This window comes from Chelonia mydas, chromosome 6, assembly GCF_015237465.2.
Source record: "Chelonia mydas isolate rCheMyd1 chromosome 6, rCheMyd1.pri.v2, whole genome shotgun sequence".
Taxonomy (NCBI): domain Eukaryota; kingdom Metazoa; phylum Chordata; order Testudines; family Cheloniidae; genus Chelonia; species Chelonia mydas.
The window spans coordinates 1320391-1389911 of NC_051246.2; the positions used below are offsets into that span (position 1 = coordinate 1320391).

General features: G+C 49.1%; 5 protein-coding genes across 12 annotated transcripts in view; all 5 read right to left on the reverse strand.

Moving 5' to 3' along the window:
• LOC114022343 overlaps positions 1 to 3391 on the reverse strand; it is a 15695-nt gene extending 12304 nt beyond the window's left edge. For 2 of the 6 annotated variants that reach the window (XM_043550003.1, XM_043550002.1), the window contains exon 1: positions 1 to 3382. This exon is cut by the window's left edge and continues 599 nt beyond it. The gene's annotated coding sequence lies outside the window, so the exon portion shown is untranslated. The other 4 variants (XM_037898762.2, XM_037898759.2, XM_037898760.2 and 1 more) reach the window with 4 other exon arrangements.
• A 9061-nt stretch (positions 3392 to 12452) lies between these two features.
• LOC122466445 lies at positions 12453 to 19468 on the reverse strand. Of its 2 annotated transcripts, XM_043550001.1 has the most exons (3): positions 19067 to 19468; positions 18407 to 18511; positions 12453 to 18267 (listed from the first exon to the last, which is right to left on the reverse strand). In XM_043550001.1, exon 3 carries the CDS (start codon positions 17421 to 17423, stop codon positions 13455 to 13457), a length of 3969 nt encoding a protein of 1322 aa, XP_043405936.1. In that variant the 5' UTR covers positions 17424 to 18267; positions 18407 to 18511; positions 19067 to 19468; the 3' UTR covers positions 12453 to 13454. The 2 variants fall into 2 exon arrangements, with proteins under 2 accessions (XP_043405936.1, XP_043405935.1); XM_043550000.1 differs by having other exon boundaries at positions 12453 to 18511.
• An 893-nt stretch (positions 19469 to 20361) lies between these two features.
• On the reverse strand, positions 20362 to 22793 carry LOC119566280. The gene is made up of 2 exons (XM_037898758.2): positions 21089 to 22793; positions 20362 to 20957 (listed from the first exon to the last, which is right to left on the reverse strand). Exons 1-2 carry the CDS (start codon positions 21479 to 21481, stop codon positions 20676 to 20678), a joined length of 675 nt encoding a protein of 224 aa, XP_037754686.1. The 5' UTR covers positions 21482 to 22793; the 3' UTR covers positions 20362 to 20675.
• Positions 22794 to 23958: 1165 nt separating this feature from the next.
• On the reverse strand, positions 23959 to 44581 carry LOC114022345. 2 transcript variants are annotated; one of them, XM_043550004.1, is made up of 6 exons: positions 40622 to 43426; positions 27427 to 27508; positions 26113 to 26139; positions 25106 to 25379; positions 24760 to 24910; positions 23959 to 24521 (listed from the first exon to the last, which is right to left on the reverse strand). In XM_043550004.1, exons 1-6 carry the CDS (start codon positions 41162 to 41164, stop codon positions 24114 to 24116), a joined length of 1485 nt encoding a protein of 494 aa, XP_043405939.1. In that variant the 5' UTR covers positions 41165 to 43426; the 3' UTR covers positions 23959 to 24113. The 2 variants fall into 2 exon arrangements, with proteins under 2 accessions (XP_043405939.1, XP_027689587.2); XM_027833786.3 differs by lacking the exons at positions 23959 to 24521; positions 24760 to 24910; positions 25106 to 25379; positions 26113 to 26139; positions 27427 to 27508 and adding exons at positions 36763 to 37323; positions 37579 to 37729; positions 37924 to 38197; positions 38931 to 38954; positions 40235 to 40316 and having other exon boundaries at positions 40622 to 44581.
• Positions 44582 to 46872: 2291 nt separating this feature from the next.
• On the reverse strand, positions 46873 to 53770 carry LOC119566236 (protein mab-21-like 3). The gene is made up of 3 exons (XM_037898637.2): positions 53454 to 53770; positions 52731 to 52881; positions 46873 to 51729 (listed from the first exon to the last, which is right to left on the reverse strand). The coding sequence occupies exons 1-3, from the start codon at positions 53768 to 53770 to the stop codon at positions 51307 to 51309; spliced, it is 891 nt and encodes a 296-aa protein (XP_037754565.2). The 3' UTR covers positions 46873 to 51306.
• Positions 53771 to 69521: the final 15751 nt, after the last annotated feature.

The following is a 69521-nucleotide window of genomic DNA, read 5'->3' on the forward strand; positions in this document are numbered from 1 at the left end:
GCCCTCCTCAGTCACTGGGGAAACTCTTGCAGTTCAGCTCAGCACTTCCTGTCGGTGCTTCCTCTCTTGGCTGTAGCTGTTTCCTGCTCGTAGCTGAGCTGTGTGGTGGTGTGTATGTGTGTGTGTGTGTGTGTGGGGTTGCCGGGGGAGTACGCTGGTTATCTGTGCCAGAGGGACCTTTGTCATCTGACTTACTGAAAGTGACACACCCATAATACTATAATAGTAGAAGTGTCAGTTGCTCGGAGATAAATTCCACTCGGACTCATAGTTTCTAGTCTGACTTCCTGTATAACACAGGGTGTAGGATTGTGGTGTCAGGGGCTGTGCCTTTAAGGGCTGAGCTCCCAGACTGGGACGCTGTGAAGCTCCTATTGTGTTGCACAGCTGGCTGGAACCACACCGAGGATAGAGCAGAGCCCTGGCGAGCATCGAGTGATCACTGACCACCACCCGGTACCAGGAGTAAATGAACGAAGAACAGACGCTGGGTGGAAGGATGGAGCAATGAACAGTCCCACCAGAGTTAAAACTTTGTGGGAAACTGGAGGTGATTTAAACAGCGCTTCCCTCTGTATTGGCAACAATGGGATCCAGCAAACAGGAAGACAATCAGAAGGTAGCGATAGTCATGACAAGAGCTGGTCCGGAAGCAGTTGATGTGTTTCAGTTATCTCTGGCAGAGAGGTGAACGATGAAACTGGAGAGAAAGTTGAGGTATAGCGCACTCCTGTTTCATTCTTATGAGGAGAGAGATGTTTTGAATCAGAGGGTATGTCAGTGAGGGGAATATAGCATTCAGGCCTGTGTATTTGCCTGAGATAGAGTTTGGGGTTTTGTTTGCTTGTTTAACTTTTGATATGCTTATATCCTTACTACCGTGTGAACAAAGAACAAAGACCCGGGGTGTTGCATCTGCCCACAGCCGGATGGGGTTGCTAGCACAAGGAGACGAGATGAGGAAGACAGTTAAGGTATAGCAGGGCACGGGGGAGTTTAATAGATGAGCGCACAGTTGAAGACGGCCTCGACTCCTGTCTCAAGGCAAGGCCAAGCAACCAGCCAGGAGGGGGAGCCATAAGAAACAGTAAAAAGCCAGAGAAAAGGGGACCCTGGCCGAAACACAACCTCACTCCCTACTCCTCCCATGGGGTACAAAAGAGGTGGTACTGAAGCCCCCAGACTCACGACCTTCCAAACAGAACATGGCCATAAATTGTAAGGGGTGGGACCAGGGGCGGGCACTGCAGGTACAATTAAGCCTGCTAAGAAAGAGGAGGGAGGCCAGGAAATGCCGTACGGATGTACAGAGCTATGGATATGCTTGCTTGGTGACCCCACTAAACAGCGCATTGCCTGCACGTCGGACTCTGGCCTTCTGCTTTCTGTCTGCAGGGCGAGAACCGAGGGAGGGCAGGGGAGCCCTAACAGGGTACAAAAAGGAGAAGGAAAAACACTAGGTAAACAGCATGACCAGAGGCATTGAGCAGCTTTGGAGAGAGCCAGAGGTGCCGGGCTAAAGCTAAACCAAACCAATGTAAATTCAGTGTAATGGAAATAACATACCCAGGAGAGACGTTCACACGCCAAGGTGTAGGAGTAGATCACTTGCTTGCCCCTTTGCCACAGACAAGGGGTGGGGATGGGGTACAAAGATTCCTTGGAATGGGGAAATATAGAGAGAAATTTGTGCCTAAGCTAGCTGCTCGAACCAGCCACCGGAGAGCGCTACAAGGTAGACACGGGCTGCCAATCGTAATAAAGAGTCTGAGAAATGGATGGAATTGAAGAGGTCCCAGTCCTAGGTACTAGGACAGTACATGCAGAACTAAGTTGTCCATGGACCCCTCCACGGAGATATTGGCATAGTCCTCTTACAGCACCAAGGTCCCAACTGTAGACCAGTGACTTGTGCGCCATGGGTACTCACAAAAACTGAGTGCCAATACGCTCAAATCCAGCAGGAGGCTTTGGGCCTAGTCCGTGGGCATAAAAGAGTTTCACATCTTTATTTACGGGAAGACCCTGTAGCTGAAACTGACCATAAGCCACTCATTGCCACTCCCAGCTCCCGCTTCCCCCCAGAATACAGAGGCTAGATGTTCGGTTCCAGATGTATCCTTTGCCCATTGCTCCCAAACCTGGGAGAGGCTGGTTGGCTGGCCGGCTGCTTGCAAACACACTCGCTGGAGCACTGGACACAAGTGCGGTGGAGCAAAGTTCAGAGGTAGATTTTGTACGTCGCTCAGAATTTTAAAAATCCTGTCCGGTCTCAGGCAAAATGCGGACCGGGATTGCCAGAGCTCCTGCTCGGGATGAAAGCCTGCAGAAAGTAACTGAGGCTGTTAGCACAGGGTGGCTGGGAGAGCAGATTCCCAGCCCCTATTATCAATACAAGGGGACCTCTCAGCACTAGATGGCATTTTGTTTAAAGCCACAGGAGGATGATCCCCAAGGCGTTACAGAAAAATACATTAGAAAGGAGTCATGAAGATCAGTTGGGGATTGGAAAACCTCAGAGAACGGCCAGAGCCCTTCTATGCCGGCCTCACATGAACCGCGACGTTGAGGAAACTGTCCAGAGTTGCTGTATGTGCCAAAAATACAGGCCAAGTCAAGCAAAAGAGCCCCTGTTGGTGGCACAGGAAAAGATTGGCCCCCGGGGCAAAGGAAGCCTGGATTTGTCTACACAGGCTGGAGAAAACGGTGTTCTTGTCCTAGACTATAGTTCTCACCTCCCTGAGATAACCCTACGAGAAGACACTAGGGCTAAACGGGTGATGGCGCATATCAAACCTGTTTTTGCTAGACATGGTCTACCTGTCACGGTAATGTCCGACAGGGGCTGCAGTTCGGTGGCCACGAGGTTACGCAGTTTGCAGTGAAATTTGGGTTTAGAATATAGCCACTCGTCCAGTGTTTCTCAAATGTGCCCACGGTGACCACCAGGGGCTTTTCTTGCTGCCACGACCTCGTGGGTGGTGATGGGGTGTGGGCGGGGGGCGGGGGGAGCAGCAGTGGTGCCTGCCCCGTCTGGAGCCACAAACACTGTAGGAGCAGGTGATCAGTGTGAGTTCCCCACCTTCCCAGGGCGGTGGGGCTCGGGCATTGGGCTTCAGCCCTGGGGGGGCGGGGCAGGCTCTGGCCATGTGGTGGCAGGCTCTGTGCCACAGCCGCAGGGCTTCTGGCTCCAGCCCTGGGCTCATCCCCCATAGCCCTCTCCACCTCCCTACCCAGCTCCCCATCTAGGGCTTAATTTGGCTCCCAGCTTGCCAGGGCTGAGTAAATTTGCTGTGGAAAGTGATATTAACAAATAGACAAATCTCATTTTTCACAATGGCAGATTTACTAGCTAGCAAATCTAAAAAGAAAAGAAAAAAAAACCCTACCAAAAAAAGAAAAATATGTAAAGCAACTTATTTGTGTTTCTATTCTGTTTAGGTCCAGTAAAGAACAGAGACATGATTTTTATTATTGAGTCTTTAAAAAAAACCCAAACCCCTACCTAAATAAACTACAGTAATTGGGACATGTGCATGTGAATATTTATTTGTTTTTCCTAAAGTTAATTAAGTATTTTAGGAAAAATTGTCAGAGTGGCCACTAGCAAGATTTGGTGGCCGCACTCGGAGGCCACCAAAAAGTTTGTCGGGAGAACCCCTGTCCATGCTATCCCCCATCGAACGGGATGGTGGAGAACAGTGTCAAACGTCCTAAGCCACGACTGAAAAGGACTGCCGAGTCAGACTCTGGTCCGTATTTAGCCCTATGAAATTACAGACTGGCCCCCAGGGCGTGTCCCCTGCTGCCATTCTGTTCAACAGAAAATGGAGAAGAAGAATGCTTTCACTGTCAGACACGGACATCAGCAAGACACTGGGGACTTGCAGACAGACGAGGCAGAACAAAGCAATCAGCATGATTTCGGATCCACGTCACAATGATGCAGTGGTTGCCGTGGGGTCATTTGAGGCTGTCACCCCAGATAGAGACATACTACAGAAGAATAGGCAACACCTCCAAATCCCAGGGAAGGAGGGAGTTAAGGGGCATCAAAGCAGCTGTCTTGTCTGAGAGGGTCTCAGACAGGCAACAAATACAAGAGAATGAGACAACAGAGCCGCAGGACAGCGTAAAACCGGAACACGTGGGCCTGCTGCCTCCTGAGAGCAGTGGTGCTGATGTCTCGGGGTAGCCCTGAGGTCCAAACGACAGCGCAGGGCACCTCAGAGCCTAGCTGAACATTGCGAGGAACTTGATTCCTGACCTGATCTTGAAGGGGGGGTAGTCTGGGGTAAAATATCATTGATTTGCTAAGCGTGCTTCCAGGAAAAACAAAGGAAGTTCTTGAAGCTGCAACAGCAAGTAGGGGGAAATAAATAAAACGGTTTTTAGACTCTGCTATGTTAAAATGGGCACAGTTAAGGGCACTGAATGGGCTGAAAACGCAGCAGCTGCGGTCCCGGACACGTCTGGGTGAAATTGGAAAAGGTGTTTAAAAGATGTGATTATCCAAGCTGTCGTTGGGACACCAGGAACAGAGATACAGGACAACGGGAGCGATGCTCTCCTCAGGGAGCCCAGAACCCTCAGCCAGTGAGCCCTCTGCCTCAGCAAGAGAGAGCGCTTTGCTGGTGCTTAAACTGTGTGTCCGCTCCCGGCCACCCCAGCCGGTCGCCAGCCCCAAAAAACTCCTCAGGACTCTGCCAGCCCAAACCTTGCCTTGCCGGTAACATGCAGCGAAGCCCAGAGCTCCCCAGAGACTCTCACCCTCCCATTGGACACTCATAGAAACGATTAAGTTCACTGCCTCCCAAGAGCCTGTTAGTGTAGCTGAGGTCCCACACTTCATAACACAGCCCTGAGACGGTTAATAGTGAAGCTAAGAAGAAGTTTGCTAATACAGAACAGAGAGTTCGGTGTGCTGCATGATCAGTTATTACACTTACGAGATTATTTATGGGGGTACAACCTGCACTTGTCACAGACGACAGGTTCTTTTGCGGGCGGCTACTTATTGGTGATACTAAGCAGAGAGAAGAGAAACAGGAAATGGTTAGAAATAAAAAAGCTTTCTAGTGTCTCAGACTAACTTCAGGCAAAGATTGTAACTTGCTAAACAGCTGTCTCAAGTACATCAAGCTACCAGCATCGCCAGCCCGTCTGGCAGGAGGATCCAGCGTTCACAGAACTAGAGGGTGCTGTTCCCTAAGTGATGGATAACTAAACTGTCTCGTTGCTCTCCTTATATTTCCCAGAGTTCACGGTCTGCTTGAAAAGCCAGGAAGCCCTCCTGGGATTCAGACTCCAGAGTGTCCCCTACTGTGTCACCAAGCTGTTTCTTCCGCCACTTGTGAGCTTGACGTTACATGTCAATGCACTTTCACTGTCCCCTGCCTGTGATCAAGCGAGGCAGGCAGGTAACTCCACGTTCCTTTGTCTAGGACAGGCTTGTTTATCAACAGCCTCCAAAACAACGTATTTCTAGCCGACGTACAGAGCTCTTTATACACAACCCGTACATACATCACCCAAAAACATTCATGGCCAGTGAGTCTCCAATTTTCATATTATACCTTATGACACTGTTTTGTAGTATAATATATGGTCCGTTGATTCAACTGTCTTATACTTATGCATATTGATTTCTTCTATAATCCCAATTATATTTGTCTGTATTAACTAAAGCAAATGGTGATGAGAACTCTTTCCATTCCACTAGTATCTCTGGAGGATGTTAAACAGAAGCTACCAAAGTCAGACATTTTTAAATCAGCAGGTCCAGATAAGTAGTATAAGGGCCCTACCATCAATCAAACCCTAACCCGCCCCTTGACTCCTTAGCCCCGCCCCTTGACCCCTTAGCCCCACCCACTGGAAGTCCCGCCCCCATGGGTTATTACTTCCGGGGTCAAGGCTGCCACATGACCGGAAGCAAGGTGTGTCATGTGACACCCACCCCACCCCTTTAACTCCACCCCTTGACCTCTGCCCCCCCACCGGAAGTCCTGCCCCATGGGGTATTACTTCCAGGGTCAAGGCTGCCACGTGACCGGAAGCAAGGTATGTCATGTGACCCCTCTAACAACTCCTCCCACTGCCCTCTACCAATCACGATGGGTTTCGCCCCTGTAGGACTTCCCCCCAAGAGGAGCTTTGACCAATCAGGGCGAGTTCCGGAGCGGGGTGTCCTCTCCGGAAGTGGGTCTTGTGACCCCTCTAACAACTCCTCCCCCCACCCCGCTACCAATCAGGAGGGGTTTTGTTCCGATAGGACCAAGAGGAGATTTGACCAATTAGGATGAGTTCCGCGGGCGGGGTGACCCGTCCAGAAGTGATTCGTGTGACCCCTCTAACAACTCCTCCCACCAACCTCTACCAATCAGGCCGGCCTGAGAGCAGATTTGACCAAAATAGGGCAGGTTCTGGGATGGGGTGAACCGCCCAGAAGAGGGGCGTATGACCCCTCTGCCAATCAGAGCGCAGCACCATCACCACATAAGGCCCAGCGTCGGGCAGAAGAGGCTGTCTTTTACCAAGAGTGCGTGTTTTAGAAATCGTGGAAACATGGACTCCTTCACCACCCCCGTGAGAACTTCAGACTTTGCTTTAGCCCCGAAGGCCTTTGGACTTGTATGGAGAAAGCGCTACATCAGCGAGAGTTCTGAGGAGGACCCTTTGGCCCAGCCGTTGATGGACACACCGGAAACCGACCCTGAAACCCGGCTGCTTGTGAGGCACCGCGATGAGCGTGATGGCCTCTTGTTGTCCACCCCCCGAGAGGTGGAAGGTGATCATGGCTCGGGGGAGTTACGGGCGGACAAGGTGAATGAAAAAGACGTGGCTCAGGTAAATAAATGTTTAAGAAGTGACGGTCGGGGTGGGGGTGTGTAATGGGGGGGTGGGGGGTGGGAGGGCTAGGAACCAGGGATTGTGTAAATCAAAAACCAAGCAGTGGTGTGCTTACGCTGTTTCTTTTTTGAAAAAAAATCTCTCAACAGCTCGATGATGCCTTTCTGGAGGCCTTTGAGAACTTACACATCGGTAGCCCTGTGGGAGTAAATGTATCATGCATCAGCTGTTTTTGCTCATGTCTGAGACACAGATCTCAAGAGGAAAAGGACAAAATGGAAGAATGAACAAGCACAGACACCCTCATGTTAGGAGTCATGGCGTCCATTTTTACAGGCGGTTGTAAAAGGTTGTGTTAAACCAGGCGATTAATAAAACTTATTTAAATGTGTTAATATGAATGTTGTCCCCCACCCACACTTGTGTTAGTAAAAGATGGTACCAGTAACAGTTATGTCTCCACAGGCGGCTCTGTTAAAGAAAATATATTACACCCCCGGGGAAGTTGGGAGCTTTGGCGGGGTGAACCCTCTTTTTCAAGTGGCCAAAAAGCATAGTAAAACTTTAAATGGAAGACAAGTAACAGCTTGGCTTTCAGACCAGGATGCTTATACTTTACACAAACCGGCTCGAATACGTTTTAAAAGAAACAAGACCATTGTTTCAGATGTGGATGCGCAATGGCAGGCAGATTTGGTGGATATGCACCAGTTCTCCAAACAGAATAGCAATTTTAAGTACATCTTAACAGTGGTAGACATTCTATCCAAATATGCCTGGGCCTTAGGCCTAAGAGACAAGACGAGTGGTGAGGTATGCAAGGCCTTTAAAGCTATTTTTAGGGAAGGGCGTGTGCCTCAAAAATTACAAACTGATCGGGGGAAAGAATTTTTAAACAAACCCTTAAGCAGATTGTTAAAACGGCACGGCGTTCACCATTTTGTTACTAATAATGAAGTCAAAGCAAGGGTTGTGGAGCGGTTTAACAGAACTTTAAAAACTAGGATGTGGAGATATTTTACAGCCCATAACACCTTTCTCTACATCGATGTGTTACCTGACTTTATAAAGAGTTACAACCAGAGCTTTCACAGAACTATACATACCAGACCCGCTGATGTTAACCCTTCAAATTCTCTGAAGGTATGGAAAATGGTTTATGGCGATGGTTTTAAAATAAAACCGGTTGTTGCCCCTTTTCGAAAAGGCGACCATGTGAGACTATCTAAAACCAAAGGAGCTTTTGAAAAAGGTTATGAACAGACATTTACCGATGAGATATTCATAGTGGATGAAGCCTTAACCACGGGTCAGAGACCTGTATACCGATTAAAAGACTACGAGGGTGAGACAGTTACTGGATCTTTTTACCCTGAAGAATTACAAAAAGTAAACCCCAAACGAGACAGGATTTACAGGGTTGAAAAAGTTCTAGCGGAGAAAGGAAAAGGGAGAAAAGAGCAACTACTGGTAAAATGGTTGGGATGGCCTGATAAGTTTAACAGCTGGGTGAAAGCTTCTCAACTCTGTGACATTTAGACGCAAACAACAAACAAACAAAAGTTATTCCTCCCCGCAAAGTCAGAGAAGATGAGCGACGGCGGGTTTTACATTACTTTGCCCAGCAACGCCAGCTCTGCAGTTTTTCCCCAAAACGTCAGCTCGAACTTTACAATACGGCTAATTAAGCCCTTGGATCTCCGGGGTGCCTGGGAGGTGGGGTTAGTGGAAATACAATACCGGCACAGCTGGAACACTATCAACGAAGACACCCCTTTTGAAGTCACCTTTGGAGATATGGCATGGAGTTTCATCCTACGACGACGTTATTACGCGTCCATACCCGAATTACTGGATAATATGAACAGTATCATAGCTCGTCACCCCGGACCGCCTGAGATGGTCATGAACTATGACCCCGTGGGTAGAAAAATTAGACTTAAATCCGCTGCTTTTACTTATATGTTTTCTACCAGCGGGGAGCTAGCTAACATTCTGGGCTTGGGCCCCAAACACAGCGTCCAAAAATTCCCTTTCTCGGCAGACATTACAGGGGGTTTTAATTCCTTGTATCTGTACACGGATATCGTAGAACATCAGTTTGTGGGGGACTTTTCTGTTCCCCTGTTACGTTGTGTCCCCGTCCAAGGAAGGAACAACGAGTTTGTCACCATCACCTACGATAAACCTCATTACGTCCCTATCAGTAAACACCACATCGACACCATTACCATTGAAATAAAGACAGATCAGAACAAAAGCGTCTCATTTCGCTTTGGCAAGGTGATCATCAAGCTACACCTGCGCCCCCGGAGAGAGCGAGTTTTCTAAAAAAGCAAAACAGTATTATGGCGATCCTAAAAAATTACGGCAACCCCAACGTCTACAGAAACTATTACAAACCCCAGGCGGGATACGCCCTTCCTGGATATCATGGGGCCCCCGTGATGTATGGGGCAGGCGTGGGTGGAATATTCCGTAGCCTCTTTCGAAAAGCCGTACCGCTTTTGAGGAGGGGGCTAGAGATTATTAAACCCCACGTAAAAACCGCCGCTCAAAACATAGCTAAAGATGTGGTAGGTCACGTCTCCCGCGCTGTTCTGGAGAAGGTGGGGAACACAGCTTCACAGGAAGGATCGGGGCTGATGTACATTAAAAGGAGGAAGAAGAGAAAGAGAAATGCCTCATACCCGCGACGCACAGGTCCCCCGAAACCCTTTAAAAGAAGGGCTTTGACCCGCAGGGTCGGCCATAAGCGAAAGTCCAAGAGGAAGCCGGGGCGAAAGAGGAAACACTCGCCGGCTGATACGAGAGATATATGTTAATCAACATGGCTTTCGTTCACTGCGGGTCTGAAGAGTGCACCAAATCCGAACTAGACTCATTCCAAACAGCCCCTCCGCAGACCAGCATTGAGAAAAGCATCTCCATCGAGGTGCCACCTCTGTCGGCCCTTACGGAGTCTGCCCCCATTGACTTTTTTATAGCAGGGAATGGCGCAGATTATATGGATTTAAACAACACACTGCTGTACCTGTGTTGCAAGATTGTAAAAGGAGACGGAACTGAACTCGCCGCGGACGCCGAGGTGGGCCTGGTGAATTACCCAGTGGCCTCTATGTTTAGTCAGCTGGATGTCACGCTCGGAGACCGTCTTGTAAGCCAAAGCAACAACTGTTACCCTTACAGGTCCCTTATAGAATCGGTGCTCAATTACAGCAACGACACCCTCGCCACACAATTTTCCGCTGGCCTCTTTTACAAAGACACTGCCGGACAACAGGAAGACACATACTTGGATGGCGAGAATCTAGGGTTTGTGAGGTGTGCAAAGCTGACCGCTCAAAGCAGAACAGTAGAGCTTCTGGGTCATCTACACAGCGACCTGTTTTTTCAAGAAAAACTATTGTTGAACGGAGTGGATGTGAAAATTAAACTGATGCGCAGTAAAGATCCTTTCTGTTTAATGGGCAGCGGAACCGAAGGCTTTAAACTGCGCATTCTATCAGCATCCCTTTTTGTGAAGAAAGTACGTGTGGCCCCGAGCGTTCGTCTGGGGCACGCCAAGGCCCTGCTTACTGCTAATGCCAAATACCCCGTGGACCGTGTGGGAATGAAAGTGTTTAGCATCCCTGCGGGCAGCAGGGTCAGTAACCAGAACCTGTTCTTGGGCCAGTTGCCCAAAATGCTTGTCCTGGGGTTCGTGGATAACGATGCCTTTAGCGGAAGTTACGCTAAAAATCCCTTTCATTTTAAGCATTACGATATTAATTTTGTGGCCTTGTATGTGGACGGTGAGCAGATACCGACCAAGCCTCTGCAACCAGACTTCAAGGCAGGACCCTGCATGAGAGAATACATGAATCTGGTACAGACGGCCGGTAAACACATGAAAGATCGTTCTCTGTTAATCAACCGTGAGGAGTTTGCACAGGGTTACACCATGTTTGCCTTTGACCTGTCCCCCGACCAGGAATGCGCTGATCACTATTCCCTGATTAAAACTGAGAACCTGAGAGCAGAAATTCGTTTTGGGAAGGCTTTAACCATTACCGTCAATATGATCGTGTATGGGGTTTTTGACAACGTCATAGAGATAAATCAGAGGAGAAATGTTCTGTTTGACTACATGTGAACATGGACACCGTGCAGCTCTCACGTGTCTTATCAACGGACCCTTACACAAAAAAGAATTTCTTAGACATGTTTCCCTGCGATTGGCTCCCTGGCGGCAAGCTGTCTCAGAGACCCCTAGGTTTGGTGGTCAACACGCATCCACACAGCCGACCGGGTGAACACTGGCTTCCCGTGTATCTGGTGGAGCGTAACCTTGGAGAGTTTTTTGACTCATACGGGCATCCCCCGAACAGTGTGTTCTTTCCTAAAAGCATTATGAAATTTTTAAACAAAAATGCCACAGACATTGTGTTTCACAACAGACAATTACAAGACCCCAGCTCCGTCGCCTGCGGCTATCACTGCGTGTTTTTCTTACACCATCGTAGCAAGGGTTTATCTTTGACCAGATTTTAAAATTGTATTCTAATGACTTAGTGCAAAACGACCGGATGGTGATGAATTTTGTAAAAAATAAATTTAAATACTTGGCCATGCCTAGCCTTGCTCAAAGCATGTTTCAACAAGCCCAGACATGCGTATCTTGCAACGATTTTCATAGTCATGTTACCCAATAAAGCACCCCAGGTGAGGGGTTTAAAGACAATCGATGTTTGGCGTGGTTTTTTAAAAACAAAACAAAACACAATGACCCAATTCAGAAATGTTTTATTTAAAGCAAAACATTACTGGTTTTAAAAAAAAAATAGAACGTGAAAAAGATCACAAACTGAGCCATTCGGCTCTTTTAGCCAATTTTCGTTTTTTAGATGGCAAAAAAGGGGTCACTGTTTCTTGGTCCACACCGGTGTCGGTGATTGAGGCCTTGAGGCATTCCAAAAGATCTCTGTTGGTCGCGTTGCCCATGACGGAAGATGGTATGTTCAGTTCCGCCATGGCATTCATAAACACATCCCATCCTTTAGGTACATGTCTGCTAGGAACAGAGCGCATCTGGGTGACGGCCCTGACTAAGTCGAGCATGTTAGAACCATTAACCACAGAGCCTTTGTACACAAAGGACCCTTTATCGGTCCATGAAGAAATGTTTTTATCTTGGCCCAGCTTGTTTAGCAATACTGATGCATTTTTCTTATAACGCTTATTCACGTTATCCAACACCTCCTGAGCAACACAGTCTGAGGCCTTTGGTGTTTCAGAGCGTTTGGCAGTCACACTCTGTTCCTGTTCTGGTAGAAACAGACTTAGTTTTCCTTTGTCCACATCGCTCTGCTTCACGTACGTTAGGTCCCTTTGAAGCAAGGTGCTGTAAAGTTTAGCCTTTTCATATTCACCTAAGTCAGTTCTTTGAAGAACAGATTTCATTTCAGCATCCAGTAAGCGTGTTGCGGTCGTTCTGATATTTTCCTCTGCCGGAGGGGGAGCACTTAATTGCTCCAACTGCCGGCTGGGCACCGGGTACATTTTTTCTGCATACTCCATTATCGATTAGTTAAAAGCCCCGTTATCAGAGGGATAGCAAAACTTAACAGGGGTCTGATAAACCCCCCAGACTGCTTCACCAGACGCTTCTTTCTTTTAAGTGAAACCCTTTTATTACACAAAGTTTTTATAAGCGTGTGTTTCTTTTTCAGCACTTGCTTCGGTGTTAAAGGTATGTTTCCTTTTAAGGTGTTGACCGCTATTTCTGAGATGGCTGCTACTAGATCGTCAGAGGCCGAGCACAGTATAGCCCTCCTTTGCTGTGGGGACGATTTGCTAAGCAACTTTAAAAGGCCCAGGTTTCTTTTCACGCAGCTAGACATGTTTTCAGTCAGCAACCCCGGCTGCTAAAAAGGGGTCTTCCAATAATTCATCTCTTTTTATACCCCTGTTGTTCTTTTTAAAGTATAAACTGCCGGCCAGTCTGGAGGGAAAAGACCAGTTCTTAGCCTATAAGCTTCTGGTGTGGAAGCATTTAAATCCACCACCAGGTAGCCATAAGGCCTTTTGGTAGCATCCTCAAAAGCTTCTAGAAAGAACTGAGCTTTGCTGGGGTACATTTGCCGAGCGAGTGTAGCAATTTGTAATCTGTCCCTGGGGTTTTTGAACAGAACCATGTATTTTGTGTTTAGGTTAATAGTGCGACTCTTTTTTCCCTGGCAAAATACGTTCTGAACTATGTACATAATGCTCAGGTTCCTGTGATGCACGTACTTGGTAAAGGCTTTCTTGATTTCATCGCTTTCACAAGCGGAGTTCATCAGATCTTCTATGATAATCATGTTCACTTTATTGGTAGGAAACAAACGGTCACCGTCAAAAGCATCAGGCAGACCCTCCACAAAATTGATAAAGGGGTATTTACAGAGCAGTTCTTTATACAGAGGTTGCCAACAACTGTAACACCACACAATATTCTCAGGCGTAACAGACAATGTTTGTTTGGCATTATCCAATACATTTTTTATAAAGTAACTTTTCCCGCAGTTGCTAGGCCCCGCGAGAATTGCAGAAAAGGGGTGTTTCCACCTCGTATCCATTTTTCAAAAGCCGTAGGGCAGGGTTTTAAACCCTTCTCCTAGGACCCTCTTGTTGTAAACGACTTTCTGTGTTTTTTTAAGGGTTTTTGTCTCTATTTGCCACTGATTTTTGTTTCTTACAATAGAGGGTTGCTGCACCTCTATCTTTTTTGAGGGGTTCTCTCGCAGACCCGTGCAATAGTCCAGGACTAGATCTTTCAAACTGTCAAAGTTGATCTTTTCACAGTTTGCTACGTTCAGGGTAATACCTTTGACCTTCATACAAGCCTTTCCTCCCGACAGTTTATACCCGTATGTTTTTGGGCCTGCCGACACGAACTCGGTGATGTGTTGATCTGGTGGGATCTCGCTCGTGAGGTCCCCTAAATAATCCCCCAGAGGGGGATTCCAGGCCCCCTCCCTTTTCACAAATATCACCGAGTCAGTGTCATGGTACAAGCACCGCTCTTGCAATCCGTCTAGGAGGCTGTATAGTTCTAAGCGGGCATAAGCGGTGGTGAAACAGGCTATGAAAACATTGGTATTGCCAGAGACAGAATAACGGTCTTTTGCATGCTTCCAAGATACGCACGCTGGTTCATCGTCGATAAACTCACAGGATGAAACCTCGTAGTTGGGGGAAAATAGGTACTGAAAGAGTTCGTCGGGGTCTCTCACGATGCTGGTATTGGGTAGGTTGGTTCTTTGGCCGAATTTACCCCACAGAGAATTTAAAAACAGTTTAGCAATTTGGCGTTTAGCGGGGTTTAGCCTGATCTCATGTCGGTGTAAAAGCACGCCTTCTTTCTGGTAGAAATCGTTAACATACTTATTTTGTTTGTCTTCGTCTGTGCACCAGCTGGGATACCCTGAAGCCTCTTGTTTCTGGCGGAGGTGTAATTTTATGTACTCCGAAAAGAGTTCATCAGATTTTTCATTAAAATGCCAGATTTCATAGATTTTAGCCACCACGTACCCCTTCGCTATGGCTGCGTTCAATTCCACAGTGCACCAAGTCCCCAGGATGGCCCTCTCCTCATCAGTGTGGGTGCACGTCTCCCGCTGCTCGGTTTCCGCGCAGGTTCGGCATAGCGGGAACATAAGCTTGCCGCCCACTCTGACAGGTAACAATGGGAAAAAGAGGCCTCGTGGGGGGTACACTTTAACTTTTGCAATTCCAAAATAATTTGCAAGGGGTCCAAATTTGTCATAAACTATATCGGGGTGCCCGATAGGGTAGTCTTTGGTTTTGTTTACAAAAGGGTACAAGCTGGTAAAATCATAATAGTGGATTTCTTCGCCGGGCTTAGGTTTATAATATAGACGGATGGCGTTCGTCCTCCCCCCAAAAAGAGCATCCCTAGGCATGAGAGGTTGGGGTAACTGGGCTCGGTTTAAAAAGCTCGCAAGCTCCCTGTCTGTTTCTTTCATCACCACCCACTCGTGCTCCCAAAGAGTCCTCACTACAAAACCAAGCCATTTTAGATAGTCGGTCTTGAGCTGCGTCTTGTAATAAAGAAACCCAAAAGTTGTACCCATCATAGGGTTTTGTGCTTTTTCACAATGACAGGCGACACAGCCGTGAAAAAAACACCCATTAAACTCAAAGGCTGTGTATACCCTGTCAATATTGGCATAACCGTCTAAAAAGTAGGGGCCTACCTGTAGTTCCCCACCCTGTAAAGCGTGCCGTATTTGTATATTTTCTTTTTGAGAGATATACAACAGCCACTGGATAGATGGTGTCAAATATCTCTTTTTCTGTCTGTGATAGTTGTCTGGAGGGAGAAGAGCTACCGTGTTAGGCTCCAAAAACATAAACCTGTACATAGCCATGCAGACGGATGCCAGCGTTATGTACTGGAATGGATCTATACACAGTTTTATCTCGGTGAATTTACCGGGTTCTCTTTCTACTAGATCGACCTTCTCCGTCATATTCATAATTTCTTTTCTGTATAGGATACAAGCCTGTCTCAAAATTTTTACATCCTGCTGGCAGTAATACGCAAGCTCTTTCTGCAGGTCAAAAGTCTCAGAGCTGTGGTCTTGATACCAGTCGAGAAACTCTGCTTTTTCCCTGGGCATCATGCTTTCTACACCGTAGTGCTCCACACCGCGCATAGGCCCCACATAATTTTGATTTTCTAAAGTGTTAAAAAAATGTGGAAAATATCCTTTGCAACCTTCAAACCCCATTGCCTGTGGGAGCTTGCTAAGCTTCATGGGCAAGAAGTTTAAAGAGTCTATAAAACGAATGCCAAGGGCCTTAACTTCCACACACATTAGTTTACTGCCCTGAGTGATCAGTTCTATGCACATCTTTTCCTTCAGTAACTGTCTAACACAGAAATATGCATCATAACCTTTGGAATTGTGTGCTAGGAACGTGTAGTCCCGGAACTCTTTGCCAATAAAGGTCTTAACAAACATAGAAAGACATTCGTCACCCTTAAATTCCCAGGATTTTTCCGGCTTTAGGGACATCGCAAAAATATAATTGGGAGTGTGCAACCCAGTCTCCTGCATGCATTCAAAATCATAAAAAATATACTTTTCTGATGATTCGGGCTTTCTAAGGCTGTCCATAAAACAGAGGTGAACGTCTACATCTCCAACGATCAAACCCTGACACTGCTTACAGCGCCTCCCTTTACACCTGTGCCGCTTGTCCACGTACGCCTGACACTTATCGCACAAAGTTTTAGACAGGCATTCAACTTGGTTTTTTGACGCACAGTTGACATGTCTGTCTAAACACTCTTTGGACCGACAATACAGTTTACAGCTAGGACACCTCCGCTGCACACCCATGTTGTCAGAGCATGTTGCGCTCAAGCGGAGACGGCAACGATACCTGCAAGAATGGTCGTGACTGTACACCGTGTGGCAAAACTCACAGTAATTTTTTGCTCCGAACAACTTTTTCACATCCAGAACCCCATAATAATGTTCATTGTGCAACAGGATGAAATAAGTCTTAGGGTACACGGGGCCCCCCGTTTTAAAAAAACCCCAGCCACCTTTCACCGCATATAGCACCACCTGTATGTTAACTCCTAAATGCTGTTCAAACTTTGCTACGTCACTGAGCAGAACCTTTTTTTGATCTGACCACCCCAGTTTCTCGTGCAACTTTTTCGCCTCTGCTAACAATTCTGCATCCGTAGGTTTATGACCGGCCATGACGGCCAAGAGCCCTCCCGCAAAACATAGATTGGTACCGGTGTAAGTCAGGTCTACTAAACATTGTCTCTTTTTATGAATAATCTGACTACTAAGGATAGAATTTAAAACTCTTCGAGCGCCCCCACCCCTATTTTTTACAACTGTCACAACGAGGCGCAACGTCCCATCGAGATGCAATTCTCTATTGCTCTGAAGCAGCTTTGAGGTCTGGTTTAAGAAATCCTCAGCGGACAGCTCATCCCTAGTTCTTCTGACTGAAAACAAAGGGTTAGTTAAACGACGGCTCTCTAAACGTAACTGTACGTAATCATCAGGGCCTACCCTACCATTAACGTCATCAAGAACTAGCTGTATCCCTCTGTGTATGGCTTCAACAGCCTGTTGAGCTGAATTTATTTGCTCAAGATGGACAAAACGAAACTCCTCACAATACACCGACCCCCCAAATCTAGGTAATTCACGTTGCCAACTTCTCACTCTCTCCATATACACCTCTGCATTTTCAGGGTTACTTGGGGGTTCCTCTACGGAACCATCAATGGTATCTTCTCCGTCAGATACTAATTGAGAGTCAGACTCTGAGACGCCTCCGTGAGGGTCATTGGGAGTCGATGGGACTCCGTCTAGAGAGCACTCTGGGGAATTTTCTAAACCAGAGTCTGATTTCGCCTCCCCATTTTCAGACATGCCAGTTTGAGAGCCTCTGGTAGGGGGCATCTCTTTTTGTTTTTTTCCCCTCATTACCTCTTTAGCCCTTTTTAAAATTTTTACAGCGACCCTGGCCTGGAATTTTTTGGCAGCCATCTGTTTATCCCCCAAGCGCCGTCCGCCCTTTTGTTTACACACGAGCTGACGTGCACCCTAGAGGGTACCCCTTTCCACACCTAGTCATGCCTGATCAGAGCCACCCTTTCCAGCCCCCCTTTCTTTTAGGCCCCCTGAGGATTCAGCGTCCATCAGTTTTTTGAACAAAGCGTCTTATTTTTTCCAAATCTTTTTAGAATGCCGTAGTTTTAGACCCCCGAGGATACAGCGTCCATCAGTTTTCTGAATGAAGCATCAAACTCTTCCCAAATACTAGAATATGGGGGATCTTTGTCAGTCCTTAGTTTTTTATTCACAACCCCTAGAGCGCCTGCTCTGGGTTTGTGAATGTGTGTGTTTCTGCACACATTCAGAGCCCCTAGAGTGCCTACTCCGGGTTTGTGAATGTGGACGTTTTTGCTCACAGTTTTCTCAGGGCTTGGTGCGGCGGTGGCCACTGAGGAACTGGAGTTGTGTTTGCATGGTTGCAATACCTTGGCATCGCAGGTGTTTTCAATCCTTGTTTTTTTATTCACAACCCCTAGAGCGCCTGTTCCGGGTTTGTGAATGTGGGCGTTTTCGCTCACAGTTTTCTCAGGGCTTGGCGTGGCGGTGGCTGCTGAGGAACTGGAGTTGTGTTTGCATGGATGTTTTTTACCAGGGTGTTTTGTTTTGTCCTTGGGTTTGACGTAAATGAGGTTTGGACTGGGCTGATGCTTCATCTGCACTCTTGTGCTGTTTTGCGTTGCTAAAGGTCTCAAAGCAGATTCCTGGTTCTTTGGTGGTTCTCGGGGAGGGGTCCTTGTAGCTCCCACTACAGCCTTGTCAGAAGGGCTGCATATGCCTGCTTGGGACGGGGGGGGAAGGGGAGGAAAGCATTTTACAAAAACGTAACTTTGCCAGCTTTCTCACCCACAGCTATGTATGTACTTAAAATACAAAACCTCATAAATTAACCAGACTAATAAGCAAAATATATTTACCCGGCTTCATCCATCCATCTGTCACTGATACTTGTGAATTTTTCTTTTCAATTGTCTCTTTCCTTTTTCTTTTGAGCATTTTTACCCGCTCATGTTTTGACCGTGCTGTAAAGCAAACAACATTCTAATAAAACACATGAAACTGTCTAGTAAACTTTAAAATAAAATAAAAAAATATCCATTAGGGTGTTTTTTCTATTTAAAAAAGTCATAGCTTTAAAACAAAATAATCCATTTCAGGCTGTACAACAAACACAGGTTTTGAGTTTATTTCTACCACTTTGAAAACAACCCCCACAAATATTTTTTTTTAAAAAATACATCTCATTTTGCAAAGTAAAAACCCTGTTAATTGGAAACACACCATCACCACCAGTTTGTAGACATATACTTTTTAAAAACCACCTATGTTTTACACACACACACACACACAGAGTTTAAAACACTGTTTGCAACAAAATACTTTTCAATAAACCCACATGCTTTTAAAAAGATCCCTGGTTGTTCTGGCCCCCGCCCTGCCCCAGCCATGTGTGCTTGGGGTCTTTGGGGTAAGAAAAACAAGCCAAAATGTTAGTTAGTATTAGCTCCCAAATCCCTATTCAACCTATGTAATACCTGAAGTTATTAAGCACAACTACAGTTAAAAATGGTTTTTACCTTGGCCTGGTGATGAACTGCAACTTAAAGTTACTGGCTCCATGCTAAACAGATCACACTGCAATAAAGATATGCACCATTATTTACTAAGATAGCATGGCCAAAAAACGGCATTATATAATATATATATATTTTCAGAGTTAAAAAAAAAAAAACCAGGGAACATACCTCCACTTGCAGCCCAGCAGCAATTCAAGAGAGTTTCTGTTGAAAGAGACAGTCTCCAAGCTACCTGAGGTTTTGGGGTTTTTTTACACCATCCTAACTCTTTTGTTTCAAAATAGTTAGCAGGTTGATTGGATCACCCCTCCCTAGCATTCCCTTTTGTGATCGGGGGTGGGGAATAAGTTTTTCTGCACAATTGGGCTGCTTTTCTTTTTTTTCTTTTTTAAGTTCAAATACTTTTTGTCCCCCCCCCACCCCTCCTCCCCGTAGGGCCTTCTTACAGTAACCATTTCAAGTGAGGGGCCCTTTGCAGATATCAATGAATGTCTTGGGGCTTGTTTTTGTTTTTAAAAACATGTTCTTTCATGCTTAAAGTTTGGTGGGGCGGGGGGGGGGGTGATTTCTAGAAAAAGTGCCCCATGGCCTTCAACCAACTCCTGGGCCATATTTAAACTGGCCTATAGCGTTCCACCAACTCCAGGGGTTATATTTAAACTGCCCAATAGCATCTGCAAACTCCTGAGGTTTTATTTCATTTCATATTAATCAGAACTCACCATCCTCACCCACCCACCTCCCTTACTATGGGTGCACCCCCATCAAAATTAACCTTATGGCAACAAGGGTGAGTAATCACAGTCACCCTGGCTATTCAGTGAGGGGGGTGGTTAAACCCGTTCAGTTCAACAGAATAAGTCAACTCTATTGTACTCAACCACATGTCTGAACCATCCCTGTTTGTTTTATTGTAAACACATTTTTAGGGTATTTTTCCCCCTCCCACAATATACATTTCAGCTTTTTTTTTTTGCTGTAAATGGGTCTCTCTTACACAAAAGACACAAGAGCTAGGTTCTCACAAACAATTTTTTTTTTATTTAAAAGACATACAGCTCCTTGAAAACAAACCAAGATGCTCCATTAAAAAAAGAAAGAAAGAAAAAAAGACTTTAAGCTCCCTTAAGGGCCAGAGACCTTTTAACAGAAATACAAATAGTCACAAAGCCCTTTTCAATAGATTTTTTTTTTTAATTTACAGCTACCAAGTTTTATATCGCATGTTTGGCACCTCACCATTTTCTAACTTAATCCTTTTAGATCTCTTACAAATAGCCTTTTTCTTAAGCAGGGTTCTGTAACTTTTTGTGCGGACCAGACGGTCAATATAACGCTCTAAGCAGGCATCTTCTGGTTTGGTCATTTTCTTTAAAACATGGTCAGGGTTTCCACTGAATTGCACAGCATTTATCAAGGTCACCCCTTGTGCTAAATGTTCTTGGGTTAGGCACAGACATTGCATAGCATAACCTATGGCAATCACAGTGTTTAATAAGCTTTCCAAACACAGCTCAGCACACAGGTCCCGGAGCTGGCAGTTTATATCCACTGAAGTCCAAGTCACACAGTCATGGTGCCACTGGCCTGGTGCATCTATGACACAGCCCTAACCATCTTCAAAAAGCTTTTCCCTAAGACAGTGATTAAGAACAGAATAAACAGCAATGCATACAATAGTCCGCATGACTTTGTTACGCTCACGACGTGGCACTGGCTCAGTCAGTTCCATGCCAAGCCTCCTCCTAAACTCCTCATAGCCGTCATCCTCGGAGTCCTCTTCAACATTTTGTATCGGCGTTGAGCAAAAACAAGGGGGGCCCGGTTCATCTTCGCTGCTTGGTGCAACGCTGTCCAGGGTCTCCGGGTCCTCTAGAAAGGCATCATCGAGCTGTTGAGAGATTTTTTTCAAAAAAGAAACAGCGTAAGCACCCCACTGCTTGGTTTTTGATTTACACAATCCCTGGTTCCTAGCCCCGTTACAACCCCACCCCGACCGTCACTTCTTAAGCATTCATTTACCTGAGCGTTCATCTTGTCCACTAGTGACTTCCCTGAGCTGCGATCACCTTCCTCCTCCCGGGGGGTGGACAACAAGAGGCCATCACGCTCATCACGGGGCCCCATAAGCGGCTGGGTTTCAGGGTCCGGGGTATCCATCAATGGCTTGGCCAAAGGGCTCCCCTCAATCGCCCCCTCCTCCTCCTCGGAACTGTCGCTGATGTAGCGCTTTCTCCGCGGTTTGTTGAAGGCCCTCGGGGCTAAAACAAAGTCTGAAGTTCTCACGGGGGTGGTGAAGGAGTCCATGTTTCCACGATTTCTAAAACACGAGCTCTTGGTAAAAGACAGCCTCTTCTGCCCGACGCTGGGCCTTATGGGGTGATGGTGCTGCGCTCTGATTGGCGGAGGGGTCATACGCCCCTCTTCTGGGCGGCTCACCCCATCCCAGAACCTGCCCTATTTTGGTCAAATCTGCTCTCAGGCCGGCCTGATTGGTAGAGGTTGGTGGGAGGAGTTGTTAGAGGGGTCACACGAATCATTTCCGGACGGGTCACCCCGCCCCCGGAACTCATCCTAATTGGTCAAATCTCCTCTTGGTCCTCTCGGAACAAAACCCCTCCTGATTGGTAGCGGGGTGGGGGGAGGAGTTGTTAGAGGGGTTACAAGACCCACTTCCGGAGAGGACACCCCGCTCCGGAACTCGCCCTGATTGGTTAAAGCTCCTCTTGGGGGGAAGTCCTACAGGGGCGAAACCCATCGTGATTGGTAGAGGGCAGTGGGAGGAGTTGTTAGAGGGGTCACATGACATACCTTGCTTCCGGTCACGTGGCAGCCTTGACCCTGGAAGTAATACCCCATGGGGCAGGACTTCCGGTGGGGGGGCAGAGGTCAAGGGGTGGAGTTAAAGGGGTGGGGTGGGTGTCACATGACACACCTTGCTTCCGGTCATGTGGCAGCCTTGACCCCGGAAGTAATAACCCATGGGGGCGGGACTTCCTGTGGGTGGGGCTAAGGGGTCAAGGGGCGGAGTTAGGGTTTGATTGATGGTAGGGATCTTATACTACTCAGATAACTTGCATCCAAGAGTCTTAAAGGAGCTGGCTGAGGAGCTCGCTGGACTGTTAAATGCTGATTATCAGTAAATATTGGAGCACTGGGGAAGTTCCAGAAGACTGGAAGAAAGCTAATGTTGTGCCCATTTTTAAAAAGAGTAAACAGGATGGCCTGGGTAAGTAGAGGCCTGTCAGCCTGACATCAATCCTGAGCAAGATAATGGAGTGGCTGAGACGGGACTCGGTTAATGAAGAACTAAAAGAAGAGAATTTAATTAATGCAAAGCAACATGGGTTTACGGAAGAAAGACCCTGTCAAACTAGTCTGATATCTTTTTTTGACGAGATTACAAATTGATTGATAAAGGTAATAGTCTTGACGTAATATACCTGGCTTCTGTAAGGCGTTTGACTTGGTACCTGGCAACATTTTGATGACAAAAGTAGAACGATATAAAATCATCACGGAACACATTAAATGGATTAAAAACTAGCTAACTGATTGGTCTGAAAATGTAACTGCAAATGGGGAATCGTCATCAAATGAATCGTTTCCAGTGGGGTCCCGCAGGGACGGTTCTCAGCCCTATGCTATTTAACATCTTTATAAATGACCTAGAAGAAAACATAAAATCATCACTGATCAAGTTTGCGGATGACACAAAAAATTAGGGGAGTGGAAAACAATGAGGAGGACAGGGCACTGATTCAGAGTGACCTAGATCACTTGGTAAACTGGGCTTAAGCCAACCCTGCATTTTAATACAGCGAAATGTAATGCATGTCTCTGGGAACAAAGAATGCAGGCCATACTTACAGGCTGGGGCACTCTATCCTGGGAAGCAGTGACTTAATACATTTGGGAGTTGTGGTTGACAATCAGCTGAACAGGAGCTCCCAGAGCAACACGGTGGCCAAAAGATCCTGGGAATCTGGGCATAAACAAGGGAATCTCATGTAGGAGCAGAGAGGTCATTTTACCTCTCTATTTGGCCCTGGAGTGATCGCTGCTGGAATCCTGTGCCCAGTTCTGGTGCCCACCATTCAAGAAGGATGTTGATAAATTGGAGAGGGTTCAGAGAAGAGCCATGAGAATGATTAAAGAAATAGAAAATCTGCCGTATAGTGACAGACTCAAAGAGATCAGTCTATTTAGCTTCACAAGGAGAAGGTTAAGGTGTGACTTGATCCCAGTCTATAAGTAGCTACATGGAGAAAAAATATTTAATAATCAGCTCTTCAGTGTAGCCGAGAAAGGTCTAACATGAGCCAAAGGGTGGAAGTTGAAGCAAGACAAATTCACACAGGGACTAAGGCATCAATTTTTAATAGTGAGGCTAATTAGCCATCGGAACAATTAACCATGGGTCATTCTCCCCCACTGACAATTTTAAAATCGAGACTGAATGTTTTTCTAAAAGATCTGCTCCAGGAATTATTTTGGCCCGTGTTATACAGGAGGTCAGAATACATGATCACAATGAAGCTTTCTGGCCTCAGAATCTGACTCTCTAAGTTGTTCCAATAGTTAATTACCATCACTTGTTAACAATTTGCACTTTATTTCAAGTCTAAACCTGTCCAGCTTCAACTTCCAGCCATTGGACCTTCTTATATCCACGGACTGCAGTGGGGTCCGATCTCAGCTCCCCCAGGTCTATCTGGAGTCACCACCTGCCTGCAATGAAGGCAAGGCCAGATTCTGATCTCAGCCCCCCAGGTCTATCTGGAGTCACCCCTGATTGCAATGAGATCAGGGCTGGATTCTGATTTCAGTTATGCTAGGGTCATTCCAGAGTCACCCCATGTGAGCCCTACTCTCACAAAACCCAGAAGACCTATGAAAAGAACCCGACACTATTTATTGATCCATATCTCAAGGTTTTGAAGTAAAGTATCCGTTCCCCCAGTGTAAATCCAGAGCAATGGCACATCCATTGGGGTATGTCAATTCAGACAGAAGCCCAAATATCTACGATGGGAGCAGAGGTTGCTCACAACTCCTTGAAGTGGCTTGTGCTAAAAGATATCTTCAGGTTTTTGAACTCTTCAAAGTCTTTCTCATGCTTCCTTCTAAACTCGTCAAGCTCCCGCGCCCGTTGGATGAAGGGTCCCGGGCCTTGGGGCTTGGCCAGGTCGTAGCTCAGCCGGAGGTACTGTTCTGGGCTGCATCTCATCAGCCTCACCTCCAGTCTGAGCACCTCCAGCACCCGGTTTTTCAGGGAATTCTCTTCCTCACTCCGGTGCCAGTCGAAGAAATTCATCGAAGGCAGAAAGTAGCTGGGCAGCTGTTTCTTCTCCAGGCTGAACTCCAGCACCTTCAGCAGGGTCCCCAGAGCATCCAGCTCCATTGCCCAGTCCTCTGTCTCTGGGTTGAGGTGGGAAGCCCAAAAAAGAACCATCTGCAAAAGAAACATGCAGCTCTAACCACTAGAGACTGCTACCCTCCCACAACAAGGGCTAGAACCCAGGAGTCCTGGCTTCTGGCCCCCCTCCCAGAGCTGGGGAGAGAACTAAGGAATCCTGGCTCCCAGCCCCCGCCCCCCCTCTAGCCTTCTAGATCTTTCTCCCCTATATCCGAGGATGCTCCTATCACCCATTTTCCACCCTCTCCTACCGTGGCTCCCCAGTTTGAGTTACCTTCAGGTGGTAGGAGGTCAGGACTTTGCCGTAGCGCGGTACCCACTTTTCCATATTGATTTGCTTCAGCACCCGCAACGCCTTCTGCCTGCACCCACCATCGGTGTCAATGTCCTTGAGGAGCTGGGTCTCAGCCAGGGAGAAGGTCAGCCTGGAGTGGGGTGGAGGGAAATGGGGCAGGGCTGAATGGGAGTATGGGGTCAGACAGACCCCCATCCCAAACCTACACTGGTGTGTGTGTGTGTGTGTGTGTGTGTGTCCCTGCCCCCCTGCTGGAGGGGTTGAGCCCTGCTCAGTGTGCATTTCTGTTGCCTTCTGCTGGAACAAATGAGATTTGCATTTATACCTCCAGTATGAATCCTTGGCCACCAGATCGGTCCCAATTTTGTAAATTTCCATGATATTCCAGGTGGGTTTTCTCTGCTCAGCGCCCTGCTCCCGGTCCCACCAGTCGGAAAGCCACCTGAGATCCTGCCTTGGCCAATCCATGGACATGTCCACTTTATTCCGGATGGTGGGCACCAGGTCTATAGACACACGTTGGTCATTCACCTCTGCACTGAGCTGCATGGCTGGACTAACTGGTAAAATACCCTTAGGTTTCTCCAGTTCAATGTTTCCTTGGAGAGGGCAAGACAGAGGAGTGGGAGTTAAAAGCAAACAGTTGACATAGGACAAAGCTTTGCAGATCTGAGATGATGGAAGAGCAAAGGTTAAGGGAATGAGGGCCAAGATCCCAGGACTCCTGGGTTCTCTCCCAGCTCTGGGAGGGGAGCAGGGTCTAGCGGTGAGAGCAGTGGGGGCTGGCAGCCAGCATTCCTGGATTCTATTTCTGTGTCTCTTTGACATTGTGTAACTAACTTCATCTCCATGGGCACACGGTGAATTAGTGGAAGAACTGAGAATAGAAACCAGGAATCCTGACTCCCTAATCCCTAACTCTGGGAACTCCATTGTGCGAGAGAGATTATGAAGGAAAAGTGAAAAATTTCTCACCATACAGCTCTGCTGGTGCCCCTTAATCCTGAACTCCAGCCCTGGGCTTCCCCCTTTATGCCCCCCAGCTCTGCCAATGCCCTGACCCATAGACCCCGCTATTACAGCTGTGGGCTTCCCCAACACACAGCTCTGCTTGTGGCCCTGAACCCCAACCAGCAGCCCCTACTATCCCAGCCAGGAGTTCTCCCACCCCGCACAGCTCTGTCAGTGCCCCTCAAACCCGACCCATAGCGCCCTTTTCAATGTATTTACTATTTTACCCTACGCAATCTAACAGTTTTCCCTTCTGTATTTCCCTCGTGCTTATAATTTCTCCACTTACAGAGTCCCTTAATGTATATAATTTTTACTTACTAATTCCGGTAGCAGGGCTGCTTTTCTCTAAAAACAGAGATGGGAGAAGAAAAGGGCTAGTTAAAATCTATGACACTCAGAGTCTTGTATAGAAGGCTGATCACAAAGGTAAAACTGGAAGAAAATGATGAGATTCCTGCAGGGTTGGAAGAAGTCGAATTTCTTTGTGCCTATATTAATCAAGTCTTGGCCAGCTCACTGTTACAGCTACGGGGTTGTCTTAAGTGCTGAAGTCAACACACACTGGAAATAAGATCAGTTAGCCCTGTTCCACTCTCGACTGTTCCCCTGTTTAACTACTTCACTTACGGGGATGATTTTTATCCCAGTATAGGAAAATCCTTACAACCCCTGCTCGCATGGGTGCTGTTCTACCAATATTAAAGGGCTGTTGCGCTTGGCAAGGAATTGACTGGAGCTACAGCAACACAAGCCCGATGGAAATGGAATTAAGAACATCCTCAGGACATGGATATAAAAGGACAACGGTTACCCAGTGCAAGGTGGGGTTATGCCCTTTACCAAGGTCGCACCTCTTTGGCAAACTGCTTGGGAAGTTAAAGAATGAATTTTCAGCAGGTGGCAAAAAGATAAACCTGAAAAATATTCCTCACTCGAGCTGCTTGGGTTTAGGTCGCCCTAGTTACGGCACTCGCGGTACGGAGTATTCAGACCCCTCAGTGCCGTAGCTATGTACCTAACTTTTCTGTGTAGACGAGGCTGGAAAGAGCTCAATCTCTTTACTTTATCAAAAAAAAAAAAAAAAAAAAAAAGAGTAAGAGGTGACTTGATTACAGTGTATAAGGATCTTCATGGGGAGAAAATCCCAGGTACTAACTGGTTCTTTAATGTAGCAGATGTGGGGCGGCAGGAGGTAAACCGGACACCGGGCGACCCAGAGTCTATTGTGTCGGGCGCATCCACCCACCCCAGCTCACCTCTAGGACTCCGGTGTGCTGGGAGCCTCTACCCCCTCCCCTGAAGATTTCAGTGCAGTGAGAGCATCTACCTCCCCCCCCCCCACAATTCCAGTGCACTGTATCGACCCACCCCCACACCCCCATGATCCCAGGGCACTGGGTGCACATCCACCTTGGAGAGCCCGACTCCAAGCACATTGCTTCTCGAGAAGTTTACGTATAGTTTGTTATGTTTGTTCTTTATATATATAGATATTTTAAAAAATTAAAAGTTAATAGAAAAAAACCAAGAAAGCAAAACAAAACAAACACTCTATGGCAGTGTTTATCATCTTCCTGTGGCCTTAATTAACTGATGCAGTAATAATAAATTAATATTCACAAAGAAACTTACCTTTAGTCAGAGCTTCCTGGACACAGTCCCAAAATGTTCTCAATACACGAAATGGATCAATGCCATTCTTCCAAATCTGTAACTGAAAAGGGATGTAATAAGACATCTTTAGATGCTTTAATCCAAATCAAGAGGAAGCTGCAGGTTGGGACTGAGTGGGACCAGCAGAGCTGTGGTGGGGAGTCCAGGGCTGAGAGACCAGGGCTGTGAGTGGAGACTAAGGGATGCCAGCAGAGCTGTGGGGGCAGAAAGCCCCGGGCTGGGCTAGCCAGGGGCTGCAGATCAGGATCGAGGGGCACTGGCAGACCTGAGGGGGCGCCGGGGGGAAGATCCTAGAGCTGGGCTAGCCGGGAGTGACTTTTTGAATGCCCTATGATCTCACTTACTGCTGCTTATTTATTGTTTTTATGTCTTCCTCTGTGAGGTCCATGTCTACAGTCTTCCTCTCCAAGAGATCTCTCATTATCAGCTTGTTATAATCCACCACCACCTTGTTCCCCCAGCGGTACACCGGCACCTCGGGCTTCAAGCGGTCCCAGACAGGCAGAAGACCTTTTGAGGAGTACAGCTTGCTGTACAGGCTGCCCATAAGGATCAGGTTCATGTTGTAATGGATGGGGACCAGGAAGTCGTAGTCGCTGCTGCTGGACTCTGTCTGGACGTGGAGGTCCTGGGCTTGACTGCCCACCAGGATGGCTTCCCCCGTGAACAGCTCCACGTTGCACTTACGCACTGAAGCCACGATCCTGCTGGCCAGAGCTTGCACCAGCTGGCACTCCTGCTCCCTTCTCCGGTGTTCCCTTTGCTCGGGATACACATGGCGCCGTAAGAACCAGTTCAGGAACTCCTGGGCGACTCTACGAGACTCAGCCGGTTCCATTTCTCCTGGCCCTCGGGCCCCACCCTGGGATGCGCCAGCCATCCCCGCGGGGTCCAGGTGGCTCCTGGCAGGGCTGAGCCCTCCTCAGGCACTGGGGAAACTCTTGCAGTTCAGCTCTGCACTTCCTGTCGGTGCTTCCTCTCTTGGCTGTAGCTGTTTCCTGCCCGTAGCTGAGCTGTGTGGTGGTGTGTATGTGTGTATGGGGGGGTGGGGCGTTGCCGGGGGAGTATGCTGGTCCTCTGTGCCAGAGGGACCTTTGTCATCTGACTTACTGAAAGTGACGCACCCATAACACTATAATAGCAGAAGTGTCAGTTGTTAGGAGATAAATTCCACTCGGACTCATAGTTTCTAGTCTGACTTCCTGTATAACACAGGGTGTAGGATTGTGGCATGACAATGCTCTGGAACTGCTCCCTACGAAGCCAGGCCAGACTCTGGGGAAGTCTCCTCTCTGGGAGCAGCCTGTCTGCAGGACACACAGCTCACCCGGCTTCCACCTTCCTGGGTCTGACCTCGGAGCATTCAGACTCCTCTGCCCCTCCCTGCGCTTCCCACAGCCAGTCCGCTCAGACGGGGTCCTGGGGGGGCCAGAGGGTCCTGCCCCCCAACAACGCAGTCAGACGGGACTCTCAGCCAGCCAGGAAAACAGAAGTTTATTAGACGACAGGAACATGGTCTAAAACAGAGCTTGTAGGTGCAGGGAACCGGACCCCTCAGCTGGGTCCATTTTGGGGGGCAGTGAGCCAGACAACCACGTCTGCCCTTCACTCCATGTCCCAGCTAACCCCAAACTGAAACTCCCTCCAGCCCCTCCTCCTCTGGGCTTTGTCCCTATCCCAGGCCAGGAGGGCACCGGATTCCTTTGTTCTCCAACCCTGTAGCTCTCACCTTGCAGGGGGGAAGGGCCAGGCCATCAGTTGCCAGGAAACAGGGTGTCGGCCATTCTCTGTGTCCAGACCCCTGCACACACCTGCCCTCTAGGGCTCTGCAATGATCATACACCCTTACCCCACCCTCTAGATACTTAAGAACTGCATAGGGGAAACTGAGGACCCCCACACTATTCAGAGGAAACATTAAGAACAGTCCTGCTTTGTCACACAGGGGCTGTGCCTTTAAGGGCTGAGCTCCCAGACTGGGATGCTGTGAAGCTCCTATTGTGTTGCACAGCTGGCTGGAACCACACCGAGGATAGAGCAGAGCCCTGGCGAGCATCGAGTGATCACTGACCACCACTCGGTACCAGGAGTAAATGAACGAAGAACAGATGCTGGGTGGAAGGATGGAGCAATGAACAGTCCCACCAGAGTTAAAACTTTGTGGGAAACTGGAGGTGATTTAAACAGCGCTTCCCTCTGTATTGGCAACAATGGGATCCAGCAAACAGGAAGACAATCAGAAGGTAGCGATAGTCATGACAAGAGCTGGTCCGGAAGCAGTTGATGTGTTTCAGTTATCTCTGGCAGAGAGGTGAACGATGAAACTGGAGAGAAAGTTGAGGTATAGCGCACTCCTGTTTCATTCTTATGAGGAGAGAGATGTTTTGAATCAGAGGGTATGTCAGTGAGGGGAATATAGCATTCAGGCCTGTGTATTTGCCTGAGATAGAGTTTGGGGTTTTGTTTGCTTGTTTAACTTTTGATATGCTTATATCCTTACTACCCTGTGAACAAAGAACAAAGACCCGGGGTGTTGCATCTGCCCACAGCCGGATGGGGTTGCTAGCACAAGGAGACGAGATGAGGAAGACAGTTAAGGTATAGCAGGGCACGGGGGAGTTTAATAGATGAGCGCACAGTTGAAGACGGCCTCGACTCCTGTCTCAAGGCAAGGCCAAGCAACCAGCCGGGAGGGGGAGCCATAAGAAACAGTAAAAAGCCAGAGAAAAGGGGACCCTGGCCGAAACACAACCTCACTCCCTACTCCTCCCGTGGGGTACAAAAGAGGTGGTACTGAAGCCCCCAGACTCACGACCTTCCAAACAGAACATGGCCATAAATTGTAAGGGGTGGGACCAGGGGCGGGCACTGCAGGTACAATTAAGCCTGCTAAGAAAGAGGAGGGAGGCCAGGAAATGCCGTACGGATGTACAGAGCTATGGATATGCTTGCTTGGTGACCCCACTAAACAGCGCATTGCCTGCACGTCGGACTCTGGCCTTCTGCTTTCTGTCTGCGGGGCGAGAACCGAGGGAGGGCAGGGGAGCCCTAACAGGGTACAAAAAGGAGAAGGAAAAACACTAGGTAAACAGCATGACCAGAGGCATTGAGCAGCTTTGGAGAGAGCCAGAGGTGCCGGGCTAAAGCTAAACCAAACCAATGTAAATTCAGTGTAATGGGAATAACATACCCACGAGAGACGTTCACACGCCAAGGTGTAGGAGTAGATCACTTGCTTGCCCCTTTGCCACAGACAAGGGGTGGGGGGGGTACAAAGATTCCTTGGAATGGGAAATATATAGAGAGATTTGTGCTTAAGGTAGCTGCTCGAACCAGCCACCTGAGAGCGCTACAATGTAGACACGGGCTGCCAATCGTAATAAAGAGTCTGAGAAACGGATGGAATTGAAGAGGTCCCAGTCCTAGGTACTAGGACAGTACATGCAGAACTAAGTTGTCCATGGACCCCTCCACGGAGATATTGGCATAGTCCTCTTACAGCACCAAGGTCCCAACTGGAGACCAGTGACTTGTGTGCCATTGGTACTCACAAAAACTGAGTGCCACTACACTCAAATACAGCAGGAGGCTTTGGGCCTAGTCCGTGGGCATAAAAGAGTTTCACATCTTTATTTACGGGAAGACCGTGTAGCTGAAACTGACCATAAGCCACTCATTGCCACTCCCAGCTCCCGCTTCCCCCCAGAATACAGAGGCTAGATGTTCGGTTCCAGATGTATCCTTTGCCCATTGCTCCCAAACCTGGGAGAGGCTGGTTGGCTGGCTGGCTGCTTGCAAACACACTCGCTGGAGCACTGGACACAAGTGCGGTGGAGCAAAGTTCAGAGCTAGATCTTGTACGTCGCTCAGAATTTTAAAAATCCCGTCCGGTCTCAGGCAAAATGCGGACCGGGATTGCCAGAGCTCCTGCTCGGGATGAAAGCCTGCAGAAAGTAACTGAGGCTGTTAGCACAGGGTGGCTGGGAGAGCAGATTCCCAGCCCCTATTATCAATACAAGGGGAGCTCTCAGCACTAGATGGCATTTTGTTTAAAGGCACAGGAGGATGATCCCCAAGGCGTTACAGAAAAATACATTAGAAAGGAGTCATGAAGATCAGTTGGGGATTGGAAAACCTCAGAGAACGGCCAGAGCCCTTCTATGCCGGCCTCACATGAACAGCAACTTTGAGGAAACTGTCCAGAGTTGCTGTATGTGGCAAAAATACAGGCCAAGTCAAGCAAAAGAGCCCCTGTTGGTGGCACAGGAAAAGACTGGCCCCCGGGGCAAAGGAAGCCTGGATTTGTCTACACAGGCTGGAGAAAACGGTGTACTTCTCCTAGACTGTAGTTCTCACCTCCCCGAGATAACCCTACGAGAAGACACTAGGGCTAAATGGGTGATGGCGCATATCAAACCTGTTTTTGCTAGACATGGTCTACCTGCCACAGTGATGTCCGACAGAGGCTGCAGTTCGGTGGCCACGAGGTTACGCAGTTTGCAGTGAAATTTGGGTTTAGAATATAGCCACTCGTCCAGCATTTCTCAAATGTGCCCACGGTGACCACCAGGGGCTTTTCTTGCTGCCACGACCTCCTGGGTGGTGATGGGGTGCGGAGGGGGCGTGGGGGGAGCAGCAGTGGTGCCTGCCCCGTCTGGAGCCACAAACACTGTAGGAGCAGGTGACCAGTGTGAGTTCCCCACCTTCCCTGGGGGGTGGGGCTCGGGCATTGGGCTTCAGCCCTGGGGGGGCGCGGCAGGCTCTGGCCGTGTGGTGGCAGGCTCTGTCCCCCATGGCCCTCTCCGCCTCCCTACCCACCTCCCCATCTGGGGCTTAATTTGGCTCCCAGCTTGCCAGGGCTGAGTAAATTTGCTGTGGAAAGTGATATTAACAAATAGACAAATCTCACTTTTCACAATGGCAGATTTACTAGCTAGCAAATCTAAAAAAAAAAAAAAAAAAACCTACCAAAAAAAGAGAAATATGTAAAGTAACTTATTTGTGTTTCTATTCTGTTTAGGTCCAGTAAAGAACAGAGACATGATTTTTATTATTGAGTCTTTAAAAAAAACCCAAACCCCTACCTAAATAAACTACAGTAATTGGGACATGTGCATGTGAATATTTATTTGTTTTTCCTAAAGTTAATTAAGTATTTTAGGAAAAATTGTCAGAGTGGCCACTAGCAAGATTTGGTGGCCGCACTCGGAGGCCACCAAAAAGTTTGTCGGGAGAACCCCTGTCCATGCTATCCCCCATCGAACGGGATGGTGGAGAACAGTGTCAAACGTCCTAAGCCACGACTGAAAAGGACTGCCGAGTCAGACTCTGGTCCGTATTTAGCCCTATGAAATTACAGACTGGCCCCCAGGGCATGTCCCCTGCTGCCATTCTGTTCAACAGAAAATGGAGAAGAAGAATGCTTTCACTGTCAGACACGGACATCAGCAAGACACTGGGGACTTGATGACTAGATGACCTCCTGAGGTCCCTTCCAACCCTGATATTCTATGATTCTATGACTTGCAGACCTATAAAGAGACAGACGAGGCAGAACAAAAAACTCAGTATGATTTGGGATCCCAGGAGCTGCCTCCACTTCACAATGAGGCAGTGGTTGCCCTGGGGTCATTTGAGGCTGTCACCCCAGATAGAGACATACTACAGAAGAATAGGCAACACCTCCAAATCCCAGGGAAGGAGGGAGTTAAGGGGCATCAAAGCAGCTGTCTTGCCTGAGAGGGTCTCAGACAGGCAACAAATACAAGAGAATGAGACAACAGAGCCGCAGGGCAGCGTAAAACCGGAACACGTGGGCCTGCTGCCTCCTGAGAGCAGTGGTGCTGATGTCTCGGGGTAGCCCTGAGGTCCAAACGACAGCGCAGGGCACCTCAGAGCCTAGCTGAACATTGCGAGGAACTTGATTCCTGACCTGATCTTGAAGGGGGGGTAGTCTGGGGTAAAATATCATTGATTTGCTAAGCGTGCTTCCAGGAAAAACAAAGGAAGTTCTTGAAGCTGCAACAGCAAGTAGGGGGAAATAAATAAAACGGTTTTTAGACTCTGCTATGTTAAAATGGGCACAGTTAAGGGCACTGAATGGGCTGAAAACGCAGCAGCTGCGGTCCCGGACACGTCTGGGTGAAATTGGAAAAGGTGTTTAAAAGATGTGATTATCCAAGCTGTCGTTGGGACACCAGGAACAGAGATACAGGACAACGGGAGCGATGCTCTCCTCAGGGAGCCCAGAACCCTCAGCCAGTGAGCCCTCTGCCTCAGCAAGAGAGAGCGCTTTGCTGGTGCTTAAACTGTGTGTCCGCTCCCGGCCACCCCAGCCGGTCGCCAGCCCCAAAAAACTCCTCAGGACTCTGCCAGCCCAAACCTTGCCTTGCTGGTAACATGCAGCGAAGCCCAGAGCTCCCCAGAGACTCTCACCCTCCCATTGGACACTCATAGAAACGATTAAGTTCACTGCCTCCCAAGAGACAGCGCACACACCAGCCTGTTAGTGTAGCTGAGGTCCCACACTTCATAACACAGCCCTGAGACGGTTAATAGTGAAGCTAAGAAGAAGTTTGCTAATACAGAAGAGAGAGTTCGGTGTGCTGCATGATCAGTTATTACACTTACGAGATTATTTATGGGGGTACAACCTGCACTTGTCACAGACGACAGGTTCTTTTGCGGGCGGCTACTTATTGGTGATACTAAGCAGAGAGAAGAGAAACAGGAAACGGTTAGAAATAAAAAAGCTTTCTAGTGTCTCAGACTAACTTCAGGCAAAGATTGTAACTTGCTAAACAGCTGTCTCAAGTACATCAAGCTACCAGCATCGCCAGCCCATCTGGCAGGAGGATCCAGCGTTCACAGAACTAGAGGGTGCTGTTCCCTAAGTGATGGATAACTAAACTGTCTCGTTGCTCTCCTTATATTTCCCAGAGTTCACGGTCTGCTTGAAAAGCCAGGAAGCCCTCCTGGGATTCAGACTCCAGAGTGTCCCCTACTGTGTCACCAAGCTGTTTCTTCCGCCACTTGTGAGCTTGACGTTACATGTCAATGCACTTTCACTGTCCCCTGCCTGTGATCAAGCGAGGCAGGCAGGTAACTCCACGTTCCTTTGTCTAGGACAGGCTTGTTTATCAACAGCCTCCAAAACAACGTATTTCTAGCCGACGTACAGAGCTCTTTATACACAACCCGTACATACATCACCCAAAAACATTCATGGCCAGTGAGTCTCCAATTTTCATATTATACCTTATGACACTGTTTTGTAGTATAATATATGATCCGTTGATTCAACTGTCTTATACTTATGCATATTGATTTCTTCTATAATCCCAATTATATTTGTCTGTATTAACTAAAGCAAATGGTGATGAGAACTCTTTCCATTCCACTAGTATCTCTGGAGGATGTTAAACAGAAGCTACCAAAGTCAGACATTTTTAAATCAGCAGGTCCAGATAACTTGCATCCAAGAGTCTTAAAGGAGCTGGCTGAGGAGCTCGCTGGACTGTTAAATGCTGATTATCAGTAAATCTTGGAGTACTGGGGAAGTTCCAGAAGACCGGAAGAAAGCTAATGTTGTGCCCATTTTTAAAAAGAGTAAACAGGATGGGCTGGGTAAGTAGAGGCCTGTCAGCCTGACATCAATCCTGAGCAAGATAATGGAGTGGCTGAGATGGGACTCGGTTAATGAAGAACTAAAAGAAGAGAATGTAATTAATGCAAAGCAACATGGGTTTACGGAAGAAAGACCCTGTCAAACTAGTCTGATATCTTTTTTTGACGAGATTACAAATTGATTGATAAAGGTAATAGTCTTGACGTAATATACCTGGCTTCTGTAAGGCGTTTGACTTGGTACCGGGCAACATTTTGATGACAAAAGTAGAACGATATAAAATCATCATGGAACACATTAAATGGATTAAAAACTAGCTAACTGATTGGTCTGAAAATGTAACTGCAAATGGGGAATTGTCATCAAATGAATCGTTTCCAGTGGGGTCCCGCAGGGACGGTTCTTAGCCCTATGCTATTTAACATCTTTATAAATGACCTAGAAGAAAACATAAAATCATCACTGATCAAGTTTGCGGATGACACAAAAAATTAGGGGAGTGGAAAACAATGAGGAGGACAGGGCACTGATTCAGAGTGACCTAGATCACTTGGTAAACTGGGCTTAAGCCAACCCTGCATTTTAATACAGCGAAATGTAATGCATGTCTCTGGGAACAAAGAATGCAGGCCATACTTACAGGCTGGGGCACTCTATCCTGGGAAGCAGTGACTTAATACATTTGGGAGTTGTGGTTGACAATCAGCTGAACAGGAGCTCTCAGAGCAACACGGTGGCCAAAAGATAATGGGAATCTGGGCATAAACAAGGGAATCTCATGTAGGAGCAGAGAGGTCATTTTACCTCTCTATTTGGCCCTGGAGTGATCGCTGCTGGAATCCTGTGCCCAGTTCTGGTGCCCACCATTCAAGAAGGATGTTGATAAATTGGAGAGGGTTCAGAGAAGAGCCATGAGAATGATTAAAGAAATAGAAAATCTGCCATATAGTGACAGACTCAAAGAGATCAGTCTATTTAGCTTCACAAGGAGAAGGTTAAGGTGTGACTTGATCCCAGTCTATAAGTAGCTACATGGAGAAAAAATCTTTAATAATCAGCTCTTCAGTGTAGCCGAGAAAGGTCTAACATGAGCCAAAGGGTGGAAGTTGAAGCAAGACAAATTCACACAGGGACTAAGGCATCAATTTTTAATGGTGAGGCTAATTAGCCATCGGAACAATTTACCATGGGTCATTCTCCCCCACTGACAATTTTAAAATCAAGACTGAATGTTTTTCTAAAAGATCTGCTCCAGGAATTATTTTGGCCCATGTTATACAGGAGGTCAAAATACATGATCACAATGAAGCTTTCTGGCCTTAGAATCTATGACTCTCTAAGTTGTTCCAATAGTTAATTACCATCACTTGTTAACAATTTGCACTTTATTTCAAGTCTAAACCTGTCCAGCTTCAACTTCCAGCCATTGGACCTTCTTATATCCACGGACTGCAGTGGGGTCCGATCTCAGCTCCCCCAGGTCTATCTGGAGTCACCACCTGCCTGCAATGAAGGCAAGGCCAGATTCTGATCTCAGCCCCCCAAGGTCAATCTGGAGTCACCCCTGATTGCAATGAGATCAGGGCTGGATTCTGATCTCAGTTATGCTGGGGTCATTCCAGAGTCACCCCATGTGAGCCCTACTCTCACAAAACCCAGAAGACCTATGAAAAGAACCCGACACTATTTATTGTTCCATATCTCAAGGTTTTGAAGTAAAGTATCCGTTCCCCCAGTGTAAATCCAGAGCAATTGCAGATCCATTGGGGTATGTCAGTTCAGACAGAAGCCCAGATATCTACGTTGCGAGCAGAGGTTGCTCACAACTCCCTGAAGAGGCTTCTGTCACAAGATATCTTCAGGTTTTTGAACTCTTCAAAGTCTTTCTCATGCTTCCTTCTAAACTCGTCAAGCTCCCGCACCCGTTGGATGAAGGGTCCCGGGCCTTGGGGCTTGGCCAGGTCATAGCTCAGCCGGAGGTACTGTTCTGGGCTGCATCTCATCAGCCTCACCTCCAGTCTGAGCACCTCCAGCACCCGGTTTTTCAGGGAATTCTCTTCCTCAGTCCGGTGCCAGTCGAAGAAATTCATTGAAGGCAGGAAATAGCTGGGCAGCTGTTTCTTCTCCAGGCTGAACTCCAGCACCTTCAGCAGGGTCCCCAGAGCATCCAGCTCCATGGCCCAGTTCTCTGTCTCTGGGTTGAGGTGGGAAGCCCAAAAAAGAACCATCTGCAAAAGAAACATGCAGCTCTAACCACTAGAGACTGCTACCCTCCCACAACAAGGGCTAGAACCCAGGAGTCCTGGCTCCTGGCCCCCCTCCCCTAACCCCCTCTCCTCCCAGAGCTGGGGAGAGAACTGAGGAATCCTGGCTCCTAGCCCCCCCCACGCTCTAACCTTCTAGATCTTTCTCCCCTATATCCGAGGATGCTCCTATCACCCATTTTCCACCCCCTCCTACCCTGGCTCCCCAGTTTGAGTTACCTTCAGGTGGTAGGAGGTCAGGACTTTACCGTAGCGTGGTACCCACTTCTCCATATTGATTTGCTTCAGCACCCGCAACGCCTTCTGCCTGCACCCACCATCGGCGTCAATGTCCTTGAGGAGCTGGGTCTCAGCCAGGGAGAAGGTCAGCCTGGAGTGGGGTGGAGGGAAATGGGGCAGGGCTGAATGGGAGTACAGGGTCACACAGACCCCCATCCCAAACCTACACTGGTGTGTGTGTGTGTGTGTGTGTGTGTCCCTGCGCCCCCTGCTGGAGGGGATGAGCCCTGCTCTTTGTGCATTTCTGTTGCCTTCTGCTGGAACAAATGAGATTTGCATTTATACCTCCAGTATGAATTCTTGGCCACCAGATCGGTCCCAGTTTTGTAAATTTCCATGATATTCCAGGTGGGTTTTCTCTGCTCAGCGTCCTGCTCCCGGTCCCACCAGTCGGAAAGCCACCTGAGATCCTGCCTTGGCCAATCCATGGACATGTCCACTTTATTCCGGATGGTGGGCACCAGGTCTATAGACACAGGTCGGCCATTCACCTCTGCACTGAGCTGCACGGCTGGACGAACTGGTATAATACTCACAGTGTTCTCCAGTTTAATGTTTCCTTGGAGAGGGCAAGACAGAGGAGTGGGAGTTAAAAGCAAACAGTTGACATAGGTCAAAGCTTTGCAGATCTGAGATGATGGAAGAGCAAAGGTTAAGGGAATGAGGGCCAAGATCCCAGGACTCCTGGGTTCTCTCCCAGCTCTGGGAGGGGAGCAGGGTCTAGCGGTGAGAGCAGTGGGGGCTGGCAGCCAGCATTCCTGGATTCTATTTCTGTGTCTCTTTGACATTGTGTAACTAACTTCATTTCCATGGGCACACGGTGAGATAGTGGAAGAACTGAGAATAGAAACCAGGAATCCTGACTCCCTAACCCCTAACTCTGGGAACTCCATTGTGCGAGAGAGATTATGAAGGAACAGTGAAAAATTTCTCACCATACAGCTCTGCTGGTGCCCCTTAATCCTGAACTCCAGCCCTGGGCTTCCCCCTTTATGCCCCCCAGCTCTGCCAATGCCCTGACCCATAGACCCCGCTATTACAGCTGTGGGCTTCCCCAACACACAGCTCTGCTTGTGGCCCTGAACCCCACCCAGCAGCCCCTACTATCCCAGCCAGGAGTTCTCCCACCCCGCACAGCTCTGTCAGTGCCCCTCAAACCCGACCCACAGCCCCCTTTTCAATGTATTTACTATTTTACCCTACGCAATCTAACAGTTTTCCCTTCTGTATTTCCCTCGTGCTTATAATTTCTCCACTTACAGAGTCCCTTAATGTATATAATTTTTACTTACTAATTCCGGTAGCCAGGCTTCTCTCTAAAAACAGAGATGTGAGAAGAAAAGGGCTAGTTAAAATCTATGACACTCAGAGTCTTGTATAGAAGGCTGATCACAAAGGTAAAACTGGAAGAAAATGATGAGATTCCTGCAGGGTTGGAAGAAGTCGAATTTCTTTGTGCCTATATTAATCAAGCCTTGGCTAGCTTACAGTTACAGCTACGGGGTTGTCTTAAGTGCTGAAGTCAACACACACTGGAAATACGATCAGTTAGCCCTGTTCCACTCTCGACTGTTCCCCTGTTTAACTACTTCACTTACGGGGATGATTTTTATCCCAGTATAGGAAAATCCTTACAACCCCTGCTCGCATGGGTGCTGTTCTACCAATATTAAAGGGCTGTTGCGCTTGGCAAGGAATTGACTGGAGCTACAGCAACACAAGCCCGGTGGAAATGGAATTAAGAACATCCTCAGGACATGGATATAAAAGGACAACGGTTACCCAGTGCAAGGTGGGGTTATGCCCTTTACCAAGGTCGCACCTCTTTGGCAAACTGCTTGGGAAGTTAAAGAATGAATTTTCAGCAGGTGGCAAAAAGATAAACCTGAAAAATATTCCTCACTCGAGCTGCTGGGGTTTAGGTCGCCCTAGTTACGGCACTCGCGGTACGGAGTATTCAGACCCCTCAGTGCCATAGCTATGTACCTAACTTTTCTGTGTAGACGAGGCTGGAAAGAGCTCAATCTCTTTACTTTATCAAAAAAAAAAAAAGAGTAAGAGGTGACTAGATTACAGTGTATAAGGATCTTCATGGGGAGAAAATCCCAGGTACTAACTGGTTCTTTAATGTAGCAGATGTGGGGCGGCAGGAGGTAAACCGGACACCGGGCGACCCAGAGTCTATTGTGTCGGGCGCATCCACCCACCCCAGCTCACCTCTAGGACTCCGGTGTGCTGGGAGCCTCTAGCCCCTCCCCTGAAGATTTCAGTGCAGTGAGAGCATCTACCCCCCCGCCCCCCCCCACAATTCCAGTGCACTGTATCGACCCACCCCTACACCCCCATGATCCCAGGGCACTGGGTGCACATCCACCTTGGAGAGCCCGACTCCAAGCACATTGCTTCTCGAGAAGTTTACATATAGTTTGTTATGTTTGTTGTTTATATATATAGATATTTAAAAAAATTAAAAGTTAATAGAAAAAAACCAAGAAAGCAAAACAAAACAAACACTCTATGGCAGTGTTTATCATCTTCCTGTGGCCTTAATTAACTGATGCAGTAATAATGAATTAATATTCACAAAGAAACTTACCTTTAGTCAGAGCTTCCTGGACACAGTCCCACAATGTTTTCATTACACGAAATGGATCAATGCCATTCTTCCAAATCTGTAACTGAAAAGGGATGTAATAAGACATCTTTAGATGCTTTAATCCAAATCAAGAGGAAGCTGCAGGTTGGGACTGAGTGGGACCAGCAGAGCTGTGGTGGGGAGTCCAGGGCTGAGAGACCGGGGACTGTGAGTGGAGACTAAGGGATGCCAGCAGAGCTGTGGGGGCAGAAAGCCCCGGGCTGGGCTAGCCAGGGGCTGCAGATCAGGATCGAGGGGCACTGGCAGACCTGAGGGGGCGCCGGGGGGAAGATCCTAGAGCTGGGCTAGCCGGGAGTGACTTTTTGAATGCCCTATGATCTCACTTACCTGCTGCTTATTTATTGTTTTTATGTCTTCCTCTGTGAGGTCCATGTCTACAGTCTTCCTCTCCAAGAGATCTCTCATTATCAGCTTGTTATAATCCACCACCACCTTGTTCCCCCAGCGGTACACCGGCACCTCGGGCTTCAAGCGGTCCCAGACAGGCAGAAGACCTTTTGGGGTGTACAGCTTGCTGTACAGGCTGCCCATAAGGATCAGGTTCATGTTGTAATGGATGGGGACCAGGAAGTCATAGTCGCTGCTGCTGGACTCTGTCTGGACGTGGAGGTCCTGGGCTTGGCTGCCCACCAGGATGGCTTCCCCCGTGAACAGCTCCACGTTGCACTTACGCACTGAAGCCATGATCCTGCTGACCAGAGCTTGCACCAGCTGGCACTCCTGCTTCCTTCTCTGGTGTTCCTTTTGCTCGGGATACACATGGTTCCCCAAGAAGCATTTCAGTAACTCCTGGACAAGTGAAGGAAACTCAGCCTGTTCCTCTTCCATTTCCCTTGGCACTCCTGCCTCACTCTGGTACTTGCCCGCCATCCCTGCGAGGCACAGATGGCTCCTGGCAGGGCTGAGCCCTCCTCTGTCCCTCGGCAAACTCTAGTGGTTCAGCTCTGCATTTCCTGTAAAGGCACCCCCTCTCCTGCTCATAGCTGAGCTGCATGGGGAAAGGGAGTGTTGTTTGCAGGCGGAATCAGCCGGTTATTTCTGCCAGAGAGACCTTCGGCCTCTGACTTACCGGAAATGACGCCACCACAATAATACAATAGTAAAAACATGAGTCATTAGGAGACAAATTCCACTTCTTTCGGACTCACAGATTCACAGATTCTAAGACCCGAAGGGACCGCTGTGATCATCTGCTGAAAAGTCCTGTATAACACAGGCCAGTGGACTGCCCTGAATTCATTCTTGTTTGAACCTAACCCTAGTTCATATTGGCAGGCTGTCTGGAGAGGCTCAAAAGCGTGAGCCCCAACCTCAGGGCAGACTGCTAAGAAGCAGGGTACAAACCAAAAATTGGTTGTGAATTCTATATTTAGATTTTGCCAACTAGTTATCAAGTGTAAACTCCTCTGGCACTATACCAGCCTTAATATAGAGCGACAGACAGTCCCTTTGGATACTCTGATCTATCTTGCACCTACACATGCCTGCCTTTGTGATAGATGGTCCCTTACACCAAAAATCACAACAATATTCAGGTTCCTCCCGAGCCCAAAAGACCGATCACTTACCCCAGATCAATTGCACCCTAAATCTTATACCAAAGACAACCCGCTTGTAACAAATCCTATAATAAATTATCTAAAGATTTACTAAGAAAAAGAAATGAGAAGTTATTTACAAGGTTAAAGCAGGTAACACACACACAAACGAGTTACAGCCTTAGGTTCCAAACGATGACAGAAGCTTCTATAATGAGCAAGCTCTATACATCCCTTAGGGCTAGCCCTTGCCACGCACTGGGGAATCTTTTGCTTATGCTTAGTGACCCTGGCCCCTCAGAGACCAGGCAGCAAAAGGACACAGTTTCTTCCTGTCAGGGATTTTTATTCCCTTCCTCCCAGAGTTCAGGCTGATGGGATGAGTTCATGTACAGGTCTTCTCTTCACTGGGTGGGGTGGAATGCAATTAACAAAGTCTTTGTTCTTTGAGGTTTCACAATGGTGCATTCAATGAGCCTTCTTGGTGGGCAGGCCCTAACACCTTCTGTAGGAAGCTGGCATTGTACATTAATTAATGCTTCTTTCCTGTTTGACGATTTATACAATTACAGAGGATTACAATACAAACACTTCCTGCCACCTTAGAACATGGGGTACAGATGGTATAAGTGAGATTAATGCATGCAGCATCCTACAAGCGTTTCATAAAATCTGAACCCTAAATACATTCTTAGAAACTTAACAGACTGCTGACACACAGGTGAGCCAGACTGGTTTCCAGCTATGTATTTGTCAGTGTTCGGTTGAGACCTTGGGACCTTGGCATGAGCTGGCACCTGGTCTGCCAGCATCACACAGATTTTTCAGAAAAACGTCCCATCTTGATTTACAACTTGCCAGTGAAGGAGAATCCACCTGACCCCCTGGTAGGTTGTTGCAGCCGTTAAGTCCCCACACTACAAACAAATTCATTCTTCTTTCGAGTCTAAACCTGTCCAGCTTAAAATTCCAGCCATTGGATTTTATACCTTTACCTGCTAGATTGAAGAGCTCCCTATTATTTCTGTTTCCTATGTCGGTACTCTACTTATAGACTCTTACCTGCTCCAGGAGAGATACCCAGTGTTGCCAATCACAAACATGGCTTAAAATCATGAGATTTGGAGGGAGAAAACATTGGGTTCTCTTTATTCACTTTTGGGTTTCTGAGCCTTTTAGGATCTTGTTTTCCTACTTGTCTCCTCAAACCCTCCACCGCTCCCCAAAAACAGTTTTGTTAAAGCTGAGACCATCAGCTAGGTCCCTACTCAGCAGAAGTATGGCACTACTTTCAGTACTACAGAAGTGTTCTGTAGCGTACTACTGAACAGAACCGAAGTAATCATCAATGAAAAACTGTACTGGATGAACACAAAACCATCATGTGTAGATCACATCTTTACCCTGAGACAATTGATTGAGAAAGGGCTTGCTTACCAGAGAAGATGAATCTTGAACTTCACAGATTTCATCAAATCTTTCATCTGCATCCATAGGGTCTCCATTGCAGATCTTGCAACAATATGGTCTTCCTAGAAAGATAGTGTCACAGGCCAAGATGCTGTATGAAGGTTCAAAATGCTGTGTAAGGACAGAAAGTGGAGAGACAGATTGGTTTGCGATCATCACTGGAGTGTGGCAGGGTTGTATCTTACCACTTTTCCTTTTCTGCATAGATTACGTGATGCAAAAAGCAACATCAAAGGAAGATACAGTAGTTATGTGAAGTAGAGAAAAACTTCAAGAGATCAACTTTGCAGATGACATTGTTCTGTTGGACACAGATGACGATGCCATGAAAAAGACCACTACAATGTCAAATGGAGTGCCGTCAAAGAAGATTAAGAAACAGCCAAAAGAAGACAAAAGTCATGATTGTTGAAAGAGGAGTCAGCAATAATGTTGCGTATCTGATTGATGGTGAAGAATATGGCATGGTTAATGAAGTTGTACATCTTGGAAGCACAATCAGTGCTGATGGCCAACTCCATAAAGAAGTCAAAACAAGAACTGGGAAGGTAAGCGGCGTTTTTTGAGACTATCTGAATAAATAAAGAGATTCACATCAGAACTAAGATAAAAATTATACAATGCCATGTGATACTGACATTGTTACATGCTTCTGAAACTTGGCAAGTGCTAGAAGCCCACGACAGGAAACGTAACACATTCCATCAGAGATGCTGGCTGAGAATACCTGGTGTCCGCCGTGGGGACAAAGTAACCAACCCTGATGTGTTACGAAGGACTGTCCAACAAACAAGCTGAAGAGATAATGATTGGAAAAAGAAGACTGAAGTTGTTTGGGCATGTTGCACAGACGTCAAAAAAAACCCCAAACCCTGTACTCCTAGACAAGCCCTAGACTGGAGACCCAGCAATATCCCCTCCACAGACCATGTCAAGGTTCCTTCCCCACTCTGAACTCTACGGTACAGATGTGGGGACCTGCATGAAAACCCCTAAGCTTATTTTTACCAGCTTAGGTTCAAACTTCCCCAAGGTACAAACTATTTTACCTTTTGCCCCTGGACTTTATTGCTGCCACCAAAAAGCGTCTAACAGATACATAACCAGGAAAGAGCCCTCTTGGAAACGTCTTCCCCCCCCAAAATCCTCCCCAAACCTTACACCCCCTTTCCTGGGGAAGGCTTGATAAAAATCCTCACCAATTTGCATAGGTGAACACAGACCCAAACCCTTGGATCTTAAGAACAAAGAATTTTAATAGAAGAAAAAGTAAAAGAATCACCTCTGTAAAATCAGGCTGGTAAATACTTTACAGGGTAATCAGATTCAAAACACAGGGAGTCCCTCTAGGCAAAACCTTAAGTGACAAAAAGACACAAACACAGGAGTCTCCATTCCATTCAGCACAGCTTATTTTATCAGCCATTTAAACAAAACAGAATCTAACGCGTCTCTAGCTAGATTACAGACTCATTTCTCAGACTCCATTCCTGTTCTGTCCCCGGCAAAAGCCTCACACAGACAGAGAGACTCTTTGTTTCTCCCCCCTCCAGCTTTGAAAGTATCTTGTCTCCTCATGGGTCATTTTGGTCAGGTGCCAGCGAGGTTATCCCAGCTTCTTACCCCTTTACAGGTGAAAGGGTTTTTCCTCTGGCCAGGAGGGATTTTAAAGGTGTTTACCCTTCCCTTTATATTTATGACAGACCCTCTCTCAGGGATCCTCCAATATTCCCCTCAGAGACACCCACCAGTTTCTCCTCAGAGACCGCTACTAAACCTCAGAGAACTCCATGCCTCCTCAGAAATACACAATATCTCCCTCAGAGACCCCAACTATCCCCCAATATACCCACAGGGACCCTCCCACCGGTATCCCCCAAGAATCCCAATGCCCCCTCAGAAATGCCCCAATACCCCCCCAATAACCCACACAGAAACCCACCAATTTCCCCCCTCAGAGACATGTCCAAATATCCCTGAGAGACCTTCCAGTTTCATCCCCAAGACCCCCCCCCCAATATCCTTCCTCAAGGACCACACAACCTCCTCCCTGTTCACCTCCCGACATCCAACTCAGACACCCCAATATCCTCACGGGGACCCCGCAACATCCCCCTCATAGACCCCCAGTATCCCCCAATATCTTCTCCAGAGACCCCAATATCCCCTCAGGGACCCCAATATATCCCCAATATCTTCTCCAGACCCCAATATTCCCTTCAGAGACCTCAATATCTCCCCAACATCCCCTTCAGAGACCCCCAATATCTCCCCAATATCTTCTCCAGAGACCCCCAACATCCCCTTCAGAGACCCCAATATATCCCCATCTCCCTCAGAGATCCCCAATATCTCCCATCTCCCCCAAATCCCCTTCAGAGACCCCCAATATCTCCCCAACCTCCCCCCTCAGAGACCCCCGACATCCCCTTCCCCCCAGCGACCGTTGGCGCCATGACTCCCCTCCCCCGCTGCAGCGCAGCTGTGAAGGGCGGGGAGGAGGCGGCTCCAACACAGGGCGGGGGAGGGGGAGTAACGGCCGCAACGGTCACCGGGGGGAGGGGCCCGAGGGGGACGTCGGGGTGGGCTCTGAGGAAATCATGTTGGTGGCACGCTGGGGGTCTCTGAGGGGGAACGTCAGGGAGATATCGGGGGTCTCTGAGGGGAGATATTGGGGGGATATTGGGGTCTCTGAGGAGGGAGGCTGGGGGTCTCTGAGGGGGAGGTTGAGGGATATTGGGGTCTCTGATGAGGGAGGTTGGGGGTCTCTGAGGGGGATCTTGGGGAGAAATTGGGGGTCTCTGATGGGGGATGTCAGGGGGTTTCTGAGAGGGGAGGTTGGGGGGATATTGGGGTCTCTGAGGAGGGAGGTTGGGGGATATTGGGGGTCTCTAATGGGGGATGTCTGGGGGTTTCTGAGAGGGGAGGTTGGGGAGATATTGGGGGTCTCTGAGGAGGGAGGTTGGGGGTCGCTGAGGGGAGATATAGGGGGTCTCTGAGGGGGAAGGTTAGGGGGATATTGGGGTCTCTGAGGAGGGAGGTTGGGGGTCTCTGAGGAGGAAGGTTGGGGGATATTGGGGGTCTCTAATGGGGGATGTCTTGGGGTCTCTGAGAGGGGAGGTTGGGGAGATATTGGGGGTCTCTGAGGAGGGAGGTTAGGGGTCTCTGAGGGGAAGGTTGGGGGTCTCTGAGGAGGGAGGTTGGGGGATATTGGGGGTCTCTGAGGGGAGATATAGGGGGTCTCTAAGGGGGAAGGTTAGGGGGATATTGGGGTCTCTGAGGAGGGAGGTTGGGGGATATTGGGGGTCTCTAATGGGGGATGTCTGGGGGTCTCTGAGAGGGAAGGTTGGGGAGATATTAGGGGTCTCTGAGGAGGGCAGTTAAGGGTCTCTGAGGAGGGAGGTTGGGGGATATTGGGGGTCTCTGAGGGGGAAGGTTGGGGGTCTCTGAGGAGGGAGGTTGGGGGATATAGGGGGTCTCTGAGGGGAGATATAGGGGGTCTCTGAGGGGGAAGGTTAGGGGGATATTGGGGTCTCTGAGGGGGGAGGTTGGGGGTCTCTGAGGGGGAGGTTGGGGGATATTGGGGGTCTCTGATGGGGGATGTCTGGGGGTCTCTGAGGAGGGAAGTTGGGGGATATTGAGGTCTCTGAGGGGGGAGGTTGGGGAGATATTGGGGGTCTCTCAGGGGGATACTGTGGTGATTGTCTCTGTACAGTAACCATCTACCCCAGCGCCACAGCCCGCCGGGGCATCGACTCAAGGACCCTGAGATTGGGGCCCCCGTCGCGCCAGGTGCTGCACAGACACACACACACCCTGACACAGACTGTAGCCCCCGTCGCTGCACATGAACAAACCATGGGGAGAAATGCTCCGAGCCCAGGAACAGATGTGGGGGCAGGTAAGCTGGATGGGGCAGTGGGTCGCTGTGGGACTCGGAGGACTCCTAGGTTCAGTTCCTGGCTCTGCCACAGACTCTCTGTGTGACCTTGATCATGTCACGTGGACCGTCTCTGCCTCAGTTTCCCCATGTGTACAGTGGGGACTCTAGCCCTGCCCAGCCTCCCCGAGGCATCATGAGGATAAACCCATTGAGTATTGCAAGGTGCTCTGAGACGTCAGGGTTGGTGCCTGTTATAGCCGAACCCTCTGCTGTCGTTCGTGGCCAGTCCAGCTCTAATTAAAGCTCGATTGTTCATAGTGCGTAAACTCCATGCCCCTGCTCAGACTGCCTGGGCACTGGGTGGGCCCCATGGCGGCACGGGCTGCGGTCGGGGATCCAGACGTGGGGCCATTTGACCAACGGGTTCCCGAGATCCAGCCAAAAACAACCTGGCTTCAAGTTCACAGATTCTACCTGTGATTTGCTGAGCCCTGTTAAATGCTGATGGCTGAATGGGAAGGGGAGCTGGAAATATTAGGGGGGGCCTAGATGTTGGGGTGGTGGGGGAGGAGAGAGACACAGCAGTCTTCTCTCACATGCTTCACGGCACCGTAGCACCGACATAATAAAACCGTCAAGCTTTTGGGAACTAGATCATGGATGAGGTTTCCCTCATCAGCCCTGTTCGCATCTACACTGCAAACATTGCAACACACGGCCATTATCCCATGAGAACAGTGTGCAGGAGGTAGGGGGGACAGTTAAGAATCACATAGCGACCATCTGGCCTAGTGGAGAGAGCAGTGGACTGGGACTCAGAAAACTGGCCTCTATTCCTGGCTCTGCCCTGGGCCTGTGGATGACTTTAGCCAAGTCACTTCACACCTCAGTTTCCCCATCTGTACACTGGGGATAATGATGTTTTCCTCCTTGAGAGCTACTGGTGAAAAGCGCTGTGTAAGAGCTAGGTGTTATTCACAGGAGCGTCTGAACTGCTCACCGACATGAGACCTGCAGCTGCCTCAATGAGCACTAGCTCCTGGCAACAACATTTTCTTTCTGTTCAAAAAAATTAGGAAATTCACTGACAAAAACCGTCGTGAACACAGAGTAAAGGTTGCCCGGAGGTAGCTTGTGCCCTTCTGGAACGTCGAGCTCAGCAACACTCGAGCTTTGGAACCTCAGGGAATACGGTGTTATGGTAAATGCCCAACACAACCTTAACTCTGCCCTCTTTGAGCGATGCCCCAATATGCCCCAAATGCCCACACTCACACCCTGCCTTTGACCTGTACGGAGCAGGAGCTCCCTACGGCCGCCCTACACTCAGACACGGAGCCTTTCCACAGAAAGGACACCGCAGCTGCTCATTGTACAAAATCCCTTTTATAGCCCCTTCCCCTGTATGCACGACGATGCTTTCACTCCCCCTTCATTAAACCCACAGGCCTCGCTCATCACTCACCTCGCTGCTGACAGTCCCCATGGCAAGACACCCCCTGTGCCCTGCTAGTGCCCCAGCCTGCACAACGCCGCTCTGAAACGAGGGGTACCGGATCTCCCAAGGTCTGCATGCACCTCTTTCTTTTGATCGCATGGGGGGGGGGCTCAGATCTCCTCAGAGAGGCAGGGCCCCCAAGGTCTCATATCCCAATCACAGCTCTGCCAAGCAGCTCCATCTGCTCCCTTCCCCATTCAGTACAGCGCCACCTATAGCAGTGAACACAACTGTGGGGCATGTGGATAACTCCCAGTGGCTACTGCAAGCTCCGGGGGGTGGGCGGGGCAGAGTTAAGGTTGCGCTGGGCATTTACCTGAACTCCATATTTTCTGGCTTGCACAAGTTTGAGTTTTGATGAACTCAGTTCTGGAAGGGCATGAGCTATCCCTGGACAATCTTAACAAAGGTGTTTGTCAGTGAATCTATATATGTCCAATTCCTGGTTCTACCTTTCGGCCTCAAGGAGGTGCCAGTCACCTACCAGCGCCAGGTGGATCCGTTACTGAATGGGATGGAGAACTTTACCGTAGCATACATTGATGATATTTGGTTTGTTAGCCAGAACTGGGAGGACCACGTGTCCCAAGAAAGAGGGGGCTGGGTCACCTCCAGGATGCAGGGCCGACTGTAAAAGCTGGCAAGTGCCAGGTGGGGATGGCCGAGGTGTCGTACCTGGGCCACAAGGTGGGGAGTGGCTGTCTAAAGCTAGAGCCAGCCAAGGTAGGGACGATCAGAGTCTGGCCTGCTCCCCAGACTAAGAAACAGGTCCAGGCCTTTATCAGGATGGCAAGGCACTGCCGGAGGTTTGTGCCCCACTTTAACTCCGAGTCAGCTCCCATCACGGAGCTATGTAAGAAGGGTGAGCCAGACAAGCTGGTCTGGACCGGGCAGTGCCAGAGGGGTCTCTGCACTCTGAAGGAGGCTCTGGTCAAGGGCCCGGTGCTGGGAAACCCAAACTTTGACAAGCCCTCGATGGTGTTCATTGACGCGCCAGACACAGGGCTGGGTGCGGTGTCAACGTACACTAATGGAAAGGAGGAGAAACACCCCATCCTGTACCTGAGCAGGAAGCTGCTGCCCCAGGCTATGCCTGGGCTGGGCTCTTAGGAGGCCATACCCAGATCTATTCAGGAGGCACTTCACTGTGTATACTGACCACTCGCCCTGCTGTGGCTGCACCAGATGAAAGGGGCCAATACTAAGCCCCTGAGGTGGAGTCTGTCCCTCCAGTAGCATGAGATGGAGGTGGCCCATGTTAAGGGGAGTGCCAATGTTATAGCTGATGCTTTTTCCCAGAGAGGGGGTCCCAAACCTCCCCAGGTCACAGGCTAAAGGGACCCCACTCAGTTCGGTCTCGAAGGGGGGAGATGTGATGAAGTGGGGTTTTATTCACCTTGTTATGTTGTATGTGAGCCTATGTGAGTCTTACTGTTTTGCATGAATACTGTGTGTGCCTCAGTTTCCCTCGGTATTACACCAATGTCTAGAGTGTGGTAATAAGGGAGTGTGACTTTTGCGGGGGCTGTTCCCGCTGGCTGCACCTATGCTATGGCTGTCCCCTTCCTAACTGGAGCCTAGGAGGGGGATGTGACCAGGTGAAAACCTTTTGCCCAGGAAGCAGACAAAGACAGGAGGAAGAGCAATGGGCGGAGGCAGGGGTCAGGCAGCTGAAAGTGGGTCAGTCTCGGCTAGCTTGGAGCACAGGGGAGGGCCAGAGCCCTGGCTCTGGGCTCCCTTCCTCCCGAGATGGATTAGGCTGAAAGTCACTGATTTCTGTGCTAACCGTGTCCTGTTCTACTCTATGTTCCTCTCGTCTAATACACTTTCCGTTTTACAATGCTGGTTCAGTCACGTCTGACTGCGGAGTTGGGGTGCAGGGCCCCCTGGCTTCCTCAGGAGTCCCACCTGGCCAGACTGGCTGTGGGAAGCGCACGGTGTGGACGGGGATGCTGGATGCTCCAAGGTCAAACTCTGGATGGTCAAAGCTGTGTAAGCTCCTTACCCTGGTGACAGTGCGCTCACCGAAAGTAGGCACGTTGCCCCAGGACCCTGACTGGCTTCATGTGGGGCAATTCCAGAGCATCGCCCCCACGACTTCGTGATACCCTCCCATCGTGGGCGCTGTGGGGAGGGGATGGGGCGTTGGCTGTGGGGGGGAACTCCCAGCTACACCAGCCCTGAGTGGGGTCTGTAGGTGGCACAGATGATCATGGCTGGTGCATGTCAATCTCAAGAGCCAGAATCCCACAGCCCAGTAACTTTTTAATTACTGAATATTAGTCCATGTCACATCCACTATGCCCTGAATATTTTGCCCAGCTTCACCCAGACAGACCCATGATAAGAATGGGAGAAACTTTAAAGTGAGGGCAGTGGGGGAGGGGCTATATATTTGAGGGAAAAACCATGAAATTTTCAGCACTAACTCCAACCCTGGCCCCCACGGAGCTCAGCAATTTTCAAGTCAAACTGGTGATGCATGAGTATTTTACAGCTACTCAGATGACATGTTTCTCATTCTTAGCTATGGCTGTGGCTGCTTCCCGGCACAATCCTATAGCTGGGATCTGCTCCTCTGTTAAATCCTTCAGGGCTCAACCTGTTCCCTCCCTTGGACTGGCTAGGCCGTTACATTCTTGTTACCCGGCTCTTCCTCTTCCCACTCATACAGCTGTTTCTCCTCCAACTCCTTCAGCTTCTTCAGGTGGCTCGAATTAAATCCCTGGAGAGATGTCTCTGCTCTGCTGAAGGCCCCAGGACTCTCAGAATGCTTCTTGGGGACTCTCAGGGATATATAGTCTGCTGGATTCACCTCCAACAGCTCCCCCTCCTTGTTGAGGACCTGCAAGGCCAGCCACTCATAGAACCCGTTACCTTCCCTGTAGCGCTTGTTGAAGAGGTTAAAGTCACGCAGGAAATAGTGGGGGAGCTTTCTCTTGTTCACGCAGTGACGTAGGAGGCTCAGGAGGGTCTTCAGGGACGACTCCAGGGTCTCCCATTTCTCCGTCTCCGGGTGAATATCTTGGGCCCACAGAAGAACGGTCTGCACAGAGAGGGAGGAAACTTACATAGCCAAGACGAAGGAAATCTGTGTAACTCCTTGAGTTCTTGACACCAGCTTGGATTCTGACCCCACTGACCCCAATGGAGCGATAGCCTATTGAACCCAGCTGGGATCTGACCCCGTTGACCCCAGTTGTGCAACAGCTGAGTGACCCCAGCTGGGGTCTGGCCCCATTGACCCAATGGAGCTACAGCCCGCTGACCTCATCTGGGATCTGGCACCATTGACTCCAGTGGAGCTAAGGCCGAGTGACACCAGCTGGGGGTCTGGCCCAGTCTTTTTGGTAGTTTCCTTTAAAGATTTTTGTTGGGTTCACACTCCCCTCCCCCCATCAGCAGTTCAGATTTTGTCTCCCCTGAATATTTTTATAGGTGACCAAGTTAGAGTTGGGGGATTGAGCAGTTCTTGAACTCAGACACTTGAGCGACACTGCAGAGAAAAAATGTCTGAGCTAAAGGTCTTTCAGGCTGACCTGAAGAAATACCAGCGCAGCCCCAGATCTGGCAACCTTGAGCATGTGAATCAGACCCATCAGCCAGGCACCTAAAAGAGGAGTCTCTGGACCAGCTCAGAGCACCAGCCCACCCCGTCTGGCATCCCATCTCCAGCCGTAGCAGGTCCCCAGTGCTTCAGGGGAAGTTGAAAGAAACCCAGAATGCGCCTGGCCAGTTGGGCACTGGGGGAACAAAGATCCCCTTCCTGATCTCCGCAGATGATTAGCCTAAGCCCTGAAGCATGAGATTGGATCAGAGTCAAAATAGATTAGAATTATACAATATCGCCAGGTCTCTGTGAGTCCTCCAGCAAAAGCAGAGAAGACACCCACACTCAACACGGATTGCACTGCCTGGGATCTGACACAACTCACAACATCTCAGACCAGAGCCTGAGTCCAGACAGACAGCTATCTATGCTTGAATTATTCCCCCCAGCATCCCCTTACAGCAGATGGTCCCGCCCAGGCATGCTCGGAGAGTTACCTTCAGGTGGTAAGATGTCAATATCTTGCCATATTCTGGGACCCAGCACTCCTTGTTTATGAACTTCAGGAGTCTCAGAGCTTTCCGTCGCTGCCCCCCATCACTGTCGATGTCCTGGAGAAAAGCTGTCTCGGCATTAGCAAAAGAGAACCTGGAACCGAGGGAAAGAGCAACCTCATTGAATTTCAGTGAGCGAGGGATCTCGGTATAAACAGCCCCCACACCCCTAACCCTAGCCCAGAGGCAGCCGCATGTCAGTGCCAGGTGCAGACTGCCATTTCCCACTCACCAAAACCAAACCAAGGCACTCCTGAACGGGAATGAGTGTCCACACCGGGGCTATCCCAGTATAACTAGACTGGCTTAAATTCAAGCCTTGGCTTAAACCAAAGAAGGTTTCCCATGTAGACAAGGCCCAAGTTTCATTTTTTCCCTTTGCCACTAACTTTTCCAGAGTTCAAGAGTGGAGAAAGAAGGAAAAGGAATACATGGGGAGGAAACCAGCCTGGAATCCATCCTTCTATTGGATTCACTGGCCAAAAAAGGGGACAGAGGATGAAAAAAACAAACAAATTCAACATTTCAGAAATTCAAATTTTTTTAGTTTTCAAAAGCTGAACATTTCAGTTCGAGTCGAAATGAAAATCTCTCTCTGGGAAATAAAAATGTTGATTCAGGACCAAGGGAACATTTCAGTTCCTTTCAGCGGTGGATCTTTTTTACCTCCAGAAACCATCTTTGGCCACTATGTCAGCACCGACTCTCCCAACTTTCTCTCCCTTCTGGCGGAATCTTTCCTGGCTGTTGCCCGGCTCCTTGTCCCACCAGTCGGACAGTCTGGCCAGGTCGTTTGTCTGCCAGTCTTCAGACAACACCACCTTATCCTGGACAGCAGGGACCAGATCCACAGAGACTAGCTCCTCCTCGCCCAGCCGGAAAATCAGCTGCACAGCCGGGGATTTGGGGTCCCAAGGCTGCAGTGTGATTCTCTCTATGAGATGGGGAGAAAAGAGAAGATCCAGTGATGCATATAGACACATAGGATTGGGCGGGTTCTCAGATCTACCAGTTACAGATGTGGTTGAAGCTGCTGGCCCTGCTAACAGATGCTGGGGGAAGAGGGGGGGCTCTGTGTGCCCTCCATTTCCCCCCTTATCACCAAAATCCATACAATTCCATTTGTTGATGGCTAGAAATTTCCCTGAAAGTTCGGCACAGATTGGATGTGGCATTTGCACAGCCAATGAGTGTAAACCCGAGTGTAGACACTCCACAGATGCTGGTCCCTGGTCATGATTCACCCTAGGCCGGGCCCTAGGCTACAATACAACTTGCAGACATGTGCTAAACTATAACCTGTCCTGCCTGGTAGAGCAAACAAGCGTCTGGTGTATTAAGAGTCTAGGAATTTAGAGATGTGCCCTGGAAGTTGGGGTGGAGAACACAGGTTAGCCGCGTACAGCAGTTCACCACACATGGTCTCCAGTTGGTTTTATTAAAAGTTTTATTCCTTTCTCATTCACTGGATGGTTGTTTCATGCAGTGGCTCTCAGCCTTTCCACACTGCTGTACCCCTAGGAGGCTGAGTTGTCTTGCCTACCCCCAAGTTTCACCTCTCTGAAAAACGACTTACAAAATCAGACACAAAAATACAGAAGTGTCGCAGCCACACTGTTACTGACAAATTGCTGACTAATTTCTCATTTTTACCACAGAATTTTAAACTAAATCAACTGGAATATAAATATTGTCCTGACATTTCAGTGTGTGGTTTATAGAGCAGTATAAACAAGTCATTGTCTGTAGGAAATTTTAGTTTGGACTGACTTTGCTAGTGCATTTTATGTAACCTGTTGTAAAACTAGGCAAATATCTAGATGAAATGAGGTACCCCCGGGAGACCTCTGTGTATCCCCAGGAGTATGTGTAGCCCTTGTTGAGAATCACTGGTTTAATGACCCCCCAGATCAGTACATGTGAAGCAGCAAACAGAGAAGAACAAAGGCTTGTGTTTGTATTTTATGAAGCTAGTAGTAGCTTGACTACTTTATGAAGGGGAAAAAAAGCTAAAAATGGATGTGTTGCAACTTCCATCCAGTCTGCCATTGTCGGGGAATGTTGCAGAGAACCGGGTGGAAAAAATCAAGCAGAGATCTGAATTGTATTCAGCAACCAGAGGGGCGGAGGAGAAAAGAGATCCTGTGAAATCATCTATCTTTTTGCATGTTGTTGGGGAGAAAGCATTGGATAGTTATAACGACTAAGTTTGAAGAAGGTGAAAGCAAGAAATTAAGTCCAACACTGACTACATTTGAGGAACATTGCATGCCGAAAGTAATGAGACCTTTGAGAGAGAGAATTTTTTTTACACGCATGCAAAAAAACTGGTGACGCCACAGAGGAATATGTCACAGAATTAAGGAAACTCAGTAACACCTGTGACTTTGGTGAGCTGGCAGATTCTCTGGTCAGAGATAGAATCATTTGGGGCATTAAAGACAACGTGTTAAGAAAGGGACTGCTCCATAAAGGAGACTAACTTTAGAAAAAGCTCCCCAGATATTCAGGACAACAGAAACTGTGAAAGCACAAGCCAAAGAGCTGAATCCACAAGAAGGAGTTACCCAAGTACTGTGAAAGAATATAGACAGACTAGGTCAAATCAAATTGTGGAACCACTCGCTATGAAGACCACTGCTAGGAGGAAGACTGGGTACAGGCGGTGACGTGGAAGGTGTGGATCATAGCGTGGCCCCAAACGGTGCGTTGCCTTTCGGAAACTCCGTCGTAAACGTGGGGAAAATAATCCTTTTGCAAAATGCCTCAGATCCCAAATGCAGAACAGTCAAGTGCACTCAGTTCAAGACAGTCTGGGTTGAGGAATTTTTCACAGACATTCTGGGATCTAGCAAGCCCAATGAGAGGGACTGGATACGACAGCCTGTGACAGTGAATGGAGCAATTATCCCACTGAAAGTGGGCACAGGGCTGAGCGGCAGCGAACCAGCTGAGCAGCGGGGAACAGCAGAGCAGCTCACAGCAGGAGTTTGCCTGGGACTGGTAAGTATCCGAGTGTGTGTGTTTGCTTGCTGAGGAAGTATCCGAGCGTGTGTTTGCTGGGAGGGCAGGGAGAGAGCCTGAGTGAGTGTCTGATTGGCTGCTAGCCTGCAGGGGGCGGGCATTAGGGTGTCTGTGTGTTTGCGTCAGGGAAGCCTGGCTGTTTAAAAATAGCCAGAGCCTCGCGAACCAGCTGAGCAGCGGGGAACAGCAGAGCAGCTCACAGCAGGAGTTTGCCTGGGAGTTCGCCTGGAGTGAGCCCAGTGAGGCTTACATCTTGCCAACGTCTCTGAGGAAGCTCATAGTAGGTAGGTGATATGGAAGGGGGGGGTTCAGCTGTTGTGACCTGCACTGGATGTGCCATGTTTGTCTTTCTTCCACAGGACAGAAGCGACTTTGTCTGTACAAAGTGCAAGCTGGTCTCCATACTGGAAGAGAAGATTGAAGGTCTGGAGCAACAGGTAACGACCCTGCGTTGTATACGAGAGACTGAGGATTTTCTGGACAAAACTCAGGATAGGCTTCTAGGGGCACAAAGCTCTAAAGATATAGAGCAGGTTGCACAGAGGAGCCAAGAGGCCAGTGAAGAAGCTTGGCAACATGTGACCTCCAGAAGAGGTAAGCGGAATGTCCGGGTTCCAGTAACACAGACACAGGTAACTAACCGCTTTCATGTTCTCTCCACAGGTACCATTGCGGAGAGTGGACTAGATGATATGTCTGGGGGGAGAAAGCAGAAGGAGACTCCGCTGGTTGGAAGGCATGAGATGCGATGTCCTGAGGTTGGGGGTTCCACGACCACCACTCCCAAGAGGAGAAGGCGGGTGGTGGTGGTCGGGGACTCTCTCCTCCGGGGGACTGAGTCATCTATCTGCCGCCCTGACCGGGAAAACCGAGAAGTCTGCTGCTTGCCAGGGGCTAAGATTCGCGATGTGACGGAGAGACTGCCGAGACTCATCAAGCCCTCGGATCGCTACCCCTTCCTGCTTCTCCACGTGGGCACCAACGATACTGCCAAGAATGACCTTGAGCGGATCACTGCGGACTACGTGGCTCTGGGAAGAAGGATAAAGGAGTTGGAGGCGCAAGTGGTGTTCTCGTCCATCCTCCCCGTGGAAGGAAAAGGCCTGGGTAGGGACCGTCGAATCGTGGAAGTCAACGAATGGCTACGCAGGTGGTGTCGGAGAGAAGGCTTTGGATTCTTTGACCATGGGATGGTGTTCCATGAAGGAGGAGTGCTGGGGAGAGACGGGCTCCATCTTACGAAGAGAGGGAAGAGCATCTTTGCCAGCAGGCTGGCTAACCTAGTGAGGAGGGCTTTAAACTAGGTTCACCGGGGGAAGGAGACCAAAGCCCTGAGGTAAGTGGGAAAGCGGGATACCGGGAGGAAGCACAGGCAGGAATGTCTGTGAGGGGAGGGCTCCTGCCTCATACTGGGAATGAGGGGCGATCGACAGGTTATCTCAAGTGCTTATATACAAATGCACAAAGCCTTGGAAACAAGCAGGGAGAACTGGAGGTCCTGGTGATGTCAAGGAACTATGACGTGATTGGAATAACAGAGACTTGGTGGGATAACTCACATGACTGGAGTACAGTCATGGATGGTTATAAACTGTTCAGGAAGGACAGGCAGGGCAGAAAAGGTGGGGGAGTAGCACTGTATGTAAGGGAGCAGTATGACTGCTCAGAGCTCCGGTACGAAACTGTGGAAAAACCTGAGTGTCTCTGGATTAAGTTTAGAAGTGTGTGCAACAAGAGTGATGTAGTGGTGGGAGTCTGCTATAGACCACCGGACCAGGGGGATGAGGTGGATGAGGCTTTCTTCAGGCAACTCACGGAAGCTACTAGATCGCATGCCCTGATTCTCATGGGTGACTTTAATTTTCCTGATATCTGCTGGGAGAGCAATACAGCGGTGCATAGACAATCCAGGAAGTTTTTGGAAAGCGTAGGGGACAATTTCCTGGTGCAAGTGCTAGGGGAGCCAACTAGGGGGGGCGCTTTTCTTGACCTGCTGCTCACAAACCAGGTAGAATTAGTGGGGGAAGCAAAAGTGGATGGGAATCTGGGAGGCAGTGACCATGAGTTGGTTGAGTTCAGGATCCTGACGCAGGGAAGAAAGGTAAGCAGCAGGATACGGACCCTGGACTTCAGGAAAGCAGACTTCGACTCCCTCAGGGAACAGATGGCCAGGATCCCCTGGGGGACTAACATGAAGGGGAAGGGAGTCCAGGAGAGCTGGCTGTATTTCAAGGAATCCCTGTTGAGGTTACAGGGACAAACCATCCCGATGAGTCGAAAGAATAGTAAATATGGCAGGCGACCAGCTTGGCTTAATGGTGAAATCCTAGCGGATCTTAAACATAAAAAAGAAGCTTACAAGGAGTGGAAGGTTGGACATATGACCAGGGAAGAGTATAAAAATATTGCTCGGGCATGTAGGAAAGATATCAGGAGGGCCAAATCGCACCTGGAGCTGCAGCTAGCAAGAGATGTCAAGAGTAACAAGAAGGGTTTCTTCAGGTATGTTGGCAACAAGAAGAAAGCCAAGGAAAGTGTGGGCCCCTTACTGAATGAGGGAGGCAACCTAGTGACAGAGGATGTGGAAAAAGCTAATGTACTCAATGCTTTTTTTGCCTCTGTTTTCACTAACAAGGTCAGCTCCCAGACTGCTGTGCTGGGCATCACAAAATGGGGAAGAGATGGCCAGCCCTCTGTAGAGATAGAGGTGGTTAGGGACTATTTAGAAAAGCTGGACGTGCACAAGTCCATGGGGCCGGACGAATTGCATCCGAGAGTGCTGAAGGAATTGGCGGCTGTGATTGCAGAGCCCTTGGCCATTATCTTTGAAAACTCGTGGCGAACGGGGGAAGTCCCGGATGACTGGAAAAAGGCTAATGTAGTGCCCATCTTTAAAAAAGGGAAGAAGGAGGATCCTGGGAACTACAGGCCAGTCAGCCTCACCTCAGTCCCTGGAAAAATCATGGAGCAGGTCCTCAAAGAATCAATCCTGAAGCACTTAGAGGAGGGGAAAGTGATCAGGAACAGTCAGCATGGATTCACCAAGGGAAGGTCATGCCTGACTAATCTAATCGCCTTTTATGATGAGATTACTGGTTCTGTGGATGAAGGGAAAGCAGTGGATGTATTGTTTCTTGACTTTAGCAAAGCTTTTGACACGGTCTCCCACAGCATTCTTGTCAGCAAGTTAAGGACGTATGGGCTGGATGAATGCACTATAAGGTGGGTAGAAAGCTGGCTAGATTGTCGGGCACAACGGGTAGTGATCAATGGCTCCATGTCTAGTTGGCAGCCGGTGTCAAGTGGAGTGCCCCAGGGGTCGGTCCTGGGGCCCGTTTTGTTCAATATCTTCATAAATGATCTGGAGGATGGTGTGGATTGCACTCTGAGCAAATTTGCGGATGATACTAAACTGGGAGGAGTGGTAGATACGCTGGAGGGGAGGGATAGGATACAGAAGGACCTAGACAAATTGGAGGATTGGGCCAAAAGAAATCTGATGAGGTTCAATAAGGATAAGTGCAGGGTCCTGCACTTAGGACGGAAGAATCCAATGCACCACTACAGACTAGGGACCGAATGGCTAGGCAGCAGTTCTGCGGAAAAGGACCTAGGGGTGACAGTGGACGAGAAGCTGGATATGAGTCAGCAGTGTGCCCTTGTTGCCAAGAAGGCCAATGGCATTTTGGGATGTATAAGTAGGGGCATAGCGAGCAGATCGAGGGACGTGATCGTTCCCCTCTATTCGACACTGGTGAGGCCTCATCTGGAGTACTGTGTCCAGTTTTGGGCCCCACACTACAAGAAGGATGTGGATAAATTGGAAAGAGTCCAGCGAAGGGCAACAAAAATGATTAGGGGTCTAGAGCACATGACTTATGAGGAGAGGCTGAGGGAGCTGGGATTGTTTAGTCTGCAGAAGAGAAGAATGAGGGGGGATTTGATAGCTGCTTTCAACTACCTGAAAGGGGGTTCCAAAGAGGATGGCTCTAGACTGTTCTCAATGGTAGCAGATGACAGAACGAGGAGTAATGGTCTCAAGTTGCAATGGGGGAGGTTTAGATTGGATATTAGGAAAAACTTTTTCACTAAGAGGGAGGTGAAACACTGGAATGCGTTACCTAGGGAGGTGGTAGAATCTCCTTCCTTAGAGGTTTTTAAGGTCAGGCTTGACAAAGCCCTGGCTGGGATGATTTAACTGGGACTTGGTCCTGCTTTGAGCAGGGGGTTGGACTAGATGACCTTCTGAGGTCCCTTCCAACCCTGATATTCTATGATTCTATGATTCTATGATCTCTCCACCCTCATGTCCCGACCGGATACCAAGTGGTGGGACCTTTTACCAGCAGTGGAGGGTGGGGAACCCCGGTGGGCCAGCCTGTGTTCCACCTTGGCTCCACGGCCCACCAGGGACATCGGCCGGTGGCTCCTCCATGGAGCCGTGAGCACGGGCTTGTTCCTGGCGCGATTCACCCCTCTCCCTGGAGCTTGTCCTTTCTGTGGCATGAGGGAGACCCTGGCGCATGTGTATCTTCGCTGCGCCAGGCTGCAGCCCCTCTTCTGGCTCCTCCAGAACCTCTTATTGCGGTTCTGGCTGCGCTTTCCCCCCCACTTGTTTGTGTACGCACACCCCATCTGTGGCCCCATGAAGTCCAGGGACCTCCTCGTCCACCTTCTCCTAGCCATGGGCAAGGTGGCCATTTATAACACTAGGGAGAGGAGGTTGGCTGAGGGGGGCCCTGTGACTGTGGGGCATGTTTTTGTTCTTCCATCCGCTCACGTATCCGGGCAGAGTTCCTCTGGCCGCGTCTGCTGGCTCCTTGGATGCTTTCGAGGAGCAGTGGGTGCTGTCCTGGGCTCTCTGCTCAGTGTCCCCTTCAGGTTCCCTACTTTTGGCCCTGTGGTCCCCACATCTGCTCCTGCTTTTTCCCTCCGTTGTCCCCCGAATCAGTCAAGTCCTGGGTTCAGTAGCTCCCCCCGAGGCTGAGGGAGGGGCTTTTAGCTGTGTCCTGGTTTCTCAATAGGACAAAGCTGCAGCTGTAAAACCCAGGCCCTCAGCACCTCCTTTGCCTCCCCAGTTCTTGCACAGACCGGCTCTGGTCCAACCCCCATGGCCGGCTACATCCTGAACCTGAACGTTGGGTTACTTGTGAGACTGAGAACATCTGAGCTAAGGGGGCCAGACCCCCAGCTGGTGAGAGTCAAAGGGGCAGATCGCTAGAACGCCTGGGTTCTCTCCCTGGCTCTGGGAGGGGAGTGGGGTCTGGTGGGTTAGAGCAGGGGTGGGTCTGGGACTCCTGGGTTCTCTCCCCTGCTGCGCATAGCCCTGGGACCAGGACCCCCAGGGCTCCTTCTCTGTTTCAGGCCGGCTCCCTCTGCAATGTCCAGTGTCACCCCTTTCCACTCAGTGGGGTCCCTGCTGATCTGCCTATAGCAGGGAACCTGGTAACTGCTGCCTCTCACGCCAGCCCGGGCTGCGAGCGACCCGCCGGGGGAGCTGAAGAGCCCTGTGCGGTAAATCAGGGAATTTCCTTGGTTTTTTACACGAATAGCATGTGTGCCTCAGTTTCGCTGTGTGCCGTGTGTGCAATGAGGTGGGAGAGGGGTAGTTGTTGCAGAGGACCAGGGGTGACCTTCCCCAGGGGATCCCAGCAGCTGGTGACGTGGTGGCTGGGGCAGGAAGGTTGGAAGGCAGCCGGCTAGGACCAGTGTAAGGACAAAGGGCAAAGGAGAGAGGACTCCAGTGAGCTGAGAGCTGGTTCTAGCCTGAGGGGGAACAAAGGTAGAGTTGCCCAACTTTCTGATGGCAGAAAACTGAAAACCTCTGCACCGCCCCAAAGCCCCGCCCCTGCTCCCACCAATGCCCCGCCATTCTCCGAGGCTCCAGACCCCCTCCCTCCATCACTCATTCTCCCCCACTCTTGCTCACTCATTCATTTTCACCTGGCTGGGGCAGGGTGTTCGGGTGCAGGAGGGTGTGTGGGGTCTTTGCTCCCGGAGGGGATGCAGGGTGCGGGAGGGGGCTCAGGGCTGGGGCAGGGGGTTGGAGTGTGGGAGGGCTCTGGCTGGGGGTGAAGGCTCTGGGGTGGGGATGAGGGGTTTAGGGTGTGGAACAGGGCTCAAGGCTGGGGCAGGAGGTTGTGGGGGCAGGAGTGGGTTCAGGGCTGGGTCGGGGGGTGGGAGAGTTTAACATCATCACAGGTCAATATTTACTAACACCTGGCCACTAAGTTCCTGGAGCCAGGGTACTGCTGGCCAGGAGCCAACGTGGGGATGTTGGAAATCTGGGACAGGGAGTCAGGGATTACGGGAGGGTGTGATGCTCTGTAGGTGTAAGTAGCACCCTGGAACCCCCATATTCACCACTGTGCTAGGATTACCATATCTGTTGTACAAAGTACGCCTGGTGAGGGATAAAATCATAGAATCTTAGGGTTGGAAGGGACCTCAGGAGGTCATCTAGACCAAACCCCTGCTCAAAGCAGGACCAATCCCCAATTTTTGACCCACACCCCTAAATGGCCCCCTCAAGGATTGAACTCACAACCCTGGGTTTACCAAGCCAAGGATCAAACCACTGAGCGATCCCTCCCTCATTTAGCATGTCTTGATCTGTTGAACAGTAAGACCCTGTCGGACTGTGTGAGCTCTCACTGGATGGGGCGTTACGAAGTATTGCTCTATGAGTTACTGAAATAAGTGGTGAGGTTGGGAACACCCACAACCAGCCTTTCAGTTCCAACAATGCAGGGGCCATCAACAGCCAGACAGCATTAATGGCTCATCGACACACAATCTGGTTCACCATTGTCCTGTGGGATTTTGGCATCGATGTCAACGTTTGTTCTCCTGGTTCGGAGCTCTGCATGCAACAGACTCTTCTTCCCACACAGCCATCAGATCCAGTGTCTCCTGTATGCTCCAAGCTGGAGCGCGTTTGTGGCCCTGGGCAGGCATGGTCAGCTGTGCTGGTGAGCTCTCCACGCTGATCAAACAGGAAATGAAATTCAAATGTTCCCGGGGCTTTTCCTGTGCACCTGACTGAAGTGCAATGGAGTTGAAAGTGCTGACCAGAGCAGTCACAGCGGAGCACTCCAGAACATTATACATTTGACCTGATGAAGCACATGTTGACCTAAAGCTGTAGTGTAGACCAGGCCTAAAAGTTTAGGATTTAGAAGGCATTTTACTTTTCATTTTCTTCAGGTAACTAGCTCTGACTTCTACGCTGACCACTTATCAGCACTTACAATCTGTCAGTCTGTAGTTCATAAACCTGTTTTATATTTTACCTAAAGCAGTGTGTTTTGGTTGAAGTTCTTGGGGAATCTCATCTTAGGTTAACAAGGGTTGTTCATAGAATAGAATCATGGAATATCAGGGTTGGAAGGGAGCTCAGGAGGTCATCTAGTCTAACCCCCTGCTCAAAGCAGGACAAACCCCAACTAAATCATCCCAGCCAGGGCTTTGTCAAGCCAGGCCTTAAAAATCTCTAAGGAAGGAGATTCCACCACCTCCCTCAGTAACCCATTCCTTGTTCTGTCATCTGCCACCACTGAGAACAGCCGAGCTCCATCCTCTTTGGAACCCCCCTTCAGGTAGTTGAAGGCTGCTATCAAATCCCCCCTCACTCTTCTCTTCTGCAGACTAAATAACCCCAGTTCCCTCAGCCTCTCCTCGTAAGTCATGTGCCCCAGCCCCCTAATCATTATCTTTGCCCTCTGCTGGACTCTCTCCAATTTGTCCACATCTCTTCTCTAGTGGGGGGCCCAAAACTGGATGCAATACTCCAGATGTGGCCTCACCAGTGCTGAATAGAGGGGAACAATCACTTCCTTCGATCTGCTGGCAGTGCTCCTACTAATACAGCCCAATATGCTGTTAGTCTTCTTGGCAACAAGGGCACACTGCTGACTCATAGCCAGCTTCTCGTCCACGGTAATCCCCAGGTCCTTTTCTGCAGAACTGCTGACGAGCCATTCGGTCCCCAGCCTGTAGCGGTGCATGGGATTCTTCCATCCTAAGTGCAGGACTCTGCACTTGTCCTTGTTGAACCTCATCAGGTTTCTTTTGGCCCAATCCTCCAATTTGTCTAGGTCATTCTGTATCCTATCCCGACTCTCCAGCATATCTACCTCTCCCCCCAGCTTAGTGTCATCTGGGAACTTGCTGAGGGTACAATCCATCCCATCATCCCGATCATTAATAAAGATGTTGAACAAAACCGGCCCCAGGAACAATCCCTGAGACACTCCGCTTGATACTGGCTGCCAACTAGACATGGAGCCGTTGATGACTACCCCTTGAGCCCAACAATCTAGCCAGTTTTCTATCCACCTTATAGTCCATTGATCCAATCCATACTTCTTTAACTTGCTGGTAAGAATATTGTGGGAGACCATATCAAAAGCTTTCTAAAGTCAAGATATATCAAGTCCACCGCTTTCTCCATATCCACAGAGCCAGTTCTCTTGTCATTGAAGGCAATCAGGTTGGTCAGGCATGACTTGCCCTGGGTGAATCCATGCTGACTGTTCCTGATCACTTTCCTCTCCTCCAAGTGCTTCCTTGAGGACCTGCCCCATGATTTTTCCAGGGACAGAGGTGAGGCTGACTGGCCTGTACTTCCCCAGATTCTCCTTCTTCCCTTTTTTAAAGATGAGCACGATATTTGCCTTTTTCCAATAGTCCAATTTGTGCCCTGGAACAACCATTTACAAATGTGGTAGGTACCTGCAGTAAACTGGCAACAGAGGTGCAAATCTCTGGCCACTTTCCTTTGGAAGACAAGTAGCCTTAATTCAGTTTACCTTAATTCACTTCTAAACTGAAAAACTGCATCTCAGCCCTGGTCTACACTAGGAGTTTAGGTCGAATTTAGCAGCGTTAAATCAGTGTAAACCTGCACCCATCCACACGATGAAGCCCTTTTTTTCGACTTAAAAGACTCTTAAAATCGATTTCCTTACTCTACCCTGGACAAGTGGATTAGCACTTAAATCGGCCTTGCCGGGTCGAATTTGGGGTACTGTGGACACAATTCGACGGTATTGGCCTCCGGGAGCTATCCCAGAGTGCTCCATTGTGACTGCTCAGGACAGCACTCTCAACTCAGATGCACTGGTCAGGTAGACAGGAAAAGGCCTGCGAACTTTTCAATTTCAATTTCCTGTTTGGCCAGGGTGGCAAGCTGCAGGTGACCATGCAGAGCTCATCAGCAGAGGTGAGCATGATGGAGTCCCAGAATCGCAAAAGAGCTCCAGCATGGACCGAACGGGAGGTACGGGATATGATCACTGTATGGGGAGAGGAATCCATGCTATCAGAACTCCGTTCCAGTTTTCGAAATGCCAAAACATTTGTCAAAATCTTCCAGGGCATGAAGGACAGAGGCCATAACAGGGACCTGAAGCAGTGCTGCATGAAACTTAAGGAGCTCAGGCAAGCCTACCAGAAAACCAGAGAGGCGAACGGCCGCTCTGGGTCAGAGCCTCAAACATGCCGCTTCTATGATGAGCTGCATGCCATTTTAGGGGGTTCAGCCAACACTACCCCAGCCGTGTTGTTTGACTCCTTCAATGGAGATGGAGGCAACACGGAAGCAGGTTTTGGGGATGAGGAAGATGAGGAGGAGGAGGTTGTAGATAGCTCACAGCAAGCAAGAGGAGAAACCGGTTTTCCCCACAGCCGGGAACTGTTTCCCACCCTGGACCTGGAGCCAGTACCCCCGGAACCCACCCAAGGCTGCCTCCTGGACCGGCAGGTGGAGAAGGGACCTCCAGTGAGTGTACCTTTTAAAATACTATATATGGTTTAAAAGCAAGCATGTGTAATGATTAATTTGCCCTGGCATTTGCGGCTCTCCTGGATGGACTCCCAAAGCCTTTGCAAAAGGTTTCTAGGGAGGGCAGCCTTATTCCATCCACCATGGTAGGACACTTTACCACTCCAGGCCAGTAGCACGTACTCAGAAATCATTGTATAACAAAGCATTGCAGTGTTTGTTTGCTGGCATTAAAACAACGTCCGTTCTTTATCTCTCTGTGTTATCCTCAGGAGAGTGATATCATTCATGGTCACCTGGTTGAAATAGGGTGCTTTTCTTCAGGGAACACTCAGAGGTGCCCGTTCCTGCTGGGCTCTTTGCCTGTGGCTGAAGAGAAATGTTCCCCGCTGTTAGCCACGGGGAGGGGGGAGGCAAAATGTGACCTTGTAACAAAAGCACATGTGCTATGTATGTAATGTTAACAGCAAGGTTTACCGTGAAAGAGTGTACCCATTGTTCTATCAAATGTGTCTTTTTAAATATCACTGTCCCTTTTTTTTCTCCATCAGCTGCATGTGTTTCAATGATCACAGGATCTTCTCCTTCCCAGAGGCTAGTGAAGATTAGAAAGAGAAAAAAATGCACTCGTGATGAAATGTTCTCTGAGCTCATGTTGTACGCCCACACTGACAGAGCACAGACGAATGCTTGGAGGCAAATAATGTCAGAGTGCAGGAAAGCACAAAATCACCGGGAGGAGAGGTGGCGGGCTGAAGAGAGTAAGTGGTGGGCTGAAGACAGAACTGAAGCTCAAATGTGGTGGCAGCGTGATGAGAGGAGGCAGGATTCAATGCTGAGGCTGCTGGAGGATCAAACCAACATGCTCCAGTGTATGGTTGAGCTGCAGCAAAGGCAGCTGGAGCACAGACCGCCGCTACAGCCCCTGTCTAACCAACCACCCTCCTCCCCAAGTTCCATAGCCTCCTCACCCAGATGCCCAAGAACACTGTGGGGGGGCTCCAGCCAACCAGCCACTCCACCACAGAGGATTGCCCAAGCAACAGAAGGCTGGCATTCAATAAGTTTTAAAGTTGTAAACTTTTAAAGTGCTGTGTGGCCTTGTCCTTCCCTCCTCCACCAACCCTCCTGGTGCTTCTCTCCTCCCCCACCCCTCTTGGGCTACCTTGGTAGTTATCCCCCTATTTGTGTGATGAATGAATAAAAAATGTATGAATGGAAAGCAACAATGACTTTATTGCCTCTGCAAGCGGTGATCGAAGGGAGGAGGGGAGGGTATTTACCTTACAGGGAAGAAGAGTGAACCAAGGGGCGGGGGGTTTCATGAAGGAGAAACAAACAGAACTTTCACACCGTAGCCTGTCCAGTCATGAAACTGGTTTTCAAAGCTTCTCTGATGCGCACCGCACCCTCCTGTGCTCTTCTAACCGCCCTGGTGTCTGGCTCTGCGAAACCAGCAGCCAGGCGATTTGCCTCAACCTCCCACCCCGCCATAAACATCTCCCCCTTACTCTCACAGATATTGTGAAGCGCACAGCAAGCAGTAATAACAGTGGGAATATTGGTTTCGCTGAGGTCTAAGTGAGTCAGTAAACTGCACCAGCGCACTTTTAAACGTCCAAATGCACATTCTACCACCATTCTGCACTTGCTCAGCCTGTAATTGAACAGCTCCTGACTATTTTCCAGGCTGCCTGTGTACGGCTTCACGAGTCATGGCATTAAGGGGTAGGCTGGGTCCCCAAGGATAACTGTAGGCATTTCAACATCCCCAATGGTTATTTTCTGGTCTGGGAAGAAAGTCCCTTCCTGCAGCTTTTGAAACAGACCAGAGTTCCTGAAGATGCAAGCGTCATGTACCTTTCCCGGCCATCCCACGTTGATGTTGGTGAAACGTCCCCTGTGATCCACCAGAGCTTGCAGCACTATTGAAAAGTACCCTTGCGGTTTATGTACTCGCCAGCTTGGTGCTCCGGTGCCAAGATAGGGATATGGGTTCAGTCTATGGCCCCCCCACAGTTAGGGAATCCCATTGCAGCAAAGCCATCCACTATGACCTGCACATTTCCCAGGGTCACTACCCTTGATATCAGCAGATCTTTGATTGCATGGGCTACTTGCATCACAGCAGCCTCCACAGTAGATTTACCCACTCCAAATTGATTCCAGACTGACCGGTAGCTGTCTGGCGTTGCAAGCTTCCACAGGGCTATTGCCACTCGCTTCTCAACTGTGGGGGCTGCTCTCATCTTGGTATTCATGCGCTTCAGGGCAGGGGAAAGCAAGTCACAAAGTTCCATGGAAGTGCCCTTATGCATGCGAAAGTTTCGCAGCCACTGGGAACCATCCCAGACCTGCAACACTATGCAGTCGCACCAGTCTGTGCTTGTCTCCCGGGCCCAGAATCAGCATTCCAAGGCATGGACCTGCCCCATTAGCACCATGATGTCCACATTAGCAGGGCCCATGCTTTGAGAGAAGTCTGTGTCCATGCCCTCATCACTCACATCATCGTGCTGACGTCGCCTACTCGCCCGGTATGGCTCTGCCAGGTTCCAGTGCTGCATATACTGCTGGATAATGCGTGTAGTGTTTAATGTGCTCCTAATTGCCAAAGTGAGCTGAGCGGGCTCCATGCTTGCCGTGGTATGGCGTAAGCACAGAAAAAAGGCGCGGAACGATTGTCTGCCGTTGCTCGGACGGAGGGAGGGGCGACTGATGACATGGCTTACAGGGAATTAAAATCAACAAAGGGGGTGGCTTTACATCAAGGAGTATTTCAGGCTGGACTTCAGGGAGGGATGGAGGGAGCGAATGAGTACAAAACAAATCTGGTCTATTTCTTGTTTTGATCCACTCCATCTATCTTTTACGTCTTTGGCTGGCAGCAGACGGTGCAGAAGGACTGCAAGCCATCCACATGTCTTGGCTGCTCGGCACAAGATGGTACAATAGGATTGCTAGCCGTCCATATTGCCTGCCTGCTCACCAAAAGATGGTAGAATAGGACTGGCTGCAGGACTAAAGAGAGTGACCTGGTCGAGTCACTTCTAATGTAGTCCCTGCACTCATGTCTGCCCAGGTGCTCCTGGCCGACGTGGCCAGGAGCACCTCGGACACGACAATGACGGCTACCAGTCCTATTGTACCGTCTGCTGCCACAAGGCAATGGGTTGCTGCTGCTGTGTAGCAATGCAGTCCCACGTCTGCCAGCACCCAAGAGACATACAGTGACCGTGAGCTGAGCGGGCTCCATGCTTGCCGTGGTATGGCGTCTGCACAGGTAACTCATGAAAAAAGGCACGAAACGATTGTCTGCCGTTGCTTTCACTGAGGGAGGGAGGGAGGGAACGGGGGCCTAATGACATGTACCCAGAACCACCCGCGACAATGTTTTTTGCCCCATCAGGCATTGGGATCTCAACCCAGAATTCCAATGGGCAGCAGAGACTGCGGGAACTGTGGGATAGCTACCCACAGTGAAACACTCCGGAAGTCAACACTAGCCTCGGTACGGTGGAAGCACTCCGCCGAGTTAATGCACTTAATGCACTTAAAGCATTTTGTGTGGGGACACACACAAATCGACTATCTAAAAACGATTTCTAAAAAAGCGACTTCTCTAAATTCGACCTAATTTCGTAGTGTAGACATACCCTCAGCGCCAGACAAGGGATCCCTGTGTAAACAGCCCCTGCACTCCTCCCCACAGGGGCTGTATCTGAATGCTGGGCAAAGGGTCCCTGTGTAAACAGCCCTTGCGCTCCATCCCAGAGAGGTCGCAGCTCAGCGCCGGATGAGGGACCCCTGTTTAAACAGGGCAGTATGAACATGCATGTTGATGAGCCAACTCAGTAAAGCAGCAAGTAAAATATTAACCAGCACTCGCTCCGAGACCACCCCCAGGCTCCAGCCCGGCTTCTGGC

Bases quoted from the DNA above. Each gene is read 5' to 3' on its own strand.
- LOC122466445 (XM_043550001.1), bottom strand. From the start codon at position 17,423: ATGGCTGCCAAAAAATTCCAGGCCAGGGTCGCTGTAAAAATTTTAAAA.
- LOC119566280 (XM_037898758.2), bottom strand. From the start codon at position 21,481: ATGACCCCTCCGCCAATCAGAGCGCAGCACCATCACCCCATAAGGCCC. The intron at 20,958-21,088 runs GTAAATGAATGC...ATCTCTCAACAG, and splicing joins TGGACAAGATGAACGCTCAG to CTCGATGATGCCTTTCTAGA.
- LOC114022345 (XM_043550004.1), bottom strand. From the start codon at position 41,164: ATGGCGGGCAAGTACCAGAGTGAGGCAGGAGTGCCAAGGGAAATGGAA. The intron at 26,140-27,426 runs GTAAGTTTCTTT...CTCTGTTTTTAG, and splicing joins CCAGGAAGCTCTGACTAAAG to AGAAAAGCAGCCCTGCTACC. The intron at 24,911-25,105 runs GTATAAATGCAA...ACCCCACTCCAG, and splicing joins GCCAAGGATTCATACTGGAG to GCTGACCTTCTCCCTGGCTG.
- LOC119566236 (XM_037898637.2), bottom strand. From the start codon at position 53,770: ATGTGTCTATATGCATCACTGGATCTTCTCTTTTCTCCCCATCTCATA. The intron at 52,882-53,453 runs GTAAAAAAGATC...CCTCGGTTCCAG, and splicing joins GCCAAAGATGGTTTCTGGAG to GTTCTCTTTTGCTAATGCCG. The intron at 51,730-52,730 runs GTAACTCTCCGA...CTCTCTGTGCAG, and splicing joins TGACATCTTACCACCTGAAG to ACCGTTCTTCTGTGGGCCCA.